At 40.6% G+C, this 71127-nt stretch overlaps 3 protein-coding genes across 9 annotated transcripts; 2 read left to right on the top strand and 1 right to left on the bottom strand.

The window, feature by feature from the left end:
- Positions 1 to 20815: 20815 nt before the first annotated feature.
- Positions 20816 to 37638, top strand: PYROXD1 (pyridine nucleotide-disulphide oxidoreductase domain 1). 2 transcript variants are annotated; one of them, XM_051613395.1, is made up of 12 exons: positions 20816 to 21020; positions 23387 to 23467; positions 25691 to 25810; positions 27213 to 27341; positions 28287 to 28360; positions 29281 to 29441; positions 30447 to 30547; positions 31544 to 31673; positions 32544 to 32656; positions 34782 to 34904; positions 35199 to 35336; positions 35848 to 37638. In XM_051613395.1, exons 1-12 carry the CDS (start codon positions 20940 to 20942, stop codon positions 36094 to 36096), a joined length of 1500 nt encoding a protein of 499 aa, XP_051469355.1. In that variant the 5' UTR covers positions 20816 to 20939; the 3' UTR covers positions 36097 to 37638. The 2 variants fall into 2 exon arrangements, with proteins under 2 accessions (XP_051469355.1, XP_051469364.1); XM_051613404.1 differs by lacking the exon at positions 35199 to 35336.
- Positions 37639 to 38264: 626 nt separating this feature from the next.
- On the bottom strand, positions 38265 to 56799 carry RECQL (RecQ like helicase). Of its 5 annotated transcripts, XR_007888894.1 has the most exons (16): positions 55437 to 55518; positions 54503 to 54575; positions 53131 to 53328; positions 51090 to 51269; positions 50094 to 50200; positions 48939 to 49137; positions 47651 to 47817; positions 47289 to 47370; positions 46076 to 46224; positions 45871 to 45988; positions 44126 to 44264; positions 43228 to 43319; positions 40910 to 41129; positions 39968 to 40097; positions 39524 to 39768; positions 38265 to 39142 (listed from the first exon to the last, which is right to left on the bottom strand). XR_007888894.1 is itself a non-coding variant. In XM_051613374.1 (15 exons), the coding sequence occupies exons 2-15, from the start codon at positions 54516 to 54518 to the stop codon at positions 39583 to 39585; spliced, it is 1983 nt and encodes a 660-aa protein (XP_051469334.1). In that variant the 5' UTR covers positions 54519 to 54575; positions 56751 to 56799; the 3' UTR covers positions 39182 to 39582. The 5 variants fall into 5 exon arrangements, 4 of the variants coding, with proteins under 4 accessions (XP_051469334.1, XP_051469324.1, XP_051469343.1 ...); XM_051613374.1 differs by lacking the exons at positions 38265 to 39142; positions 55437 to 55518 and adding an exon at positions 56751 to 56799 and having other exon boundaries at positions 39182 to 39768; XM_051613364.1 differs by lacking the exons at positions 38265 to 39142; positions 55437 to 55518 and adding an exon at positions 56406 to 56564 and having other exon boundaries at positions 39182 to 39768.
- A 294-nt stretch (positions 56800 to 57093) lies between these two features.
- Positions 57094 to 70656, top strand: GOLT1B (golgi transport 1B). 2 transcript variants are annotated; one of them, XM_051643863.1, is made up of 6 exons: positions 57094 to 57168; positions 61308 to 61399; positions 63191 to 63369; positions 66628 to 66709; positions 67680 to 67713; positions 68067 to 68105. In XM_051643863.1, exons 1-5 carry the CDS (start codon positions 57144 to 57146, stop codon positions 67686 to 67688), a joined length of 387 nt encoding a protein of 128 aa, XP_051499823.1. In that variant the 5' UTR covers positions 57094 to 57143; the 3' UTR covers positions 67689 to 67713; positions 68067 to 68105. The 2 variants fall into 2 exon arrangements, with proteins under 2 accessions (XP_051499823.1, XP_051499819.1); XM_051643859.1 differs by lacking the exon at positions 67680 to 67713 and having other exon boundaries at positions 68067 to 70656.
- Positions 70657 to 71127: the final 471 nt, after the last annotated feature.

Raw genomic sequence — 71127 nt, 5'->3', positions numbered from 1 at the left:
CTCCGCTGGCAGCAGTTCCCAGCTCCAGCTGGGCTTGGCGCTGTCCTCGGCTGCAGGCAGAGGTGCGGTGCAGCCCCGGCTGGGCTGGCTCCGACAGCGGCGGCTCCCTCGGGGAGGTGGTCCCAGCTGCAGGCAGGGATCTCAGCTCTCTGTTCTCAAAACAACAGTTAGATTTCAGCCTTTATTCCACCCCTGGGGTCCCACAAAGATCTGACACACTGCAGCACAGTAGTGTTGTAATCGGCAATATCCAGCCAGGAAAAGAATTTAGAAATTAATCAATTTATTTGAGGTAGATGAGCAAACAGCGCTGGGCGGCCGAGATCCAGTGCTGGGCAGCCGGAGAGTCTGTGCTCTGCCAACGGCGCGCCTGCGGCTCTGCGCTGGGGTCCCTTTTATACAGTTCTTTTTCCCACTGTTCGGGGGGTCCACCCCTCTCGGAAAATTCCATCCTTGTCCCACCGTTTTTGGGAGGTCCACCCCTCTCTCGGAAAATTCCATCCCTTTTCCCGCCGTTTCGGAGGGGGGTGGTCTGTCTCTCTCTCGGAAAATTCCGTTCTCTGCGTTGTTGTTGTTCTTCGGGACTTGCACAGTCAATCAAGATGTTGTGTAACTTACAGTTCTATCTACCTGATATGGCGGTCAGCATTTAGCATTAAATAACAAGGTATACCTTCCAACATTAACCATTACATAACAGAACATAACTACAAACATTTAACAAACATTGCAGCTTAACACCCAGCCACACACATTCGCATTTGATCAGCAAATTAAATTCCTGATTCACCTATAACAAATTCCCCTCTTTTCTTTTTATATTCTTAATTTGCTTATCAAATCTTGAAACAGCTTCCTTGGCGGCTCCAAAAAAAAATTCTTTACTTCAGTTAGTTTGTAATGTTACTGTCACAACACTTTCAGCTGTACAGTTTCTATTTGGTTTCAGATCGGGGCGTGGTACAATCCTTTTGTGTCCAATTAGTCCTTAAAAACTTATCCCTGTGTGGAGGAGTCCAGGAGGAAGCAATGGTAACACATTGCCAATATCAACAATAATATTGTTTGGGACTATTGCAATACCCTTTTCCTGGACATAGATAATAGGGGATCTGGTGCAAACATGGTTCTATGGGTACTAAGTCACAGAGTGAGGCAACGAAGCCGGGAGGGCCTGCAGTAATATTTTGTCTAATTATATGAGGAACCTTCCATCTCGCAAGGATCCATTCATAAGGTTGATGAGGATTATTTCCCTGTATGCCAATTATCCAAACGAAAATAAGCCAAACTCCTGTTTCACATTCAAATTTCGTTCCACCTCTCATCACCATGGGAGCGAACACAGCTCTTCTCATCAGGCCCAGCATTATTAACCTCCACACTTTTACCTCTCTGCCTCCTTCGTCTACTCCTTTGCAGGGAGCAACGAGGTATATTTTCTTCTCGGCAGCAGTGGTATTCTTCAGGAGTTCCTGGCGCCTTGTTGTTATGATTTCTTTCCCTGCTTGGCTCCTTACGGTGGCATTTAAGAGGTTCCCTTAAATTTATTGCAATTCCTGATACTCCAGGCCTCTCCCAATTTCCCCATTCCACTCCTCCTCAGTAATGTCCTGAAAGTTTGCAAATATTATTTGCTTTTCACAAAACTGCTTAATAATTCTGGTAGATTTTACTCCTTTAATATGATGAACTAGAGTGATTAGAAAGTACCTCAAAGGAGCCAACTCAAAATGGTCTCTATTTTCTAACACATATTGTCCCTGTCCCCCGTGGTTCTCATCAGGCTGACCATTGGATTTTGTTCACTGTTTGTCTAATATTCGTTGCCAAGACTGAAATATTGTGTCATTTCTAAATTTCTGATCACACTGTTGGCAAAGGTATGAGCGTTACAAAACTACCCCATTTTACCCATAGGATCCCTTTACAATTCCCACATAAAATTTTGACCCAAAATGTACAGCTTTTATCCCCACAACGACAAACAGTCCTTAAAGCTATGTAAAGAAACTGTTTCCTAATCCACAACATAGGAGAACAAATGTTAAAACACACTTTCAAGTAGATGATAAAACTTAATGCTTCATTATCAGAAAGCTACCTGGCTTTTAAGTATATAACAAAAAGTTATTCCAAATGACATTATGACTTAAAGAAAATCAAGGCCAACAATCACAGAACTTCGAGTCAGTCTCTTTTCTTGCTATTTGTTAAGTTCATTATTTAAACACAAGATTGTTTTCTTAATTTAATATACATACTTATACAATGGCCTAAATTAAGGCATAATCCAGCTGGCTGAAATGTTCAATGAAATGTCTCTGTTGCTCTTTATTGGTTCAGAGTACTACTGACAAAAGTGACGTAGTCCATTAAAGAGGAGATTGAAACACAGATGTCTTCAGTGCTGCTACTTTCCATTAATGGTGATTCATAAACTAAATGTAGTGCAAGGCTTCAAACTCCACAAGCCTTTCAAGAAACTCAGCATTAAATCGATTTATCAGAGAGGGTTTGAGGCTTTAAGCAGAAACTGCTAAAGCCACAGTGTGGTTTTACAGCAAGTCTTTACATTCTAGAGAAAGAATACTGTCCACCCATTGGGAAACAGATAAAACCAGAAATTATCTTAGAACAAAGAAAACTTTTGGAAGACTTAATCAAAAAGACAATGGCTGAAACTTAACAGATAGACATTAAAAGAGCTCTTCAGAATCCAACTCAACATGCCAACTGGAGACTCTTAATTTACAGGCATTGCCTCTGGCCGTGTTGCTATAATGATACTTCTGTAAATGACATTCTGGGCTCTCAAGTACTCTGCTTTTATGTAATTTGGAATAATATTCTAGAATCCCATTTCAGTTTTAATGTGAAATATTTGAGGCTTTTTTTTTGGACTGCAACTTAAGCATAGAAGAGACACCTTTGATAAAGTCAAATGTTCTTACGTGGAATAAATAATAGGGAAATCACATAATTCTTCCATATATACTAAAGTTAATGCATAAAGGACTCAATCATATTACACAGGAAAATGCACAATTTTAGGAAGTCAAAGACCAATGAATTGAATTGAAAGTAACTCCAGCTGCACCCCAAACCGTTTTAAATTTACAAATTTAGTATTTGACAATGTCATGTAGCAAGAGGTGCAAAACAATAGGTCAGATCACAGCCTCAGGCCATGCTTTGGCTTCTCTTGAGACAAAGTGTGAATGAGGCAGCTGCTTAGATACTGTGAAGCAAGCAGCTTCAAATTACAACTGACTATAGCACCATACAGTGCTCCTTTGGAAATGAAAATACCAGATTGTTTTCTTCAAAATTTGAAATTGAAATTATATTCCTTAAGAAATTAAAAGTAGAAGCTCAAAATCCCAAACATATTAACTTTTACTGTTTTGCTTTAACATTTCCCCACTGAAAATACTGCCTATTTAATTTTTGTATAGTTCTACTACCTATTTTCTTACATACTTGGTTTGTATTTTATTTCTAAAGCACTAAACATTTTTAATATTCTTCTGCTTGCAGACAGTGTTCTTGTGACAAACTACTTTCAGAGACCATCCCCAGACCTCATACAGGTGCTTGGAAAGCTTCCTGTAACTCCTTTCATCCTGCTTTTTTTAAACTGGTTCTCTCAAGCGTTGCAGCAGACTTGTTCAATGCTTTGCCTTCCTGTTAACCTGCACCATGCCAAAGCAGCAAAACAGTCACACAAGTACAGAGTACTGTGTAAATAAGGACTCTTAACACTACCCTGGTGTTGCCTTTCAAAAGGCGTGGCGACCTGGCTCAGGAACGGCACGGCGACCAACCCCAGGCCGCTCGGTCCATCAGCACGCAGACACCAATGTGGTGGACAGCAAAATGGCGTTTATTAACATGTGACACAGCATTATATAGCTCTGGGTTTGCAGCGTCACTTCCGTCCGCTTACATCATAGATAAACCACTATTGGTTGTCCGGGGAGGAGCTCTGTCTTTCCGCACAACGCGACATCCTCCAACCACCGGACCCCCAACCACCCACACCCTGGTATAATAAAGATGGAACAATCAAAGGCATTCACTAATAAATGATCGCTGAAATCCATCAGAACCTTTGTAGAGAACCATATTTCATGAAGATGTTTAAGTGTGTGTCTGCACCGAAGCAGAACACTCCTTGTTGGATTTTTATGATCAGACTTCCAATCAGCTATCAGTCAACCATTTGTTTGCCTTTTGTTGTAGGATGTTCTGTATATTATGAGGGGTATACACCCTTAATCCTCCCCCAAAGGTTCTCTTCCCAGCCTCTTCCACTAATAAGGCGGTGGCCACTATTGCCTGTAAACATGTAGGCGGGTTTCTTCTGTCCTGCCCATTCTTGTGTTAATACCCCATAAGCTGTACCATTGTCTGCATTCACAAAAAGGCAAAACGGCCCTAGGATGCCTGGTAAAATTAGTACAGGAGCATTTACTAAATCAATTTTCAATTCCTCCAAATGTTTTTCATCTTCACTATCCCATTTTAATAGCCCTTTCCAGATGTCCCTCCCTATGGCAATAGAAGCATTTCACATTCTTTAATACATGTCTCAACATTTCAGGTCCATGTTGAGTCTCTTAATATCTTTCTCCCACTTCCTGTGAATTCTTTCGCCTTTCATGTTCCCTTCCTTCCTTCTGCCCTTCTCTTACTGCTGTTACCAATATTCTTGCCTGTTTCCTTTGACTCTCTTCCTCTCGCCTCACATACACTTTCTGAGCTTCTCACAATAACTCATCCAAACCCTTTTCTTGCCAATCCTTAATTCTTTCCAATTTCCTTCGAATATCTGTCCAAGATTTGGCTACAAATTGTGTTTTTAATAAAGCCTGTCCCACGGGTGTGTCAGGATCTAGTCCTGAGTAAAGCTGCAAACTTTTTCTTAGCCTTTCTAGCCACTCTGGGGGGTTTTCATCTTTCTTCTGATGTTCACTGAAAGCTTTATTGATATTCTGACCTCTTGGAACTGATTCCCGGATTCCCTGGATAATCATATCTCTTAAATCTTCCATGTTATTTCGATGTGCTGGATTTTGGTTGTCCCAATCGGGCCGTTGTGAAGGCCATTTATTATCCGCACCGGGTCCCTGTTGATGTCTTTGATCCCAGTTTCTCATTCCTGCCCTCCTAATCATCTCTCTTTCCTCAGCTGTAAACGATATTCTCAAGATTGCATGTATTTCATCCCAAGTATACGTATTCCGGCCAAGAAACTGATCTACTCTCTCAGACACTCCCAGAGGGTCTTCTAATAAGTTTCCCATTTCCTTTTTAAACTCTCTTACATCCCCTGAATTTAGAGGTATTGACACAAATCCTACCCCTGGCTGCGGACCTCCCATTGCAATTTCTCTCAAAGGAAAGAGGTGATTTCCTGATCTTTCCTGCTCCCTGGTTTGGCTCCTAGTAACCCTCCTATTTTCTCCACTAAGATGGTGCATGGGAGGTAATGAGGGTAAAGAGTCGTGCTCCTGAGGAGAAGAGGGGGTGACTTCTGAATCCCTTGAGACAGGACAACTGGGGATCGGTATAGGAGCAGGGGGAAGAGGAAGGTAAGAAGGGGGTGACATTAGTAGTAATTCCTCCAATTCCTTATTCCTTTTCTTTGTACCCTTCACCCCCAAAGGGTATATAAAAAGGTTCTAGTATCTGATCGAATCCACAAACTTGCATACTCACTTTCCTCCAGGCTATGAGGTTCCTTGCTGTTAACATAAATATTCAAAGCCTGGTATATCCAATCCTCAAAGGATCCAAATACTGGCCAATACAGATGATCTCTTCTAATCTGCCTTCCACCCCACACTACCATACAAAAATGCACCATTTTATCTCTACTCCTTCCTTTCCTAGAGGGCCAATCTTTCAAATGTTTTATCATTAGCCCTAAAGGACTACCTGGAGGGATAGCTGGCAACCCTCCCTTGAAACTGATCTTCCTATCAGTTCTACTTAACTTCTGTCCCATCCCCCGACTGATCTTCTTATCGGGTATCTACTTATCAGTACTGATCTTCTTATCACGTAACTAGTCGGTCAGTCTCTCTGTGGACTAACCTATCAGTCTCTTCCATGGACTGATCTTCCTATAGGGTACCTACCAGCCTCTCTGTGGGCTGATCTACTAGTCTCTCCGTGGACTAGCCTTCCAAAAGTGCCTTCTCTCACACACCAATTGCTTCCCCTCGTTCGTGGCTCACGCCCTCGTGGGCAATGAGAACCGCACTACTAGAAGGTCAGCACTCGCTTCGCCCTGATAGGACGTCTCAGTCATTCACACTTCCGGGTATCCGTATTCCCCGACCGAACGGAATTCGCTTACCGGTATGTACTCTTCCCTGAGTCTGCGTTCGGATCTTCGTGCTCAAAAATTATGAGGAACTGCAGTATCTTTTAGTTCTTTGCTCACTTATCTCACGGTTCGGAATACAGGATTTGGCTCGACCGCTCCAGACCCCAAGACCGTCCAAAGATGGGGGCGCCCTCGCATGGGCAAGAACTCCGGCCAAAGTGCCTGTATACGAGTCACGGCACCAAACTGTAATCGGCAATAACCAGCCAGGAAAAGAATTCAGAATTTAAGTAATTTATTTGAGGTAGGTGAGCAAACAGCACTGGGCGGCCGAGATCCAGCGCTGGGCGACCGGGGAGTCTGTGCTCTACCAACGGCGCACCAGCAGCTCCGCGCGGGGTCCTTTTTATACAGTTCTTTTTCCTGCCGTTCCGGAGGTCCACCCCTTCATCCTTTACCCGCCGTTTTTGGGAGGTCCAGCCCCCTCTCGGACGCTTCCCGCCGTTTCAGGGGGGTCCAGCCCCCTCTCGGAAAATTCCATCCTCTGCGTTGTTGTTGCTACTCTCCAGGACTTGGGCAGTCAATCAAGATGCTATGTAACTTATGGTTCTGTACATCAAGGTTATACAACCCATAATTCTATATACCTGATATGGCTGTCAGCATTTAGCATTACATAACAAGGTATAACTTCCAACTTTAACCATTATATAACAGAACATAACTACAAACATTTAACAAACATTGCAGCTTAATACCCAGCCACATACATTCACATTTGATCAGCAAATTAAATTCCTGATTCACCTATAAGAGGAAGATATGTCGTAAATACACCAGGTAATATGTATGTATGAAAGCAATAATAGAGAGGGTGGTCACAAGCCCAAAGCTCTCCCGTGCGGGTTAACAAAAGTGAGTGCAAGTGAGGGGCCAATGACACACCTGGGGGGGAGAGAACACATTAGAGATGAAAGGTTTGAATGGTGATGTTGTGCTCACGTCCTTCTGGAGCTGGGGGGGGTGAGGCGAGTTGTGGCAGCAGTGGCAGATCCAGCGTAGTTGGCACCAGCGGCAGGGACAGCAGGGGTGGCGAGGCTGCAGCAGCTGCTGCCTTCATCCTTCTGGTGCCTCTGGCAGCTGAGATACCATTTTACTGGGCGCACAGGGAACGGCTCTTTTTGGCGTTTGGGCATGGCACGGGTGGCAGGGCCACTCACCTCTATTGCCCTGAAGAGCCTTCTTCCTTTTCTTCTTCTTTCTTGATGATCTCAGGAGCACTGGAGAGGCAAGGAATCTGACGAGCCATTTTTCTCAGTGGACCCGGGTCTTGTGGCAAAGTTAGAGCCTGTGGTGGTCTCAGCAAGGGCTGCTTTCAGCTCAGCTCCTTTTATTTGGTTTTCCTTCTACTCTCTCTTTTGTCTTTTCTTCTCTTTGTACCAACAGCAGCTGGCAATGGGTGTGCTAACAACCCACAACAATCCTCTTTATTGGCATTTATTGCTTTTGCAGTCTTAGACTGCTGCTCCCAGGCCTACGTGCAGCTCGTGATGAAGTCCCGGCTGCAGCCCCTACCCCGCGGTATTGCCACCATTTCTCCTTTATTTTATTTTTTCTGTTACATCCCTCTATTACAGTCAATTTCAGTGAGAGACATACTCTTTGGGAGGCCAGTTCTCCACAGTGAGTGAAACAGTTATGTGGTTGAGGGGGACTCTCCCATTGAAGCCACAAGGTTTCGAACTACAGCCCCTTTGCTATCCAACAACCCTTGTATGTGGGGTACTGGGGGCAGCAAGGAAGCATCCCTGCCTGGGGGAAAAACAGAGTGGATCTTGCCCATCACCCAGTTACAGGAGAGATACTATTCTCTCCCCAAAAAAAGGATTCAAGGACTAATTTAACTCCTATTGACAAGGTGAGACTTAGGTCATAATGCGTATATTGATTGGTTCTTTACAGATTAATTATGTTTATTAATTAGGAAGAAGATAAAAGAGATGCCCAGTGCTCACTTCACATGTAAATTCACCAGGTGAATTCACACAGGCTTTGATCCTGGCCTTTATTGCGCTTGCACAACCATATGGGAATGTGAAAGGGAAATAGACTGGTGGAGCTGCACCCTGCCATCCTTAGGGAAAAGGCAACAGGTGGTAGCTCCACGAGAGGTAGAAGATCACCAGCCCTGTGGTCACCAGGCAGAAGGACAGGAACTAGGAGAGGACAGGGGCGGGGGGAATGGAAGCACGTCCCTGCTAGGGGTAGCAGGAGAGTTCTCGCTGGACCCTCCCCACATTTCCAGGTGCCCTTACAGAACAGATACAGGGCTCTGCAGATAGGGGACCAGATAAACGGGGATGCTGAAGAAGCCCCATCAAGGGAGCTGCCCAAGCAGCCAGCTCAACACAGTAAGACTGCTTCTAAGAAGCTGCTGAAGCAATCAGCTCCTCATATTAAAACTGCTTCTGAGAAGAGCAAGAGGAGGGTGATAGTGATAGATGATACCATTCTGAGGGGAACTGAAGATCCCACATGCTGGCCAGACCCTTCCCACAGGGAAGTCTGCTGCCTCCCTTGGGCCAGGGTAAGTGATATAACTAGAAAACTTCCTGGTCTGATATGGCCCTCAGACTATTACCCTCTTTTGATCTTTCAGGTAGGTAGTGATGAGGTGCAGAAAAGAGGTTTGAGGGTAATAAAGATTTCAGGGCATTGGGACAACTAGTCAAGGGCTCGGGTGCACAAGTTGTGTTCTCCTATGTCCCTCCAGTCTTGGGGAATGATGAATGGGTTAACAAAAAGACCACACAGATCAATGCCTGGCTCCAAAACTGGTGCTACCAATAGGACTTCAAGTTTTTTGATCACAGTTTGATTTACAAGACACCTGGCCTGCTGGCATTGGATGGGAAGACCCTGTCCCACAGGGGGAAAAGGGTACTAGGGCAGGAGTTAGTGGGGCTTATTGATAGGGCTTTAAACTAGGTTGGAAGGGGGTGGAGGATAAAGCCAGGCTTACTACAGATTAGCCTAGGGGTGGTGTGCCAGGAATGAAATCAATAACCCAGCTCAAGTGCATTTACACCAATGCACACAGCATCGGAAACGATGAAGAGCTGGAAGACCTGTGCTCAAACACAGGGCTCACTAACAGGTTAGTAACCACAGAAGTGGTCAGATCAGCTAGTCAGGCAACCTTGCTGGAGGCCCAGCCTAACTGCCTTTATACAAATGCAGACAGCATGAGGAATAAACAGGAGGAATTAGAGATGAGGGTGAGCCTGCAGGGTTATGATTTCATTGGCATCACTGAGACCTGGTGGGATGACTCCTATGACTGGATCATCTGAATGGAGGGTTACAAACCCTTTAGGAAGGATAGACGGGGAAGATGGGGTGGGAGTGTTGCCCTCTATGTCAAAGACCATCTGGAATGCATGGAGCTATCCCTGGGGACGGATGAGGAGCCAACAGAGAGTTTAAGGGCTAAGATTAAGGGAAAGAAAGGCAAAGGGGACATCATGGTGGGGGTTTGCTACAGGCCATCTGAGCAGGAGGATAATATAAACAAGGCACTATATAGACAGATAGGAACAGCTTCACATTCACAAACCAGGGTGCTCATGGGAGACTTCAACCACCCTGACATCTGTTGGAAGAACAACTCCGCAAAACACAAACAATCCAGGAGGTTCCTGGAGTGCAAGGATGATAACTTACAAGTAATGGAGGACACAACAAAGGGAGGTGCTATGCTGGATCTTGTCCTCACCAACAAGGAAGAGCTGGTGAGGAATGTTAAGCTCAAGGGCAGCCTAGGTTGAAGTGACCATGAATCAGTGGAGTTCAAGATCCTTAGGACAGCAAGGAGGGCTCACAATAAGCTTACTACCCTTGACTTCAGAAGGGCAGATTTCAGCCACTTCAGGGATCTGCTCAACAGAGTGTCTTGGGATAACATCCTGGAGGGAAGAGGGGCCCGTGAAAGCTGGCTGATATTTAAGGTTCACCTTCCTCAGGCCCAAGAGCATTCCATCCCAACTAAGAGGAAGTCAGGTAGAAACTGAAGGAGGCCAGCGTGGATGAGTAAGCAGCTCCTAGAAAAACTTAAAATGAAGAAGGAAGCATACCGGGGGTCGAAGCTAGGGCAGGTATTCTGGGAGGATTACAGAAAGGTTGTCTGAGCAGCTAGGGATCAGGTTAGAAAAGCCAAATCCCTACTAGAATTAAATCTCTCAAGGGATGTTAAGAATAATAAGAAAAGCTTCTATAGATATGTTGAGGAGGAAAGGAAAACCAAGGAGTGTAGGCCCTATCATGAAAGAAACGGGTGAGATAGTAACACAGGATATCGAGAAGGCTGAGGTCCTCAATGACTTCTTTGCTTCAATCTTCTCTGGCAAGTGCTTCAGCCACAACACAAAGACAACAGGTGAAAGCAGGGACTGGGAGAAAGAATTACCCCCCACTGTAGGTGTAGAGCAGGTTCATGACCATCTAAAGAACCTTAAGGTGCATAAATCTGAGACCTGATGGGATTCACCCACAGGTCCTGAGGGAGCTGGCGGATGCAATTGCTAAGCCTCTGTCTATCATATTTGGGAGGTCATGGCAGTCTGGTGAGGTTCCTGCTGATTGGAAAAAAGTGAACATAGCCCCTATTTTTAAAAAAGGGAAAAAGGAAGACCCAGGAAACTAGAAGCAAGTCCGTCTTGCCTCTGTGCCTGGCAAAGTCATGGAGCAGATCCTCCTGGAAAGTCTGCTAAGACACATGGAAAATAAAGAGGTGATTGGTGACAGCCAACATGGCTTCACTAAGGGCAAGCCATGCCTGACCAATCTGGTGGCTTTCTACAACAAAGCTACAGAGATGATGGATGGTGGCAGATCAACTGATGTCATCTACCTGGATTTGTGCAGGGCATTTGACACTGTCCCACACAACATCCTGGTCTCCAAACTGACAAGGCATGGATTTGACAGATGGACCACTCGGTGGATAAGAAATTGGCTGGATGGCCACACCCAGAGAGTTGTGTGTTGCCTTTCGGAAGGCGTGGCGACCTGGTTCAGGAACAGCACGGTGACCAACCCCAGGCCGCTCGGTCCATCAGCTCACAGACACCAATGTGGTGGACGGCAAATGGCGTTTATTAGTGTGTAACGCGGCATTATATAGGTCAGGTTTGTAACGTCACTTCCGTCTGCTTACATCATGAACTAAACGCTATTGGCTATAGGGAGAGGGGCCTTATCTTTCCATACAGCGCGATATCTTCCGGCCACTGGACCCTAACTACCCACAGTTGCGGTTAATGGTTCAATGTCCACATGGAGGCAGGTGACAAGTGGTGTCCCTCAGAGGTCAGTATTGGGACCAGGGCTGTTCAACATCTTTGTTGGAGACATGGACATTGGGATTGAGTGTATCCTCAGCAAGGCTGCTGATGATACCAAGCTGTGTGGTGTGGTTGACACCCCAGAGGGAAGGTACGCCATCCAGGGGGACCCTGACAAGCTGGAGAGGTGGGCCAGTGCCAACCTCATAAAGTTCATCAAGTCCAAGTGCAAGGTCCTGCACCTGGGTTGGCACAACCCCAGGCACAAATACAGGCTGTGGGGAGAACGGCTAGAGAGCACCTCTGAGGAGAAGGACTTGGAGGTGGTAGTAGATGAGAAGCTCGACATGAGCTGCCACTGTGCACTGGAACCCAGAAAGTCAATTGTGTCCTGGGCTGCATCAAAAGAAGTGTGGCCAGCAGGGCCAGGGAGGTGATTCTGCCCCTCTGTTCTGCTCTCACAAGACCCCACCTGGAATATTGTGTATAGTTCTGAGGCCCTCAGCACAAGATATAGACCTGTTGGAGAGGGTCCAGAGAAGGGCCACCAAGATAATCAGAGGGCTGGAGCACCTCTGCTATGAAGACGGGCTAAGAGAGTTGGGGGTGTTCAGCTTGGAGAAGAAAAGGCTCCAGGGAGACCTTATAGCAGCCTTTCAGTACTTGAAAGGGGCTACAGGAAAGCTGGGGAGGGGCTTTTCATCAGAGAAGATAGTGATAGGACAAGGGGTAATGGTTTTAAACAGAGAGGGGAGATTTAGGTTAGATGTTAGGAAGAAATTCTTCACTGTAAGGGTGGTGAGGCACTGGAATGGGTTGCCCAGGGAGGTTGTTGATGCCCCATCCCTGGAGGTTTTTAAGGCCAGGTTGGATGAGGTTTTGTGCGACCTCATCTAGTGGTAGGGTTCCCTGCTCAGGGCAGGGGGGTTGGAACTTGATGATCTTTAAGGTCCTTTCCAACTTTAATGATTCTATGAACCTCTGACCATGGAGCCTTGCTTTGCATGCAAATAGCCAGACTCACACGTGATAAGTAGCCAGACAGGGTCCTGGCCTTTATCGCATGACCTCTGACTATGGAGCCTTTGCTTTGCTTCACAAATCATACAGTTCAAGCAGTAGACAAGGACAGTGCTGTATCCCTTCCAGCCAGTGAGTTGGACCTGTCTTCCCTAACAGACATAACTTAGCCTACTTGTTGGGTCCAAAGGCTGAGCACCCACTCAAGCACTGTTTATCTCACACTCCTCTGCACAGAAAGCTTTCCAAGAAAGCTAAAACAAAGCATAATACAAGTTTCTGTTTTCCCACAATGCCACATGCACATTTTTCTGAAGCTGTCATGCTGTTCTAGTTTTTCATTTTCACCAACTGTTGCTTTGCTGTGGTTTAATCCCAGCTGGTAATCAAGTACCACACAGCCACTTGCTCACTCTCCCCCTGCCAGTGGATGGGGAAGAGAATCAGAAAAAACAAGTAAAACTCATGAGTTGGGATAAAGACTGTTTAATGGGACAGGAAAAAAAAGGAGAATAGCAACAACAGTTAACAGAATATACCAAACAAGTGATGCATGGCACAATTGCTCACAACTTGCTGACCGATGCCCAGCTAATCCCTGACCCAAAGTGTGCCCTGGCCAACTCCCCCCACTTTATATACTGCGCATGACACCATATGGTGTGGAATATCCTCTGGACAGTTTCGGACAACTGTCCTTGCTGTGTTCTCTCCCATCTTCTGCTGGCAGGGCAGTATGAGAATCTGAATCTTGACTTAATATGAACACCGCTTAGCAACAATTACAACATCAGTATGTTATCAACATTATTCTCATCCTAAATCAAAAACACAGCACTATACCAGCTACTAGAAAGAAAATTAACTTTACTCCTGTCAAAAGCGAGACATGCCTGTTTATTGCAGCACTTCAAAACCCAAAGTTTGCCCAACTTATGCTGCACGGCCACGCTGTTGGACCAGAACAGGGTTGTGGGGCCTCTTGTTCCAACTCCCCAGACTGGTCTCTCCTTTGCACAAGACAGACCCACGTAAGATGGGTCTGTAGCCTTCAGGCACATTCCAGCTTGTGTGTGTCCCTCAACTTTGTAACACCACCTTGATCTTACTCCCTGTCCCCAGCCATGTTAAAGCCTGTTCAGCAGCTTTGTGAAGGCAGGCACTCAAGCCCAATTTTTACTTTTATTTTATTCCTTTCTACTAACATTTAAGTGTCAACTATTCATTTCATTAGCTCTTATTAAAGGATATTTCATACCAAAATGTATATGGATGGATATTAAAAATGTATCTATTTTATACATGTGCATATATACATACTGTCATGGCTTAGACTGAACACAACAACAAAGAAACAGCCACATGGCCACTCACTTAACTTCACACACACACACTCTGGGATGAGGAGGACAAAGCTCATGGTTTGAGACAAAGGACAAGGATTAAGGTCCCAGGCAAAACAGACTCAACTTGGGGAAAAAATAATAACTCAATTTCACACTAATCACACACACCCAGGACAGAGACACGCACAGAGCAGGGCTTGCATATGCTACCCCAACTTCTCCCTTCTTCCCGGGCCCAAATCCCTTTGTTCCCGGTTTCTCTCCCTCCTTCCCCCCAGCGGCACAGGGGGACAGGGGATGGGGTTTAGAGTCAGTTCACAGGCTGGTGGTTCTTGCCACTGTCAAGGTTTGATGAACACGCGACTAATCCTTTATGCGGGTCCCCCCCAGACTGGGGCCAGTACAGATGTGCCTGGTACCCACGTGTAATAGCCCCGCTAGTTACCACCAACCCATACCAAAAGTAAAACGCGAAACCGTGATTTGTTAAAACAAAGTTAACCACGGCTTATTTAAATGGGCAGGAACACCCAAGAATACCCAGGGTAGATGAACAAAATTAAAGGGATTGAACTAAGGTTGAGGAATCGATGAGAATTCAGCCTGCTCCCACCTGGAGATGTTAACTGCCAAAGGTGAGCACGCAAACTAGAACTATAACAGTACCGAAGAGAGGGACTGGTCATTGTGCCCGTCGCTGGTCCCAGTCGGAAAGGGCGGCCGGTACCGCAGGGCCGGGGCCGCAGGCGGGGCGTGCGGGGGCTCCGGTGCGGGGGCTCCGGTGCGGGGGCTCCGGTGCGGGCGGCCGCGTCCGGGCTGGAGGGCGCTGGGGTCTGCAGGGCTGCGGGGTCCCTGTGGTGCGAGGCTGGGCCGCAGGAGTTTCGCGGCGGCAGGGCGGGGCTGCTTTATCTTCGGTGGCGCGTTATCTGCTCTTACCACTGATGAGCCGAGAGCTGGCTCCGCGCTAACAACTGCCTCGGTCCCTGTGGGGTCTTTCGAGTGATAGCTCTTTTGGTGATACATTTTCCTATTAAGAGGTGCTGGGCAGCAAGTGAGCCTCTGAGAAAAGAAAAAAAAAAAAGAAGCAGCGGCATTTCAGGATTCTTCTGCCTGTGTAGCTCTTTAGTCTTCTGCTCTTCCAAGGACCTGAGACGCTGGTCCCCCAGCAGCCTGTAGCCCTGTCTTTATACTTCCCTCCTGAGTCTCTGATTGGTGGTTTTTCAATCCCTTGTTAGCATACCTGTCAATCCCTCCTGACAACCAATCAGTTCAGGGCATTCTGATCCTCTATCAATAAACTGCCTTCTCACTCAAGTCCTGTCCGTCACTAGGGAGCTACATCCTTGAGGGGAGTCTTTGCCAGGCTTAGTCCAGTCCACTATGTCTCTCTATTCAATCAACTGAGTTCATGACAGACATTATTTATTTATTATTAGTATGTCATCAACAGCCACTCCGTCCTCAGGAGGAAGGATTCCTTACAGTCCTCCTCTGCTTCCCCACGGGGTCCCTCCCATGGGAGAGAGTCCTCCACAAACCTCTCGTTCATGAGTCCTTCCCACGAGGTTTGGAGCTGCTCCAGCCTGGGCTTCCCACAGAGTCAGGGGCTGCTTCGGGAACAGCCACCTCCCCTGGCGCCGGGGTCTTCCACAGCTGGGCAATTAAAGTCCACTGGCAGCAAAATCCAAGTCTACTGGCCAAGTTCACCCCTCCTGACACCTTCAGGGGGTGTTCTGCCACATTCCTCCATGAATGCAGGCAGACAGCCTGTCATCTCACCATAGGTTGCAGGGAAACTTCTGCTTGGGCATCTTCTTCCCTTTCTTCCTCACCAATCATAGGGTTCCGCTCTGCCTCTCCAGCTCAGCTCTTACCAACTGCTCACTCTGCTCTCTCTGTCTTACATCAGATTGTATGTTAATCACAGAGGTGCATCTATTGTCTCTCTAATGGCTTCTCAGCTTCTTACAGAAGCCACTCCTGGGGCCCTTCCCCCACTACCAAAAAATCCCGCCAAACCAAACCAGCACAACATACTTATAGAATATACGTATATAAAGTGTATTTAAGTTTAAATAAAAAATAGGGGAGGCAATACTCCTACAGAGTGATGGGCAGTTTATAAGGGATTAGTTACAGGGGTAAGGAAGTGTCAAGCTGGCAGCTGGGCAGTACATAGGAAACCACTGTGGAGTCAGGACTTGAGGAAGCAGAAGACATTAAAAAAAAAAAAAAAAAAGGAAATTAAAACCTGTGGATTTGACAGACTGGCACTCACATTTCCCAGGGTGTTGGGGAAGACAAGGGGCATGATGCTACAGCAGATCTGTCAGCTCAAATTAGCATTGTTACTTCATCTTCTGATGCTCTGTCTCCCAACACTCTATTTTGAATGCGGAGAGCCTTGTTAAGTGAGTACTTGGGAGGTTCAGACACCTTGGTGTTGATGCACTTATAAAGGGGCTCCAAGCCAGCACACTCAGTGTTTTCCGGAAGCCTTTCAGTGAACAGAGTGGCAGTGTGCAGGTTGTACAATACCAAAAGGTAAAAAGTTACCTCAACAGCCTTATGAACAGAGTCAGTCAGGCCCTGTTAATGGTCATAACAGACAAACAGACTATATTGGACCTTTACCAAAAGCTCGGGGATTGCAGATCACACTGGTGACAGTATAGCCATATACCAGCTATGTTGCTGTGTCCCCAGTGGCACCTGCTGACCAGACAGGGACACTGAAAGGCCTATGGTTACTTAGGCAGTGGAGAGGCCTACATGCCTGCATCCAGTTGGACAATGGGTCTTATTTTAAAGGCCAAATAGTCCAACAATGGATGGCTGAGCGTGAAAGGCACAGGTACATCATATACCTATCACCCCAGAGCTCATCTAATGGAGCAGACCAATGACTTATTAAAAGAGCAGAGGCATGCATGGCTTCCCTCTCACACTCTTCATGACTGGCCAACAGTGCTATTACAGGTTGCAAAATATTTTAATAGCAAAGCATGCTTCCAAGGCTATACGTTCTATCCCAGTGACTTCTGCTGAGACATCAGGACTATGAGGTACACTCCAGAATGTTGATAGAGCCCAATGACCCCTCAGCAGTCAGAGGCAAGTCCAATACCTGACTCCTGAAGGGAAGCTCATCCCTGCAGATGGGACACATGAACCAGGAGACACATCCTTAATCCTAAAGGAGCAAGAAGACATTCCTCATTACATGTCTGAACCTATGCTGTATGTAAAAAAGAAGTATTTGTTTTCTCTCATGCAGAACTGCTATGTGGAGCCTCACAGTGTTGCTTTGGATCTCTGCATGCTGTGTACCATTGAACCCGAAATGCCGGATATCTCTGCCCTCCAGCAGCACCAGAGTTCCCCTTCATCTGCATCGCATAACTGGACTGTTTGGTGAAATTTGCATCACTGTGTCTTACAGCACGTGAGACTAAGGGTGAAACCTGATGGCAGGCCATCTCTGATGGTCTGTGTTCCAAGATGACTGCTATCCTACCCATACTCTCACAAACTTTTTTTTTTTAATTACTCTTGTGTTATTAATTTTAGTAATTGTTTTTGGTAAAATAATGTTTCTAGTAGCCAAAAGAAGCTTACTGGTATAATCTGCAGCTTGTGGTATCTGCAGGAACAGTCAGCTGTATGTGGATCAAGGGGTGGAAGTTAGTAATTCTGACCGGAAGATCATTGTACATCGAGGAGTTAGTGATCCACAAAACAGCTGACCTGGATTGGACCAAGCCTCTGCTGTGCTGTACAGTGCTGCATATACAGCCTGGCCTTCAGGCCCTGCTGTGCTGCACATACATACCCCCTGGCCACAGGACAAACTTTCCCAGCTATTTGCAATCAAGGAGCCCACCATCAGCTCCCACTCGGCATGGGCGATCACACCACCTGCATGGCCTTGCCTTTGTCTAACAGTGCAGCAACGAGTTCCCATGTGAACATCCTTTTTGTTTTGACAGTAGAAATGATGAATAGAAATGTTTTCTTGCAGGAAAACTCTGCAAGAGCTTAAAAGAGCCCAGTGCTGGATAACCTTTCAATGGATGTGATCTGTATGGTGTGCCTCATTGGAGACCCATCCAAGCATCTGGAGGGATGATGTCAGATTATCTATACTATCCTCTTTTTTGTTAGTGTTAGCTCAAATAAATGCCATTTTAAGTGATACTTCACAGAGTCTGAGTGTTTTTCTTACTGGAATAATAATGAACCAGCACCTCCTGGTGCCAAAACATTCAGTTGTTTTCCCAGGAGCAAGTCTGTAGTGGAAAGAATCATTCAGATTAACCACAATGATACTATTAAACCTTCTGCGTTTATGTGAACCAAGTACTAACTGACAAAAAAACTTGGAATCCTTAATGTCATTCAGCCTGTGAAATATTTTGTGCTCTTTTAAGGCTTCATCACTTCTCTGATCCCCTTCCAAAGGCAAATCAAACGATGTAATTTTCAGTTCATCTTTATCATGCAGTCTGTGGATCAGGCACCTCTAGCCTCTCTGTACTCTCACTGTTTCAAAAATCTTTCCATCTGCTTCAGGAATGGAACACAGTGAAAGAAAAATAATTCCTTATACTATGAGTAGCTATAAAGGCTTTATTGTCTTATTCTGTACATTAATTCATTATTCGTGAGTGATACATTGCTCATATTCCCAGACAAAACCTACCACCTCAGCCCAAATCAACATACATCTGAGGTGCCCAAACACACTTGCAGAAAAGGAAGGATAATAGAAATACAAAGTGCATCACCATCAGCTGGCAGCACAGTTGGCTTTTCACAACAAAGCCGTGATCTAATAGGCCTTGCTCTGTGCCAAGGCACAGTGGCCATTTAGTAGAGGATGCAAGAGACCCCATCAACCTGTAACTGTACAATCTTTTTCCTTCATAGAAAAATGATTGTACTTTACAGACAAGTGGATTTCTTCCAGAACTTCTGCAAGGATTCTTCCAGGTCAATACTCACTCTGTCTATGGACTACAGCAAGGATTTAGAGTGTGGGATGGTTATGACAGTCACATTTATATTTAGATGGTGAGTGTCAGATAAGCAAAACCATGCACTGAAGGTTACACAAACACAGTGATATGAGTAACATGGGCACCATGATAGATGCACAGGGATTTCCAGAGTTCCTCAGGGAGTATGAAGTGTTCTCATTTAAGAAAGAATAAAACCAACTCAATGACTGCCATCTACTTTCATGGTCTCTGCTGCTCCTTTCCAATGTGTATGTGCAAAACTTGGTAAGAAGTGTCAGGAATGAATTTGCAACGGGTTGCTGATACTAAAGCCAAGTTTATTACATTCCATACACAAATTAAACATTATTAATTTGGAAGAGTTTTTACACATCTGCCCTTATCATCTCCTTGTTGTGAGTTAGGATCTAAGAGGGTATGCTGTAATTGTGAGCAATTATTTTCATTCTTAATTTGCCCCTTATGTCCAAAATGGTTTCTTCCTTTTTTTTGGTGAATGGAGGCAGTAACGTTTTTTCTTAGTTTGCAGAAGCAACCACTCCAAGTAAAATGATTAATTTTCCTGTCATTTATCATGTACTACAGAATAAAATCTTTGGGAGATATTCCTCTACTTGATGACGCAAGTCTATCCAATTTCTTCTACCATTTAGGTCAGGTCATTTACTTAAGTAATCTGCAGTGGAATGGGATGTGTTCGGAGAACAGAATTTAGTTTATGACCAAAATGGCCAGCAATTGTCTAGACTGTGAAATTACCTTCAATGCTAGGGAAAAAAGTTACCTCTTAAAAAAAAAACAAAACAAAACAAAAAACACCAAAACAAAACAAAATGAAACTATTTATAACTAACTGCCATCAGGAAGTGACTGTTTTGAAGACTGTGATTGATGTCCTGATAGCCACAGGAGTGTCTCAACAGGCATCGGCCATAAAATAGCAACATTTTCTGTGGTACATGCAATTAGTAGTTTTCTCTTTTACAGCGAATCCCTTCCTCCAAGACTAAAAAAAGCATTGAAGGGCAGTGTTAGAATTAAAATCATACTTAGTAATACGCTGACAACTCTAAGGTAAACCAGACTGCGAAAGGTGGAACTGGTTTTAAGCAGCTCATCTCTAATTATAGGCATGGCTGGGCTGTTCATCACATCAATTTATTTCCTTACTTTGAGACACTTCTCAGATGACAGTGCCACACTTCTTATCCAAGTCTCCAAAGCAAAGAAGAAAGGCAGCGAAGTCATTTGCTCCTATAAGCAAAGAGAAAGCAGGACTCCCCACTGCCGAACCCAGGCACTGGCAGCTGTGGACCCCACAGGGAAGGGCCAGGTGCCTCCCTAGGGCTACACCTCGTGAAGGGAGGGATAAAATTAGGGAGAGGAACGTCTCAGAGGCAACAACTCTCTGTTCTTCCTCACACCAGGGTCTACACTATTATTTGGCCTAACATTCTACCGTAACTATTTGCTCTCTGTTCCCTGTGGCCCCTTGACAGAAGTCCATCAAAATCCTCCAGCCCTTGGGAGCCCTAAGCCCTCGCCCCTTTAAGAGGAGGAAGTAAAGGCCCAACTAAAACTAAAAACAGGGAAAAAAACCAAAAACGCCGGGGAGGAAACCCTGTTTCGGGGCGGGTTTCAGGGCCGGTGACCGAAGGGTGCCCGCCCCGCCCCGCCCCGCCGGCAGGGGCGCGCCGCCACCGCAGGCGTTTTGGGCGCTGCCGCGCCCCGTAGGCGGGAGCGCCGTCCTCCGCGCGCCGCGGCGAAGAGGCGGCGGTGGGAGCCGTTCCGGTGGGGAGCGGCAGGGCTTGGCTTGTTGCGGGGGTTTCACTGATCGCCGGCGCGGCCGGGACCGGCGGCGGGGGACGGACGCATGGCGGCTGCTCCCGGCGTGGCGCGGAGCCGATTCGCGGTGGTGGGCGGAGGGATCGCAGGCGTCACCTGCGCGGAGAAGGTGAGGCCGGGCCCGCGCTGCCCGCACTGCCCGCACTACGCATGCGCGGGGGGGGGGGGGGGGGGGGGGGGGCGCGAGGGGCCGGCGGGCTCCGGTGCGGCGGGGCCGCCATGTTGGGCCTCGGGCCTCTCGCCCCCCGCAGGGCAGGGGCGGGGGGAGGGCTCATTTCAGCCGTGAGGCCGGGGCTTCACCCTCGGGCTCCTCAGGCCCTTCGGCCCCGTGGCGCTGTTTCAGTTCTGCGTGTGAAGGTGAAGCGGGGCTGCGGGGCTGCCGCTGCGGTGGTTGCTGAGGAACATCAGTGTGCGCAGCGCCCACTGGGGGAATTCTGTTCAAACAGTTCGCTTCGTGTAGTAATGACCCCGTTATTCTCAGTTATACAGCAATGACATAAGTACTCTGTCATAACACACTCCCCTCACCAATTGGTTATAAATACGTTGTCCCAGTTAAAAAAAAAGGAAACGAAACAAAAGCAGCCCAGAGAAGTAATGCTGTATCATAACAATATCTATCTGCCCAGAAATATTTCTCAAGAGGTTAAAATTGTCCTGCTGATAACCTGATAAGGGCTTATAAACAATTCCTGAAAAGAGAGTTAAGACTTTGCACCTTGACAGAACTGGCATACGGAATATGCTAGTCAGGAGGTGAGAAACTTGAAGGAGCTTTGCATACGTTACTCCTCATAGCTCTAAAGGATTTTACTGCAATTAAGAAGACTGCTATGATGTGCCCCTTCTTATAAAAATGCTGCTCTGCTTTTGGTTGGTCCGTGTTTAGTACTTTACACCTGTGGAGAATGTCCAGTCTCTAGCTTTCCGTGGGCTTAAGCTCCAAAGATAAATTTGTTTCTTGCTTTCAAATTTTCAGTGTTTTTGAAGTAACATGGGGGTAGTTTTGTACCTATAATGTGGAATAAAATTATGTGTGTGTTAGTTCAGTGAATAATATTTCATCTTTTAAAACTAAAAAGCAATATAAAGACTGTTTCAGATGCAGTTGTTCTCTGGTGATGAAGTGATAATATATAATTTCTGACGTATTAGCCACATGCAGACTAAATTAGAAAAAATACTGATACTGTTCTCCATCTTTATGGAACTGGTTTGTTTCTACCATTTATTAATTTCAGGGGTTTTGCCTCTTGCCATGGTTAATGATATATGTAGGCTCTTGTACTACAAACAACCCTTTAGTCTGTCTTCACAGGAAAGATGTTCTAGCCCTCTGACAATTGACTGTGGCCCTACTCTGGACCTGTTCTGACAGTCCGTGTCTGTCTTGTGCTGGGGACACCAGAGCTGGTTGCAGGACTCCAAGTGGGGTCCCTTGACCTGCTGGCCACAATTGTTTTTATGCAGCCCAGCATTCGATTGGGTTTCTGGCCTGCAAGTTCATGTTTATGGCTCTTACCTAATTTTTCATCAACTGGTATCCCCAAGTCCTTCTCTGCAGGGCTGCTCTCAATCTGTTCACCACCCAGTCTGTACTAATACCGTTGGTTGCCCCAGCCCACGTACGTGACTTTGCACTGAGCCTTGTTGAACTTCATTAACTTCAAGACTGTCAAGCCCCTCTCCGCTTGGCATCCCTTCCCTCTAACTAACCGACTGCACACTTGTCTTAATATTATCTGTGAACATGCTGAGGGTGCACTTACTCCCACTGTCTTTCATTAATAAAGATACTGAACCTGATCATGTGCATTCCATAGAGTCCTGTAGTTTTTCAGAGGCTTATTACCTGGATTTGTGCAAGGTATTTGACACTGTCCCACATGACATCCTGGTCTCCAAACTGACAAGGCACAGATTGGACAGATGGACTACTTGGTGGATAAGAAATTGGCTGGATGGCCTCACCCAGAGAGTTGTGGTCAATGGTTCAATGTCCAAATGGAGGCACGTGATGACTGGTCTCCCTCAGGGGTCAGTACTGGGACCAGTGCTGTTTAACATCTTTGTTGGAGACATGGACAGTGGGATTGAGTGTATCCTCAGCAAGTTTGCTGATGATACCAAGCTGTGTGGTGTGGTTGACACCACACAGGGGACACCATCCAGAGGGACCTTGACAGGCTGGAGAGGTGGGCCAGTGTCAACCTCATGAAGTTGTACCATGGCTGCAGTTACTGAAGATATATTAGTGTCTGAATTAATTAAAATCTTGGGTCTCCAAATTCTGTTCATTTCCATTGTTTTCCTTCCATTCTATGATACCATGATAATCTTGCAGTGCTTATCCAATAGGATTCTACAAGACTAAAGTAATGTAGACCAACTACTGCTTTTCACCAATAACTAGTCTTAAAGTCAAAATCTATTGATGACTGTGCTCACTCATCATGATTTCTCTTTCTTTACAAGCTGGCTGTGGAATTCCCATCAGAAGACATTTTTTTAATGACAGCTTCTCCAGTTATAAAAGCTGTAACAAATTTCAAACAGGTAAGAGAAACTTGAATTTTTCTTATGGTTAAGACCTCTTTAGAAGTTTGTATAGGTACAGATAATTTAGAACCAAATGCTGAAAATGCCAATGATTTTGAACTTACTCTCACATTAGTGTGACTGCAGTGGTAAGTATTCTTAGGACTAATGAGGTATTTTATTGTGATTCATAATCATTAGTAATTGGTAAGTATATTCACAACATTAGAGCAAAGATTAAGCTGGGTTCTTACGTAGTTGTAGTGTTTTCTAAGTTACTGAAGCTTTATTTCACTACTTTGTTAATGGGTATACTTCATTTTAAGCACTGAAAGGGTGTCTTTGGAATAAATTACTTAAGAAAGTGGATCTTACACGGTAGTGTGTTCAAATTTTGGGTAGAAACAGACTTCTGGCAAGTAATAAAGGGATAGCCTTCTGTGACATTGTCTTCAGCTTTTCCTAGAGCTCCATCAGCTGATGATTCAATTAACTCTCCCCTAATAAACTTCAGACATGAGTTCAGATTTCTGGCCAGTAGGTTTTTAAGCTAATTTTGCAGTTACTCAGATTCTGGAAAGCACTGCCCTGTCTCACTCTCAGGGAACTTTAACACAGGGCACGGAAGGAGTTGGAGACTGGGTTGCACAGAACTGAGGATGCAAAGCGGCCAGCCGGTAGGAAGTTAGCTTCTACCTTATGAAAAGCTAAGACACCTAGAGCAGCACATCCACCTGGCATTTGTATTAATGACTCTTTTGGAAACATGGTACCTAACAGGTGAGGTGTATCTCATGACCAGTAAAGAAGGACCACTCTGCGGTTTATCTGACAGCCTGCTTTTAACATAACTTACCTGGTGTATGAATGCCTGCTTTAAATCACTGCAGGGGAGAAATAAAGGTTGGAGAGGTTTGAACAGCAGTTCTCTGCAGAACGGCAGTTCTTTGCATATGGTGGCTGTAATTGCCTATCATAATCTTTTCCTTTTTGTACTGTGTTGTGTTTTGGTTTTTTTTCCTGGGCTAATGGGATTCTCAGAAGATGGCTGAGAGACTGAGATCTCTATGTGAGATGGGTGAAGACCCAACCAAAGAATATTGTCTGGGCTTGAGAGTGCTGACAGTAGGATCATGAGTATCCAGGAAAGACATTAGCACACAGCAGAGATGTAAAGTCTGATTCACATCAGCAGAAATTTCAGTATCTCAGGAGTAAGGGAATAGCTAAACGCTATTTGAAGGCAGCAGCATCTACATTTCAGATATGAGCATCTTAATATCTCTCTAAATTGGAAGCATGATGTGACTTCTGGTTCCTAGCTGCGTTCCAGACTCCTTGAATGTTCTTTAAAGTGGAAGGCCTGGAGATTCTCATACGGCTGCTCCTTTCTGGAAGAAACTCAAAATCAGTATAAATTACTTAAATATTTTCCAAGTTGTAATTTTCTCTTTTTTTAGTGTGGGTTTTTTTTGTTTGTCTGTTTGTTGGGGTTTTTTGTTTGTTTGCATTTTGTTTTTGTTGTTTTTTTGTTGTTGTTGGTTGGTTGTTGAGGTTTTTTTTCTGCACTATTCTGTGAAGTACCAGATAGTGACTACAGATGAAATGCTACCTCTGTTAATGCTTTGAGGTGATGTTGAATCGGTTTTGCTGAAACACTTGTCTTACACATTTTGCTTTCAAGCTGAACAATAAGCACTTCTGAACATAAGAGCCTGCCTGTTACCACCTGCAAGAAGAGATTTTTGAATCATGAAGAAAATGTAAACAATTTTCTTTTTTAATACAATAAAAATATTCCAGACAAAAGTATGTTTCCATATGTCCCTAAGTTGTTTTGACAAATAATTTTTCCCAAAGTACTGAGGAGAGGATGATTGAGTTGTTTCATCAGAGTTAACAGAAAAACAGGGTCTTAGTACTGCATCAGGTAAGTTAAAAAGCAGCATTGCTGACTAGTAATCTATGTATGGAATAAAACATTATAGCAGTTAGAGCAGCCATTAAGGTTCTCCATTTTTGCTTAATTTCTAGCTTTAGAATTAAAATTCTCCATGCTAGTAGCTGAATAGGCATTAAAAGATTCTGTATATAAAAAGGAACTTTTAGCAGTAACGTGATAACATGTTTTGAGACAATATGGGCTTTATGTTGTGACTTCTTTACTGGAAATGAGCATAACCTATCTTGTTAAAGAGCTTTAGAAAAAGAGAAATTTTAATACATCTCTTCTTCCAACAGGTCTCCAAAACACTTGAGGAATTTGATGTAGAAGAGCAACCAAGTTCTCTGCTAGAAAAACGATATCCCAATATTAAAGTTATACAGTCTGCAGTAAAACAATTGAAAAGTGATGAACATGTAAGCTGCTATTTTCTCTTTTATGTGTTTTTTCAAATCATTAAAAAATACGTAAAACAAGAAGAAACAGGAATGTTTCAGGCATGAAATTCTGTTGAGAAACATTCTGGTTATTGAAGTGTTAAATTGCCCAAAGTACAAGAAAATACTTCCTAACTTCAATTTCACTTTGTTGTTCAAGTAGAATATATACAAGGGGCATAACTGTAGATCAAAAATTACTCGTTCATTAGGTAATTGTATCTTTTAGATTTAAAATCCTTGGCACCCTAGCAATACTGCATTGTATGCCTGTTTGGAACAGCAGGGGAACCAGTCAAGGAAACCAGTACGTCATATCAATACAGGTGTCCAAACATTTCTTTTACCCATAATTGGAGATCTCTGTGATTCCTGAATTACAGGTTATTGCTACAAAGACCAAAATATTAATAACTTTATGATAAAAAAGTAATTTGTGAAAAATTTCTTTTTTAGCAGGAAACACGTTGCAGTGTACAGCACCTACAGATCCTTGTTAGTGTCTTTGTCAACTTGACATGTTATTTTTCACTTCAGTAATTACCAGACACTCACATTCAGATCCAAAACTGTTTTTGCTCAATTTAAGCCACAGAGATACGATTCCAGTTAGATTATAATTTGGCTAATAGTATGAATGCAATTATAGTTCTATACCATTATTATAATGTTGTTTTAGTTTAGGTATGCCTCTGTAAGCACGAGTATTTTATCTGTACAGATTTTGGGGATCTTTGCCTCTCTGGGCCATTCTCCACATATCCCAGAACCTTTAAAAAATCTCTTTGTACAAAACTGTACACTAGCTTCTAGTTTTGAAAAAAACAAATAAGGTCATAAAATGTTAAAAATTAAATATTGCTTGTTGCAGAGTGATGCAGCTTGTTCAGTGCCTACCCGTTTTCTTTAGCAAATAACAGAATTTATGGTCTTTCTAAACCACATTCTAGCCTGTGCCATGTTAACACGGGCCTGCCTTTGTTGAAATGTTTTGAATGAGAATCGTAATTGCTAATATATAGTAGTGCACAGGTCTACGTCTATTACTGGGGCAGGGGGACACTGTCGCATAGAAAACCGATTCTTTTAGCACCGATGGTGAGTACAGGGTGCCACCAAGTGATAGTCTCAGTATTTCTTCTTTGAGTGTACTGTGTACAGTTTCCAATTTATCTGTCATACAGCGTCATATACTTCAGCTTGTAAGTCTGTGGTGAGTACAGTGCAAATAAGTGACACACATGCAGTGAGAGTATGGAGGCTTTGAAGCCACTTACAGCTTTTAATACCTGCAAAATACTATGACATAAAGGGAAAAAAAAAAAGCAGATGGTCTCTTAGATGTCTCCAATTGTTTTTCTTTTCTCTTAATTTCTAACAGAAGGTTTTGACTGAGGATGGGAAAGAATATATGTATGAAAAACTTTGCCTGTGTGCTGGAGCAAAACCAAAATTAATTTTTGAAGGAAACCCATATGTGTTAGGAATCCGAGATACTGACAGTGCGCAGGTAAATGAATTTTGGACTTATCAGTGTGTGATATAGTCCTGCTTCTGATGCAAAATACTAAAAATGATTGCAGAGTGAAATGGAAAAACAACATGATGTTTGTTGCTATATATCCTTATATAGGAGTAATTTCAGTAGCAGAAGAAGTAGCCTTAAAATACCATTACATAAATTAATTAGTCACTATAAATAAGTTTATAGATAGCTCGTAGACAGTATTTCTACATTTATTCTAGCTTACCGTGTTAGAAATTTCCCTGAGGAGGTGTACCAGGTACATGGTATGAAGGGCTACTTCTTACAGGGAAAACCTACTGAAGGACTTTTGTTTTCCCCCTACTTCTACCATAGCCTCTCCTCATTTTACAGAAAAGAGCTACAGTTATAGTCAAAGATGTGGAAAAGTTTTCACGTGAGGAATGATTATTTAATAGACTAAAACTTCACCTTGAAAATAGAAAGTGGTGTTTCACTTCTATAGGTCTTAAGAATTAAGGGAGGCAGGGTGAAGGTGAACACTTCTCCAATGTAAGAACTGTAATTCATCAAATTAAGTTTGACGTTGAGAATAAAGAAGGGGGATGCTTTTTCAAGCAAGATGAGGCTAAACTATGAAATAATTATTGTTTTGGACATGAAAACATTACTTGCATTTAAAAAGAGGAAAAAAAGCGAAGAGGAGGGAGAAAAAAGCCACCAAAAAAATACAGCCCTTCATCTCAAGACTTGTCAGGCTCTATCAGTAACTTCATCCCTTAATGTGACAGAAATTCACAATTTTCAGTAGCTTCTGTAACAGATCTTAGCATAAGTACATGCATTTCAGGAGTCTTGAGAAAATTAAAAGACCAAGAGAGCAAGAAAATACTGAAAAAGATAAAATTGATCAGTGTGATGGAAGATATGATCTAAGTTGTAACTGGCACTTTTTCTTTCTTAATGCAGGCTTTTCAGAAGAATTTGGCTCAAGCTGAGAGAATAGTAGTGGTAGGAAACGGTGGGATTGCACTTGAATTGGTGTAAGTAAATTACTGAGTTTTAAATATAAATATGCAAATAAAATCTTTGTAATTCAATGTTAAATCTAGTGTGCACGAGTTTGGGAGAAGGTTGACTTAAAATACTGTAGCTCTTAAATAATTGAGTAGCAGAATTGATTAAATATTTTCTTCACAGTATGGTGGCACTTACTGTCACATGAAATTCAGAAAGCTTCAGACACAAAGATACCAAGTATATACAGTGTTTTCCTGACTCGGCACCAACAGGTTTCTGTTAAGACTATGAAGAGCAATATTTAAGTTATACAACTTGTTTGACTTCTGGAGATAGAAGACGTTAACAGCTTATCTTTCATTTAGCCTAATTTAAGTTGATAGAGCTTTTGCAGTATCTGACATGGCCTTTGTCACAGGTAGGATACTGAAGCATGTGGTCCTGCATTCTGCTAGATTACAGAACCACCTGTATTAGACAGTTACACGGTCTTGTTTTGTGTTGCAGGGAATTACTTTTTCACTAAATCGTCCTCTGCATGTTTGCACCAGTTCATGTTCCAGGTAGTACAAGTAAGATCCAAATGCCCATTCATAGCAATGGGCAGTCTGGCAAACGTGCACATTTTTTTCATTGTGGGGAACAGGAAATATGAATTATTAGTATAAATTTGATCTGCTTCTCCTCACCTTCCACCAGTTTAGTCACAGTTGTGCTGGTGATACAGTATGACCTGTCAACTTGAAGAGATTTTTTATTTTTTTTTTAAATGTGTTCTTTATGGAAGTACTTAGAGGCAATAGTGGATTTGATAGGTTTAAAAGTCTTGAATCCCTTATTTCTAGCTTCTGGAATGAAACCTGGCATGCTTCTAGTTGTGTTAGTAAGAGTCAGGTCCTTTTCAGGTAGTCTGTCACTTTATCCATTGTTTACTTGCCCATAGGTATGAAATTCAAGGCTGTGAAGTAATCTGGGCTATCAAAGACAAAGCCATTGGGAACACTTTTTTTGATGCAGGAGCAGCTGAATTTCTCATTCCAAAGCTAACTGCTGAAAACCGAGAGACTCCAATTCAGTGTAAAAGAACCAAGTATACAATGGAAGGTATGGTGTTTTAGTCCCCTGACACTGCAGCAGCATTTAGTATTAAAGATAGTCCTAAGATCAGTTAATTAATTTCCTAGGCCATAAATAAGGTTTACTGTTAATCATCGGTGGCATTTCCTTCTTTAAAAAGATAGAAGTAAAAAAAGATGTAAAACCTCATCCAGAATTGATGTATACACATGACAGTATATAAGACAGTTACCTACAAACTGCAAAAAATGCGCTTGTCTTTATGTCTGTGCCAAGTTTGCATTTTGTTTCCTGCGTTCCATCTGCTGAAGAACTTGTTCCATTTTCTGTAATATGTTTGGTTTTTTCTGAACTATGTCAGCATTATGTAGGAAGGAGCTCTCCTGCAATAAGCTATTGGAGAACAAGATGAAATTTCAGATAATGTTATTACAGTTGTGACGGAACTGCAGTCTTATTAACAACAGTGAAGGAGAACTGCAAGAACAAATACGACACAAACATACATATATCCAAAATAATAACAGAAAGAAGAGCATGGTTCTAGACCTCAGGCTGGAAGAATAAGTAAGAATAAGTAAGAGTCAGCCAAAGCATCACAAAATGGCACTCAGCATCCTTCATACATATCATGGTATGTTACAGTTTGCACTGCTGTGCACGGAGAGGAAAATGCACGTTTGCTAGTAGATAGACATCAATGTAAGTATTAGCTGTGATATTAAGCAGCCAAGTCTACAGTGAGTATCCAGATCCCTGGTGCTGTTGGGATCTAGCTGTTAAGATCCCTGCAGGCACCTAACGGTGGCATGGTTGTTTAGGAAATGAGTGAAATAATGAAAGGCATAAAGTGGAAGGGTGTTAAAAATACTGGCTTGGAGTCCGATTTGTCTGGTTTTGGGACATTGCACACTTTTGTCTTCCCTTTTGCCAACCAGGTCATATTTCTCTTAATTGAGAATCCTCACTCTGAATTCTGGAGGCAATGAAGAATGCACGCTAAATCAGCTGGTTTTTTTCTCTCTCCTTCAGGAAGCGAAGAAAAAGAACGACCAGTAGCAGCATCTGACAAACTGGGCAGTGCCTTAGGCCCTGATTGGCACGAGGGCTTAGATCTTAAAGGGACTAAAGAGGTATGGTCATAATCTTGCTTACATGTTTGTTTAAATATTGCTTTAAGTGGGTAAGGATGACAGAAGTGAAATGCCACATTCAGGATTATTAGACAAATAAATATGCTTGAACTGATTCTTCTGTCAGAGTTAAACAGGAAAATATGTTAACAAAGGCAACTTTCTGCTTCAGGAAAAGGGTGGTTAATGGGATCCACTGACATGGTTTTAGCGATTTGCTCTTCAGATTGAAAGATAAATGTTGGTTTGCATATTTCTGTGGGACTAATGTCAATCCCAGCTTTAACCAGAAGCAGTGCTACCTCTATTGTCCTGATTTTAGCTGCCATATGTATGTTTTCTGTTGTGAAAAACAGAACAGTAGGATTTGTACGGAACATCAGTCTCCAGAAGTTAATTGCTGGTGTTTTGGCTCTTGAAGGCTGTGGAAATATGTTTGCAAAACTCTTCAAGGCCTGACTTTACAAAATAGTTTAAAGAAGCAGGCAGCTTTCTAGCTTGTCTTGAGCTCAGAATAGGAGTAAGGGGTGAAACATGGGCAGCTGGAACAGGCTGTATTTTCTTTTTGGCAGCATTTAGGACATAAACTTGTTATTGCTATCAGAATTTAATTCATGGTAGAAAAAGGAAGGATTTGAAATCTTGAAAGACTGAAAAGATGAGTTTACTTTTTTTCTCGTAAGTTCTGATTTATCTCCCTGTAAACTCTGGAGAACTTGATAAGCTTTCTGGCATGCCAGAAAAATTAAATTGGTGAGAAATTTCAAGAAACATCAGATATCTGCTGAAAAAGCAGGTAAATAGGCATTTGCTATGGTTGTATCTGTGCCAAAAAAGGAAAAAGTGTGGGAACTCAGCTAATGTGTCATGCTTTAAGATGGGATATGTTTGTTTTTTTCCAGTTTACTGAAGTCAGCTTAGGTGAGGGTATACTTGCTATTAAAAATACTGTTATTACTAATTATCATGTTTACCATTTTGTCAATCTTTCTTTAGTTTTCTCATAAAGTACATATTGAAATACTATGTGAAGTAAAGAAAATATACTTACAGCAAGAATTTATACAACTGCAACGGACTTCTTTGACTTTTCCTAAGGAGGAGAAAAATGTAGAACCCGATGAGGGTAGGTGCCAGTGCTGATAAGAAATAAGGTGTTGAAAGATAAAGCACGGCTGGAGCATGTTTGATCTTGTCTGCTGGCTTAAAGCAAATACAGATTTGGAAAACAAATCCTTTATTTTTATAAATCAAATGGAAGTCTAGGAGTTGAGACTTTTATTCATAGGCTATAATGAAATTACAAGATGTTACAGGTCATGCCGTTTTTCCACAAAGTCCCCTAAATTCCTTATGCAGAATATTCCCTTCTTATGACAATCCAATAAAGCAATATAATATAGTGGAGTTAAAACAGAAGTACAAAACCCCAAAACATTTGTTGTCAAAACTGAAGTAATCCTTCAAAGAAAGTAAAACAAAACATTATTTGTTTCATGAATAATTCTGTATAAATTCCACTGAATGAAAACTTAAATTACTATTTTAATAGCCAGTTACTTCTGGCGTAAGATTCTAGCAAATCAAATCTCCTGACACTCTTTTTCGCTTTTGAGGTATATCCTGTGTATGTGTAAATTCACATATAAAAGAGTATTTGGCAATTGTGTACTTCAGAGAACATCCCACAGGACTGAAGCAGTGGCAGGCCACAGTGTTTTCCCCCTACAAATGAGGGATTTGATTTAGGAATATTCCAGAGAAAGTTAATAGCAGGACTTTGGAGCTCAGCTCCTAAATCTCCCTTTTCTAGTCCTGAATGAAGGTAAGAAATGTTATAGGTAATCTTTAGTTTTGGGTTTTTTTCCTACCTAACCAATTAGAGATCTCAGAAGACTATTTTTCTAATTATTATTTCATATCTTATTATAAGACATAATTAATAAAATAAATTCTGTTCGTTACATTCTCAGGGCAAAATTTTCCCCTTTTACAGTTCTGTGGCCTGTATACGTGGAATTAACTAATGGAAAAATTTATGGATGCAATTTCATTGTCAGTGCCACTGGAGTTGTGCCAAATGTTAAACCATTTCTTCATGGCAATAATGTAAGTATACTGGTTACTTTTGAAGTTTAAGCTGTTTTTTTTTAAGTAAGGTGAAATAAACTCTTCCAGCTGGTTTATGCTTCTGACACGAAACATTGATTACTAAAAGCGGTGAATGTTGTACAGCATTTCCAAATTGTTGGTACCAGAAATACCTAACACGATAAAAATTAATTTCCTTAGCGTTTTTGACTTAATATATTGCTGCTTATGTACTGACATATGCAATGCACACTGTTAAGTAAATAGAAAGGGAGAAAAATACTTGTATAACTGGTTAATGTGGCAAAAATTTAGAATAATTTTTCTTTTAGTTCTGCATCATATTCTTACCTTACAGATCTTAATTGCCTCCTCCTCAGGAGAAAATTTTATTTTTAGTATTTTTCATCTGGGAAGCTGAGCTATAAAGTGCTTATATTTATTGAGGGAAGTCACACAGCATCTGAACCTAGATAATGATTACAGAGTTGATGGCTGCCATGTGAATTTTGAGGCCTTCATATCATTCTGTCTCCATGTTAGGTGTCTGGTTTGACCCTGGACAGCAGCTCAGCCCCACACAGCTGCTCGTTTACTCCCCACAGTGGGATGGGGAAAGGAAGTTGGAGGGATAAAGTGAAAAAACTCATGGTTTGAGATAAAGACAGTTAGAGGAAAGCAAAAGCTGTGCCTACAGGCAGGAATTCATTCACTCTTTCCCACTGGCAGGGAGATGTTAGGCCTCTTCCAGGAAAGCAGGGCTTATCACTGTTACTTGGGAAGATAAGCTCCATAATTATGCACACCCCCCTGTTCCTCCTTGCCTCCAGCTCTTCCTGCTGAGCACACTATATAGGTTGGCATATCACTTTGATCAGTGACTGTCAGCTGCTCCAGCTGGGTCCGCTCCCAACTTGTTTTGCATCCCCAGCCTTACCACTGCCCCAGGAAAGACCTTGAGGCTGTGTAAGCACTGCCCAGCAATAACTAAAACATCCTTGTGCTAGCATCACAAATCCAAAACATAGACCCATGCAAGCTACTATGGAGAAAATTAACTCTGTCCCAGACATAACCCGTACCTTAGGGTATTGGGTGATTTGCAGTTCCTTCTGATTTGGAATTAAAATAGAATAAAGCAGAAGAAAATTAGGAAAACATAAGTCTGATGTTGAGCCATGTAATATTTCAAGGCCTACATTATAAAGTTAGATCAGGAATTAGGTATTTGCAATGGTGTCTTCTGCCCTTGACAAAAATACAAAATGAACTCCTAACCATAAGTGTTCCTGTAATGTACGTAGTGTGATTTGCAAGCTCTGTCTGTTATTTCCCTGCGTGGGTATTGGCAATATTTTTAAAACCTATGCTGTGTTATAGAAATAATGCTTAATGTTTGGTGTCTTACCGTGGAGTTTGGCCACTCTAGATAGTCTCATGTTAAATAATTATTTTCTGTAAGTAATGATTTTCTAAGCTTTTTTTTAAATACATTTGAGATACTTTAAAGGATATGTGAAGGTCCCTTGTAAAATGCAACACTGATGTGTTCTTAAAATTGGTAAGGAAAACCACACAGGTTTCTAGGAGATTCTACTTTTGTTAGCCTAATGATGTCTTTGCTTATCTGAATGGTTCTATGTATGATAAGATTCAGGTATTTAGGATAAATTCCGCAGGGGGCAGGGGTTGCATTATAGTATGGAAAAGCAGTCTTGAGATGTAGATAGCTGTGGAAAATACTTAATTATGGCAGTCTTTGGGGGATCTCTTTTCCTTCCCTTGAAGATGGAGTCTTGACATGGTGAGGGTTGAAAAACGTGATTCACTTGTGGTTATCAGTCTTTTCTAATTGAGTCAGCTTAGGTAGGAGAATAGCCATACTTCATTTATGCTGCATGACCTTTTTTTCTGTTGCTACATGGCATCCAGAAGAGCATCTTGCTGGGTTCCTGTACTATTTATTAATATAATTTTATATCTTCTAATGTTTTGAGTTAGCAAAATAGCGAACTTACTGAAATTTTTTTAGAGTCTTCCATTAAAAAGTAACAAATGAGATGACTGCTTAACACGGGTGAGGTTGAATTTCTTGGTTTAAATGGTGATTTTTCTTCAGTACTGATCTGTGCAAATACTTTAGTTTGCTGTAGGTGAAGATGGAGGTCTGAAAGTAGATAAGCACATGCACACATCCCTGCCAGATATATATGCAGCTGGGGATATCTGCACAGCGTCGTGGGAACTTAGCCCAGTGTGGCATCAGGTAAATCCAATCATACAGTCCTGCCCTCAGCAGCAGCTGATCTACAAAGAAAATTACACGCTATTTGGAGACACTAGATGGGAGGAAAGTTGAATTGAAGCAGAAACCAGTGAACAAGCAGATCATCCTGGGTGTGTTGATGACAGATAATTGTCTCTGTGACTGAAATCCAAGTTGTTCAGTCTTCCTGAGTATAATGAAAATACGTAGTATGCACTGACAATACAGGGAGTGTTGGTCATTGCACACTGACATTCAGCTGTGTTCTTAAATCTTTTTTTTTTTTTCCCCTAGATGAGACTGTGGACTCAAGCTAGGCAGATGGGATGGTATGCAGCAAAATGCATGGCAGCAGATACTTCTGGGGAATCTATTGATCTGGATTTCAGCTTTGAACTATTTGCTCATGTTACAAAATTTTTCAATTACAAGGTAAAGTAAATACAGTCTAAAAGTCTCAACCACTGAGTTGGTTTAGACCACACATACTGGTTGCTTATATACACTTGCCAGCACTGAGCAGATGTTCTGTTATTGCCAAAACAGTCTGCTCTATGTAATAATTAGTCTTACTTAAAATTTTCTCCATTCATACTAACTTTGAATGCTGAAACTGAAGAGGGCAAAGATCTTTACAGATATACTAGAAATTTTAATTAGTGAATGACAACTGATAAATTTTGCATCTCTGCATATATTCCATTTTATTAGGTTTCTGTTCATGGATAAATTCAACACAGTTCAGCATGGCCACTGGTTCATGATTAGTTTTACAGATTATATTTCAAGGTGAAGATTTTTAATTGTTGTGGTTTTGAACACCAATGGAAAGGGTGAGGTTCCCTAGGGAAAGGCATTTTGAAGCTTAGGACTGTTATCAGCAGAAACACTAAAAGCTGCTGCAGTGATCTTAAGAGTGCTTTTTCCTTTTTCCTTCTGTTAGGTGGTGGTTTTGGGAAAATACAATGCTCAAGGCTTGGGTTTAGACCATGAACTGATGCTGAGATGTACCAAGGGACAAGAGTATGTTAAAGTGGTGATGCAGAATGGCCGCATGATGGGAGCTGTGCTGATCGGTGAAACGGACTTGGAAGAAACTTTTGAGAACTTAATTTTAAATCAAATGGATCTTTCAGCCTATGGTGAAGACCTCCTGAATCCAGACATCGATATAGAGGATTATTTTGATTGAACAAAACCCCATTTCCATTTTGTGTAAGGTTTTGACACAGCATAGTATGTCTTATAAAACTGTTTCCTCGGGATTACCAGAAATGAGGGATAAAGGCAATTCCTTATTAAGATGTTGTGTTGATCTTACTAAAATACTGACTAGCAAATTAAATTGAACTGTGTAGAAATGCAGCAACAAAAGCAAGTAAGTGGATAAGGGATTAGTGTTGGCAAAGAGTTTTTGGCTGGAGTAGATGAACACTAGAGAACAGGGCTCTTAATAGTTCTTAAAAGCAGGCTTCTCTGTGCTGTTAAGATAGCACTGCATTCACTTGAATGAGAGGTAGCCTTCACTTTTTAAAAGTAAACAAAGTGTTTAAATCCTGTATTCCCCAAGCCCTGCGTAATTCACCTGCTGTGTCTACCACAGCCTAGTTTCCCCATGGCTTCATCATCTCAACTGCCCTTGTGAGCCAGGTTGCCTTGATGTGATGGTGCTGCCTTCCCTGCCTAAAGCTACCTCCAGGCTGGAGCAGTGTATTGGCTAGAGGGGGAAAGCCCCTGCTTCCTGAAACCACTTGGTCAGGTGAAGGCTTACAAGGCAGTCTCGGGCAGTGCTACATCCCTCTAGCACCCCTCCACTGCTCACACCTGAGTACTTGCCACTTACATCAAGACTGCAATTCCAGCTCACGGTACCATGTTTGTCCGACTGGCTCAGACTAACAGCTTTAGGACATGGGATGGTTGGAGCTCTCACTACCTGGAATGTAGACCAAAAAATGGATGTTTGGTGGGGTTTTTGGTGTGTTTTTCCCCTCATAAGCTTATTTCTGAATAATTTTATTTTCTGTTTGGCTAAGTACAGAATGCAAAAACTGAACAATGCAAGCCAGGATGAGATGTCAGTTAAGAGCAGCTTTTTTACTGCACACCACTTCAGCTTTTCAGACACTGTGGCAGAGCTACACTGGTGCATCCTGACTCATCTCCAGCAGGGTCAGGGTGCTGTGCACACTAGGCACACTGGTGATGTCACCTGCAGTAGTATTCCCTAGCAAGAGCCTGGGATTAAATGCAGTCAGGGATTTAAGATGTTTGTTTTCACTCATAACTAGCTCCCTGGGTAGGTGTTTTGTTGCACTTCAGTAATAGTAATGTGTATGTACAGGCTTGCTTGAGTCAAGTTCCTTCTTTGTTAGTTGTTAGGTATAATGTGGTGCCTAGGTGATAAAGCCCAACAATTTAAGGTATTCTCTGCCTTTCATAGTATCATCCATGGACAGTTGTTTCATACTGGCTTTCGGTTTTGTTCTGCAATTGCTACTCAGGAGTTGCTGTTTAAGGATCAAACTGGGAACAGTTTTTTGTACTCCACTAAATACAAAGTTTGCAGTACTTACTGAGACTTTGGCTGGAATCACTATTTTTTAAGAGCATAACTCTTTATTTAAATTAATTAATTCCACTTTTGATAGAGGCTTCAGTTAAATGATTGGTGAAATACTAAGCTTTAGTCACTGACAAGATTCTACCAGAAAAATAAAGCTGATTTTCTTAATCATGTTTGGTTTTATACTGAAGTTAGTATACGTCTGAATGGGGGGCAGGGGAGGGTATCCAAAATTAAACCTACCAGACCTTATATTTATAATGATACTAAAAAAAAAAAGTAAAGCATACCTAATGTAGCATTCAGTCCTGCATGTGCCCAAGCAATGCTTGAGGTCAGCAGTAGCTGTTGGGTCTTTACCATTCCAGCAGCACAGTTACTTCTTCCTGGAAACACTGATATTCATCAAAGGAAGTCAACACGTACTTACTTCTACTTCACATACAGTTTGTTCTCCCTGCACCAATGGGGGGCAGAAGAATTCTGTAGGTGAAGATTTCCTTCAGTCTACAGAGAGTGCTGAGGAAAGAGATCATAGAGTCCTAGAATGGTTTGTTTTGGAAGTGACCTTGAAGATCATCTAGTTCCAACTCTCTTGCTTGGGCAGGGACTCCTCCCACTAGCCCAGGTTGCTCCAAGCCACATCAAACCATCCAAGCACTTCCAGGGAAGGGCCTTTCACACCTTCTCCAGGCAATCACATAAGATTGTGGCCCTTAGTGCAGAATGGCTCTAGTTCAGCTTAGCAGGATATGGTTTCCAACATTACAGGTTGGGTTAGGCATAGAAAGAAAAAGACTTACATGGTGTTTACTAAATTACACAGTGTAGAAGGTAGGACTGAGCAAATAAAACACTGATACACTTTAAATAGCTAATTTAAGAGGATATTGATTATATAACTAGAGGTGGTTCTTTACTGGGAAAAGCAGGAATGGAGAGCAAGCTTATGCTAAAGCCACCTATTGCAGAAGTTAACTTTTTAATGTACCCTGAGACTTGCCTATACTTTTGAAAAACATCAGCTGTTCTGAATGCTTCAAGGGCTCCTTCAGTGTTATTTCAACGTAAGAAATGAAGTTTTTCCAGTGAGAACAATCAATCACTGGTACAACCTCCAAAGCACAGTGGTACAGTCCTCAGCACTGGATATTTTCAAGACACAGCTGGACACGCTTCCTTTCCCACAAAAGGCTGGACCAGATGATCTTTTCAGGTCTCCTTTTAGTAACGTTACCCTGCAGTTAGGTCTCTTCTAAGTGACTGCACTTTCTGAAGTTAATGACATATCTTTCAGACAGCTTCTAGAATTGATAAAGCTTGATGTTTATAGTTCCTACTCAGGTATAAACGTAGGCCAGAAGGTTCTTGTTTATACTTAATCCTATAGAAACCAAGGTCACTGCTAAACTTCTTGTGTCTTAAGTAAAAGGCCATAACAGGGTCACACTTGTAGGGAGAAGCAGACGGGACAGGTGACCCAAAACTAACCAGTGAAGTATTCTATCCCATACATACACTCAGTTTAAAGACAACAGGTCCTGAGAGTCAACCTTTTCTCTTCCACGGCCAGCATCTGTCCATTCTTCTGCCTTCAATTTCAACCCATGCATTCTTGAATCCAGTTCCCATCTTCTGCTAAGTCCAGTCTGAGACTTTCCCAGTGCCTGTCCTACAGCAGCAGTGATGTGTCATCAGTGGAGCTCAATACTTGTTTTGTATATCTTTATTTCATTCTTTTCCCATTAATATTATTATACCTTTTCTCCATTGTTACCGTTTCCTTAAAGCTGTTTCATTTTTTTTTTCAACCAATAAGTCTCTCTCCATTGTTATCTTGCCTTTCCCCTTCTCCGAAGGGAAAAGGGTTGTTAGAAAACACCTGTTGCTGTTTAATAGCCAGCCCAGGACTACACCTTTGACAGAAGCATTTTTCCCTCAAACACTAGACTTCTTCTAGATATGAGGGTCTTAAAGATACTTGTTTCCCCATTCATTTTTTATTTTAGAAATGCCAAAAAATACCATTACTAAAAAACCAAACCGAACTTACGCACTGGATCATCCATGGAGAAGCAAACATGATCAGATCCTAAATGTAGTCTGTGAAACTCAGTCAAGAACTACCGTTTGGTCATCATCTGCCTGTAGCTTAAGCTTCTTTGCTTTTAAGTTAGAGCCACAGTTAGGCCGTTTACGGTCCTGTGACTTCTTCACCACTGAATCTTGAGCAGTCTTTGAAATAGTCTGTGCATTTTCTCTCCTTCCTTTTGAATTTGAAGACTGAGATGGTTTGTCCTGTAAGTTATAAACAATTCCATTAAAATTCTAACACTTTTTCTTCTTTTTCAGTATTTCCACAGAAGAGATAATATAATGAAGTTCATTTTACATCCTGCTGATTGCATTACTTTGAAAAATATATTGAGTAGGTATCAAATAAACAAACTAAAATGAAAAATATAGTTGTAGAGGAAGTCAGTACAGAAATAAATACCTTGTAAACATTTTTCTTGTTTGTTATCCCTTCTATAGTGATGACGTGAGCCTCATTAGTCAGCAGACCTGCTTTTGGTCCTATCTTCAGGTAGGATATCGTAGCAAATGCCGTGAAGCTGAAGTCTTCCCTGCATAAATTAAATCGGTGTTAAAAGAAGCAGGTTGGAGACAAAGACAGGCTGTATCATGCAGGGGGAAAAAATGGGATACGTCAGCACTTCTCATGGATGTTCCAAGTAGTAGCTTGATTCTGCTTTATCTACTCAAGTGGTTAGTCACTTAATTTCAAGCAAGTCTGGCCAACACTTAACATAGTTCTCTTTGTGGAACTTTACACACCCACACGTCAATCTGTTGGAATGCATGGAGAAAAATGAGGGGAAAAAAATACAGTAAGTCATCTGCTCACCCTGTTAAGAGTGTAAGAAGTCAGCTGTACAAACTGATGCAAAAAAAATAAGACAAAAATAAAGGGACTGTTTCATCTGTACGTACTCTTGGAACTCCTAAAACTACGTGAAAAGACAAAACACATCCCACACAGCCAGCCAGCCAAGTTACAAGAGAAGCAAAGCACTGCTGTTATTTTCACTATGCTTTTTATATCACCTTCCACATTAGCTGACTTACACTTCATCTGGGCAATCCCATTTGCATGAAATGCAGATTTCTCTAAGATGAAGCCTGCTGCAATCTGAATACAGAAGACCCCAGCTTTTTCAAATCACAAGAGATGCAGCAGTTAAAATGTTCCTCCAAGTCCTGTTTTAACATTTACAAGTAGAAATATAGTAATCTTTTGCAGGTTTTTAAAATATATCTGAAATAAAGACTAAAAATGAGACTACAGAATCTATCCATTAATGCTATTTTGAAGTAACGTGAGAATAAAAAAAATTACTACTGCAGGTTAAAAAAAAGTAGTCATCACTGTACATACTTCAGATACTGCTGGAGCAGTAAATGGGCAATAATTCTCTCCAGTTCCTGTCGAGGGTGCTTTGGTGGAGTAACTTCAGCCACCCTGAGTTTTGATACACCTTTCCCAGACCATGCATCGATTAATTTCAGTGGGGTGAGTTTCTCACTCATGTTTTCAGCTTTCTCAAGTATCTTGATTAGATCTCTGCAGTATCCTGTTATATCCGTTTTCTCAGATGCTACAAATAAAATGGAAGTAATATTTAAATAGCAAGTTATTTCTAGTTATTTAGATAGTATCCATATATATATTAGGTATATACCTATATATCCACTTTTATATATTTATAGGTACATATGTATATCTTTAAATACGTATCTATGTGCTGTATAATAGCAAAGCTTTGGTTTTAAACTATAACTTAATAAATAAAGCTGTAACTTCCACCCTGTCAAATTAGGATATATTTGTACTCAAATTTACATTTATCTCCATTTCATTACTAAAACTCCAATCCTACAAACATGTATTTTCTATGTATTTAACATTACAAACCATGCAAATTATTTCAAATAAGCATTTAAGAAGCATAAAATTTGTAAAGTAGCTACTCTGTTACTCTACAGCTGGGTTAGTGTTCCTCACCCATAGTATTTATTATGGAAATATTAGAGAGCAAAAAGAAATTGAAGAGCGTGAGACATTTCTTCTCGCAAGAGACTTACAGAAAAAATGAGACAGAAAAAAAGTATTAAATTAATTATACAAATTAGCTTCAACATGATTAATTATTCTGAGTGCTAACAAATCCATGTAGTGCGTAGTGACCATGATTCTACTGCATGATCAGATCATGGCATAGTATTACCCCCTCTGCATCCTGCAATACTGAGAATTAAACATTAAAAAACTAGTACTACTGCCAGGTTTCCTCAGACCTTGCTTATATATTGCCCCGGGGGTACAACAGGAGTAAACACGATACATTTTAACTATACTTCATCATATGGCTCCTGTAAGTCTTAGGTACCTCTCATTCCAGTATAAATTTCATCCAACTAGAAAACAATAAGGCATTTCTACTTGTGTGATTTTTGCACAACAGTTTTATTATATAGATATAACTACCTGTTTAAAGGAAAAAAAACAGTTAAATATATTTGTCTACTTTATCCCCCCAAAAAACATACAGGGAAATAAAATCTAGTTACGTAAACACTTTTGAAGACAGAGTTGTTCCTAAGTTTCTCAAGTGCTGATCACTACATTATCCAAATACTTTGCAACATATTTGTGGTATGAGGAGATGGTATTTACTACATATTACAAAAATTCCCTTGGTCCTCAAAGAAATGCAAGGTGATTTTGTGTGTTCAGTTAGAGATGACTCAGACCAATATTTTCTCAGCACTCTTTTCAGAGCTTTCTATCTTTGTATGGGATTTCCTTTATCTAAAATGGAGCTCTCACTCAGTGAGTACAGCAACAGATATGTTTATGCATCTTCAGAGACCTCCCACCTTCTGGATGGGTACCAAAAATGGCAATTAAAGCAGTCATCAATCACCCATGCAATGTGTAGTTTAAGCTAGCTATGCAACACTGCCCAAGATGTTTGTAGGCAAAAGAACTTCTTTCCCAGAACTGTGTTCTACTGAAAACATCCTCCTTCACCATGCAGCAGATCCTTTCTCAGTTCATCTCCCAAGTTCCCTCTACATCTGGCCTATATGCCTTCCCTCTTATGATCCCAAATTTCTTCTGAAGGAAGAGCACACACTAGACAGACACTGTGCTGTTGGGATCAACACAGCAAAATCCTGAATTACCGTGCTCAGTTGTTCTGCGTAACTGTCACGCACAGTCCTGACACAGGTAAGTCTAATGAGCACTCAGCACTGAAATCCTCAGAGATTTTACCAGGCAAGTTGTAAAAGGATGTGGTGCCAACTGTACCTTCTCAGAGCCTAAGTGTGAACAGTTTGGCATGTAGAGAGCAAGAGGCTTCTTCTCAAAAATAAAGCTTTTACACCCCAAAACAATCCTGAAACAAAACACAACACGTACCAGAAACTTTTTAAAACAGGTAAGCCAATCTCCACCTTGCCCCAGTTTGACTTTTGGGAACAGAAGAACAGCTGAGCCTTGAAGATACAAGTGTCTGGCCTCAGGCAAAAAGCAAAACCAGGAAGCACCTGCTCAACACCCTAAATTGGGCAACACTAAGCCACTGAATATTGATGCTCGTAACAAAAGCTGAACCTTGGAAAAAAGTATTTCTTTAAGCCAACCTTCTCAGTGTTTTCTGTCCTTGGTTATAAAAACAATTTACTTACAGTTCTCTCTACAGCAGTTATCACACATTCTGTTGCAGTTTGCAGAATCCCATACTTCATCAAAATGATGGGCTATGAGGACCCGGCGACACCTGAAAGAACAGACAGCAAAGATGGATTGTAGAACATAAATGTATACACCTGTGTCATAAATCATGAAAGTGACAAAAAGGTCATCACATGGGTCAGATCATATCACAAAACAAGCACAAAGAATAATCTCAGGTAAAAATCAGAAAGCAGGCACTGCAACACAGCATTCCCTGCCAATTATGGTAATAGGAGTAACTAGTAGCTTTCAGCAGTAGTAAACACTGCTGTGGGAACAGTTTGGTTAAAGCAGAAAAGTATAATGTGCAATCCCAATAGAATGAAAAATCTGAAGAATATGAACTAATTCTTAGACTAAGGCCAAAAAAAAGCTACAATGAATGCACAAGCTGTCCACAACATAGATGGAAGTGTTTTCCATGAAGTATTCAATACAACTCAATGCAGCAGATGAAGATCTAAACACACACGGATTCCTGGTTGGCCAGCAAACTTCAGTATCTTAGAGTGAAAAACAAAGCATTGCAGCATTTATTCTGAATGGGATTTGAAATCCAAACCTTGTTTGTTGACAGATATTTCACCTCAACACAAGTGCTTCCAGAATGTTATTCTGAAGCTGGCAAGCAACAGACTAACACTGAGTTATGTGCAAGAACACACATACTGAGCAGTCACACCACAAAAATCTAGACTCAAGACTCTTACAACACTAGTGTTTCTATAGTGTGTTGGGGATTCTTTTTTTTTTTTTTTTTTTTTCCTTAGGTACTTTTTTTTTTTCTTTTAAATAGACTCTACAAAACCCAACAAAATTAGCCTATTTAAAAATCAAGCAACAACTTACTTGTTCATATCCTGGCAGTAAGACACCATATCATACAGCTTCTCTTGCCCTACATTTTCCATCACTACCATTGAGCTGATTCTGAATATATCTCCAAAACCATAATACAAAATACAGTCAGCTTTTTGGTCATCTCTGCCTGCAATGCATTAAAATAAACAAAAAAATTAGGCTTTAAACTTCAGAAAAATTTACTTTAAGCATACCATTTTCTGGTAAAAATTCCACTCATCTGCATGGGCTTCTGCAGCCCCTATATGGAGAGTGCATGACTGTAATAAAACATGAAGCATAACATATTAGCCAGTACGTAGCACAATACAAATCAGAAATAAAATAGATTAAGAACAGTCTTCTACAACTATAGAATCAAGCAAACTGAAAATACTACATAACAAAGATTTTGACACTTTTTAACAACTAAAATAAAACATTCATGTCATACAGAAAGTCAGAGAAATCACCACTTACTCATCCTAACATCTTTTGGAAAATCCTAGCCAACTACTTGAAGCCTAATCCCTATTTGAATAAAGGACACTGCGAGCCTCAAATAGAGCCTCAAATACCTTATAGGTATTAATGGTAATAAGGAGGTAATTATATATGACTTAACAAATTATTCCATTTAAAACCAGCTGTCTTCTACTGTGGAACTTAGATCATCTCTTCCTTCCCATTCCCCACCCTTTCCAATGTGTTGATGGGTGCACTCCTGCTGTTTACAAGATCCAGAGAGCAGAAAAGGTCTAAACAACCTAAACTTAAAAGTTTAACATGTAACAGAAAGGAACTACTTCACTTGGATGGGCAGTCAAGGGGCAAAAAGAAGGTTTCATAATCTAAGTAGTATGTTCAGGCAAAGGAGTAGCAGTGCTTAATTAATCGCCTGCCCAGAAGAATTTCATTTAAATTGAGTTATGAAAAAGAAACAGTCAAAAGCTTGCTCTAATCACGAGTCCATAAACACTGTGAAACAACTGTTTCAGCACCTATGTCTCTAGCATAAGCAGATGTAAACTCCCACAAAATTTGACAACTTCCGTTTTTCTTAGGCCAGCTTTAAGGCCAATTTCTATCATACAGCCATAGTTAAAATCCCAACTAATTGCCTCTCAGGGTCCTTAAAAAGCTTTCCCCTGCATAAATTCAAATCTGTCTTCAAAAAAGTATAATGCAAAAGGTCAAAAAAACATAAGCAAAGCAAAACATCACAAAACATTTTTTTATAGTAACAGATATTTAGTGTTGCTATACATTAGCCAATCCTTAAATTTGCCAGCTCCAGACTCCCCATTCTACTTGTATTTCTGCGGCCACTAAAATTCATACAGCACTTAGTCACCATCTAGAGACAACTCATGCAAATCATGCGTCCCAGCTGTTATGCAAAGAAAAAAAGAAAATCCTTTTTGTAACATGTATCCCATCAGTCAATGTCATGTTATGAAATTATTCTAGTAAGCCACAGATGTCACTGATATGAAGTAATAAGAAATAGAAAAAAAAAAAAGGCAAAGTGAAGGGCTAGGTGCTCAGTTATTCTTTGCTACACTGCAGGACAGAAGCCTGAGATCATTAACTCAGGTTTGCTTTAAAGCATCATTATAGAGACTGAGTGGCATTATACAATTTAGAACCCGTCCCAAAGACGTGACACTGCACAAATGGCTGAAATCACAGTAGAATTGTACTGCTTTAGCAGATGAAGCTAGCTACTTTGCAAAAGCCATTTCCTACAATACCTGCACGTCCACTCTCTTGGTAGTAGTTCTCCATGGATTTACTCATAGAATGATGAATTACAAACCTCACATCAGGTTTATCAATTCCCATGCCAAAAGCAACAGTTGCCACTACAACCTGAAATAAGATTAAGAAACCATCAAGGTATGAAAACGCAACTTGTTTAAATGAGATACATCTAAGAAAAATAAGTATCTGCTTTACCTGGATTTGATTTGCTGCCCATCCTTTATGAACTTTGGTCTTATATTTAGCATCCATGTTTGCATGGTAAGTGCCTGCTTTGATTCCCAGTTTCTGCAAACTCACAGTAACTTGCTCAGAATCTTTCTGAGAAAAACAGTAAACTATTCCTGCACAAAAGTGAAATATGCCTTATTGTATAGTCTTAAAAAAAACAAATAATCTCCAATATTTAAAAAAAAAACTCTGCAAGTTTTATTAACTTGAAAATAAATAGATAAAAACCACTTAAAAAAAATATCCTTGTGCCTATTCAGTCTGCAGTATTTGTAGCCAGGAATGGAACTTCATTTATCAGCTTTGACTTGAAGGCTAAAGAGAAAATATGGCTGCCAATCCACATAATCACAGAAGTATTCTGTTAATGTCCAAGAAGGACAACGGTTACTAGTGCTTATGTATAGGGGTGCTGTTACCTATGACACATACAACACCTCACCTGAGGTTTCAGATACATCTGCTTTTTGTCATTAGTCAGTCAGGGTAAGTCAAGGATTACACACAAACCCACACAATTTGCGATCATCTTAGCACAGTTTGTACTCAGGGAGCTGCTCAGCACAGCCATGGAGCTCCACAGCAGAGACAAGGACAGACTGCTGCTCTGGAAAACTGAGTTCTGTTGCCTTTGGTAACATGGCTCTCCTCTATTTGCAGTACATCATTTACTGATTACACAAAGTCAAACTTTTAGAGTTCTGCATTCATTACAGAAGCACAATTCACCCCAGGACACACCCATGCTGGGCACGAAATAAAAACATGAATCTTGTGATCAAATATGAAAATGTAGTTTTAGAGACAGTAAGTATCCTGACACCAAGATAATAAATGGGATATGAATCATATAATAACATAAAGAAAACCTTTTTTGAGCCTTTTTTTTTACAGTCTTAAAAATTGCTATTATTCTTATTTATGTAAGAATTGTTCTATACACATCAACATTGTATTTCAATACTTCAGAAGATCTAAGTAGCTTATAAAGACATTTAAACACTAATGACTGAACAGAGTAATTATTTGAGGTATGAATGTGAACAAATTTCAGTTATTTTTATGCTGGATACTTAATGTATGGTGAAAGTAGAATTTCTCTACACGTTTCAGGAGCACTTGAAAACATGCCTATAATGCTGAAGATTATAAAAACTTCTTTAGATATACTTTTTACCTGAAAGTCCTTTGTATCTTCCATTAATGATCTTAACTATATCCTCAATGAAATCTTCATTATTTGAAGGCTTATGTCGAACCTTAAAAATATAATAAACACATGCCAGAGAGTTTTTAAGTGGGCACACAGTCTAACAAACAATCCTATTATTCTACTTCTTCCACTACAATAAACAACTATTCTGCCATTTACCCAAAATGACTAGATTTTCTTTGTGTGGTTAGATTATATCTCAAAAGTCCATAGAAAAAAAGTGTACAAGTTTTTCCATGAAGAGCAATAAAAGAAGCTGTGGTCAAAATGAAAACAGAAGACAATATAACTGCAATGCAATCATTCGAACAGGTAATAAGACATACCTCATAGTAAAGATTGGGTCTGTTGAAAGATGCAGTAAAGGTAATGCACTTCTGAACATGCAAAATTTTCTGAGCATCCTTTAAAACATGATTTGTAGCTGTTGCTGTCAATCCAATCAAGGGAGTATTGGGAAACTGTCTTTTCAGGATACCAAGAGACTTGTAATCTAAGCAACAAAAGGGAAAAGAAAAAGATTTGTCATACCATGGATCCAAAGCTTATGAAGATACTAATGTAGACAGCATTCAATGGGGTAAATACTGCAACAAATGTTATTACTGATCAACTGACTACAGAACTAATTTATACATCCAAACGAAGTAATAAATTTCCTGTACTTGTCAAAAAAGATGTTTTCTCTTCCAACTGAATTTCATAGAAGCAGCCACAATGCAGAAGGCAAAACATATTGAAATAGAAGTTTTTCAAAAGTTAGAAAAATAAAAGTGGTATCATACCAACATTCAAACATTCAAGTTATTTTGCAGGTCGCTTTTACAAACAGATTTTCATAAACAAGCAAAGTGGAATTCGGATACACATACACCAGACTATACTAAAGAAAGATTTTGAAGGCTCAGTGCTGACAATCATTTGCTGCCTTAGAACAGATATTCAGACAGGGGTATATATTCAAATTCTACACTGCTTGTTCAACTGGCATGGCATCTTGCTCAGACACCACTTTTCAACAAAACTGCAAAGGCTGACTTTACAGTTACTGTTGCTTTAAGTCTTTATATTCTTTAAAATTTTCTTTCGAAGGCAAAGAAACAGTAACCAGTAAGTAACAGTTTTCTACAACAAATGAGACAAGAAACAAACCTAAGCACACTTTCCCTGCAAATCAAGGCACGTATTTTAACTGCTTCTAAAGCAAGTTGAAACACATCCCATGAATTTACAAAATGCTCTACTCTGCCACCCAGAGGGTCAAGGAGCAGTGTACAGAATTATACTTTTTCATGTAGCAGTAGATTAAAGATGACTGTATTGTCCATATTAAAGACAGCAGCCAAAAACTTTCATTTTAGTAAGCTCCAGTTAAAGTGATGTAGGAGTTTCTCAGAATACTGACAGCACTTGGCCCTATTTGCATGAGCTTAGCTCCTGGATAAAGATACAGCAATTCTGAATTAAATTTAAAGTCCTTGAGCTAACATAGGTATTTACCCTGCAGAAAATATTTACTTAACACTCAAAGAAAGCACTTGGCTTTATTTCAGGGCTAACTAATTGTTATTGATGCCTGAATAACACTGTAAACTGGATTTCTAATGAGCATACCAGGCCTGAAGTCATGGCCCCACTGACTACAGCAATGGACTTCATCTACAGCAATGCGAGCAAGACACCCTGCTTGATAAGCTTTCTCTAGCTTTGACATGAACATTTTGCTTTTTGCAATCTTCTCTGGGGTCACATAAATGAGCTTCAGCTGCGAATTTCTTTTTATCATCTCGGTATGGACCCACTTCACATGTTCCTGTTCAAAACAAAAGGAGAAATCAGGGGTTAACAGACTAGGACAAGTCACTGAAGTTGCTTAGTACTAAGGTTCTTCAGAGGGTATTAACAATTCATAAGGGGTAATTAAGAGAGACTCAAACTGCTACATAGTATTTATCACTACTTCAAGTCTTCCCAGAAGATCATTATACACAAAATATTAATGTTAATACTTGGAAAATCTGTCTTGGAATTTTGAAAAAGAAAACTGTTGAATATTTGTCTTAGCTTCATCATGTGGTATCATTACTGTCCCCATAAACTATGTGTACCAAACATGCCTATAGTACTACAATGGTATAATAATTTCTCACATACAACAGTAATCTTGTTTAATTTTCAAAATGCTCTACTTCAAAGCAGGTTTCAAGTTTTGCACAATGCATCAAGCAACTAACGTATCAAATCCAGTGTCATGTGCAAGTTTATGACCATGGCCTCCTGGTAGACAGGAAAGTGTATTTCACTGTAAAAAGCTACTGACTAGTAACAGACTGGGAAATAAGTTGCTTCTTGGCCTCTGGATCAAACAGCTTATTATCCAAAAGTGAGATAAATGATCCTATGTAAAAGCCTGCACTGCTCAACATGTTACTAGTGGATAGAAATCACCTACTCCAATCTTCTTTTAAGTTTAGCAACTGAGTAAAAATCTACAAGACACATTAGCCAAAGGTACTTCACATCCTCTAAATAGTTCCATGAAATCTATTTATTCCATGAAAGGTATTGGCTTACATGAGTTTTTGTCATTAAAACAAGAACACAAGATACTTAATCCCATTATTTGTATTGCAGCACATAGCTGGCAAGATATTGTTGATAGAATGGCACCAGCTGATAAAACTGCCACACATTCAGTATTCATAAATAAGAGGTAAGACACCAGCACATACACAACAAAAAGCATGAGCATTTGGCAGTTAAACATACCTTGCTGCTTGAGGCATTTAATAAAGTTGCAGAAATACCAAGCTGTTCCAAAACCATGAGCTGATCTTCCATAAGCGATATCAAAGGACATATCACCAGCGTGAAACCTGTAACAATCAATCATTGTGCAAACTGAACAATTCAGATGTTACAAATAACTCTTCTAGTAACTTTTTACTGATCCATCAGCCCTGTTCCAAAGGAACTGCCAAACAGGAGCTTAAGCTTCATACACAGTAGCAGATTCCCCTCCTAGGTAGCTGGTGAGTGCTCAGTCACAAAAGAATACCTCTTATCAACTGCCTATGACATAAACCTTCTCTTAGAATCCAGACCACAAAAAACTGAGCTACAACTGAGTGTAAGAACTAATAAACAAACCAAAGAAAGTGGGATTCAAATCTGTGTCCTGAGGTGCTAATTTACCACACAACTAAGCAATGTTAGGTATTGGCAAGTTTGCTCTTTGTTAACAAGAAAAATTCCATGCAATAGGATGGGTTATTTTTCAAAAAAAGCTTAAAACTAAAATAAGATACCTAAAAAAAAATATATATATATTCATACACAAATTATCTCCCAAATCATCTTAAGCTAAAACTTTAGAGTGGAAGAGAAAAATAATAGATATCCCAAGTTTAATAATTTACAGTCTGTGCATTGAATTAAAAGAGAAAGAAATAAAGATATTAGTGACAAACTTTTAAAAAGTTATTTCAGTGTTTAATAACATAACATTTTGAAAGGAGCCTAGATAAATTATTTATATCAAAATCACATCAAAGAGGCACATCCATTTTAAAGCTGCTATTGCATCTTCAGAGAAAATAAGAGAGCAAAGGAAATACCTTCGGTAAATATTTATCTCATATATTTGCTCTTTTTCCCTAATACTGTGATTTTAGATACCAATATAACGCTCATTTTCCAAATAACTATAAATGGGAGAAAAACATATCCAATTGTTTGTATATGACCTTTTGTTCCCCTACATACCATCAGAACAGACAGCTGGTAACTGGTAGCAAAGGCTCTTTCCACCCCCTGTAGGCATGACAAGAAATATATCCTTTCCTGACATTGCAGCATTTACTGTTTCAAGCTGCAAGGACCTAAACTTCTGGAGTTTAAACTTGCTCTGCAGTGCAGTTTTTATCTTCTCATACCATGGAAAATCTATAATGGGGGAAAAAAAAAATATAAAAAAAATAAAACACATTTCATATTTCATAACCAAGTTTGTAAGAATGTAAGGGGGAAGGGTAATTTACACAAACAATAACTAGATCTAGAAGCAGTACAATTATGGATCTGGGCAAGTGTTCAAAGACTCAATAATGGCACACAAAAAACTACAACTGAGTCTGTACAAACTAATTTCTAAGGTGAACTTTTGAAAACCCTATGAAATGTACACACTATCCACCTGCAGACTAAAGGCTCCCATGGCAAGTAAATGTGAACTAATGCTAAAAATTCACAGGCAGATTAAGAGCTTCAAAGTGATAATGATCAAGTTAAGTGATTAGTCCAAAATTAAACAGAAATGAGAAGCCTTCCCTGAAAATAAATAAAAATCAGACACTGAGGCCTACAGCAGTCTCACTACTACTAAACTGCCCAAATGCAGTGATTACAAATAGTATAATGAAGGCAGGGCTACAATTTTTTCCTGTATCTTCTGGAGATAATGAACATTTATTAAAAAACAAGGGGAAGGGAAGATTAATTTCCCCAAAATAATCAACCAAACATGCTTATGATCTGCTTCTTTTCTTCAATAAAGAGCTGTAGACTGCATAATTTAAAGACGTAATACTTTAAAAACTTAATGCATCAAAAAGCATATTAATAATTTTCACATAATTAAAATTTAAATGCAGAAAAGCTATGTGAACTGCAGGCTACACTGCATGGAATGCAAAATTCAACTTTGATACCTGAGGTGGCATTGTTTCCTAATTCACAGAGGTCACAAGGCTCTCTGAAACCAAGAAATGCCACCCACCTTCTTCAATAAGCTTTGTAACATGACCAAATTTAGCTACTGCCCTTATTCAACATATACACAGTATCCGATTGCAAAGATGTTAGTTTTCAGAGCATAGGAGGAAAGAAAGGAAAGAATAAAGCACAAAGCCACCCCAAACAAATTGATCTGCTGAATAATTAATTTGCAATTAAAAGTATCAGGATTCTTACATATGCATGTTTCTCAAACGCAGACAAGTATGGATTAGACTAAAAAAGTGAATTTCATTTTTAAAAATGCCCAGAAAAGACAATACATACAACAGATACAGACAGAAAATAACAATGCATTTCCAAATTGCAAGTGAAGTAAAAGAGGAGGGAAAAAAACCCACAATAAAAAGATCTGAATTTAATCTGGCTAGGCATTACAAGGTCAACACTCACCAGCTATCCAGGACTTCAGTTAATGTTTACTTTGAAAGACAGCACTTCCAAAAGAACAGCAGACTTCACATCACCATGGGGCACTTGCCACTTAGACTAACTACCATAATAATGTATTCCACGTTCCCTTGGGAACTCATTTAATTTGTATTATTTGGTAAGAGGCCTCATAACCCATGGCAGACAACCAAAGTGCTACCCATTCAAGAAAGAAGGTACTCTTAGAGTGCAAGATGGTTATAAAATCCTGAAACTACCTGGAGTTATTATTTTTAGAACATAAATAAACAGGGAATATAGGAATTGCAATATACCCAGACTTACTCTGGGATTCTTATAACAAATCAAATCAAGTTATGACTTTGCAACAAGAACAAAAGTAGTTATAAAAAGCCATCCTTGTGATCATTCTGCCCAGAACAACTCAGATTAGTATTCAGGAAGGTCCAGGGAGTTAAGTGCAAACATTACCCTGTGTAATTAAGATGGAAGGTCAGCCAGCTGAACACAATTAAGTAGGACAATATCATTATCCAAACAAAACTCTGTAGAAACACATTTTCTCCCTACTGAATTTGTTTACTTCTACATTAGATTATTTGAATTTGACTCTGCAAACCTTTTTTGTTCCATGCCTCAGCTGAGGTTTCACTGTCTTTACTTCCACCTGCCTCCAAGTCTTCTGAGGACTGCTTTATCAGATTCTTTATCCTCTTCTTCTTTTGAATGAGTTCCTGTTGTCTGTCCATAAGCTCCTGAATCTGCATCTCCACTGCCTGAAGTTCATTTTCAATGGAAACCAGTACGTCCTCTAGCACTGAAAGAAAAAAGGTGAAGGCAGAATACAGACTACAGTCACATCCTAATCCCAGTTTTAAAGGATACTGTACTTCATTTGTTGATGAGAACAAACAAAATTAAACACAAACTAAAAGCATCTTGAGAAACAGACAGTCCACTGATAAGGCTATAGCATCTAATATTCTAAATGCCATATAAAAATACTTAGCAAGGCTTAACAACATATTTATTATATTAGTAAGTCACCTATACACTTGTTTACTCTAAGTTGTCACCTCTGATGCAGTGTATGAGATATATGCAACACTATCATTATCTGCATTAATTAGTAGAGAAAAATATCATCACAATCCAGTTTCTCGTAAGTGGTGTCTCTCCAGAGAAACACTTGATACACATTAAGAAGTGAAAAGTATATTGCATGCACCCAGATCTCCCTTCTATGCAGAACCAGAGGATCTGTTTGAACTTCAAGGTTTGAACACGGAGGACAAAAGCTTTTGGGAGCTCCAGCCATTCTTCAGATCTCAAAAAACTGAAGCAAATAATCCCCAAAAGCTTGGGTTACTTAAGCGAATCTTTGGCAAGAATTTGCCTCTTTACATCCTTATATGATCCGTGTGAATTACAGATTGTGTTCTAGAATCTAGTCCCCAGGGTTTAAAAGATTAACACATAACACAGCGTGCCAAGTGTGCATCAGTATTTCACGGCCAGGTCAGAAAAGCACAAGAAAAAATGTCTTCCTCCTCCCCTACACCCTGCAAAATAAGAGATTATAGTCTAAGCATAGCAGATATTATAATGTGCTTATGGAAGCAAGAATGTATGATATGGAAAATAATATCCTCATTAAAAATGGCACAAAATGCAGATGTGTCTTCCTAAATGCCTACTATTACTCTGGAGGAAAGAGCTGAAAATATCTTAAAAGATTAATTATCTTTTCAAAATTTAGAAAGCCAAGCAATTTCCTTGACAAACCTGCTTCTGCTTTAGATTTTTATCTAGGAAAGAAAAAGTTATCCAATAAAATAACTTTCTCTTCTAACCTGAAGTATAATAACATAGACCCCACAAAAACTCCACTGTGCACATTGAATTCATATAAATAACAATAACACCAGATGATTGTGTATGTGAGCTAAGAGATAGGAAAATTAACATACTGAATACTAATTTTGGATTACCTTCAACAGCTGCCATCTTTAGAGATCAGAGAATATTATCCTTAGGAGACCTTCATTAGCCAAGCAACTGTCACTAGAATAAATTAAAAAGACAAAGTATTTAATGAGTAGTCCTTCTAAATTCAAAACAAATTTACTGTAACAGGTTCCTCGTTAATACAGGAGGTGTTATTTTAACACTTTTTCCTGTCTGCAAAAGGGGCAGAACCAGCTCACAAGCAATTCTTAAGGCTATGACTTGTCATCCTCCAAAATGACACCAAGTTAATTCTGATGAAGTTATAAATTTTCTAGGAGAGGTATGGTCTAATATACACAAGACATTAATCTACCTTCAGCCTATTTCTTTTTTTTATCTCTTCAAGGACTATTTTACTGAAAAGTCTGAACAAATTCTACCATGCCCCTCAGAAAAGTAGCCACCATAACATCCAGAGGATCTTCTAGGAGGAAGCAGAAAGGTAGTTTGGTTCAAAGAAGGGGGATTGATTTGGCTAGCTCAGCAGTGAGATGAACTTCGAATTCTATTTATCAGTACATATTTTTTTAACAACATTATTTGTTGTATTATATGCTAATAATACAAAACTCAAGAAACCTGATATTCTCTCACCCTTGTTGAATTCTGAACTATTTAATACACACATGGGAGCCAAATCCGAGGGAAGGTGAAAGGGAACAAATTCAGCAGACCCTCACTATATGTCAATCCTAACATAACAAATACATTACTGTGTTCCTGTAAATGGGGATGTATATAAATATATATAAATGTATATAAGTGTATATAAAATAATACATATATATATATATAAAAATAGAATATACACAGAATATATATAAAAGAACGTGTGAATAAACCACTGACTTTTGCCAGAAGAGGTTATAACTAAAAGTAAGCTAAAGGCTCACATTTCTGAAATAAGTTGGTTACCGTATAAAATAATTTAGCAGTGTCTGGGTCACCCACTTGATCACGTTGCAGAGCTCTGTCTTTATGCCACCTGCCACTTGCACAAAAAGTATTTGGAACTATTAGTCTCCCCAAAATACAGAGCAACTAGGGAGACCCAGAAAAATCAGTAGCTGTGACAGAGACAGTGTAAATGCAATATGCTACTCCTGCTTCCCCTGTAAACACAATCCTCACACATATCACTAAGCTGACCGCCCAGGAAACAAGCCATTTTCTTATCCAAGGAGCGGGAAGAGAACAAAAAGTACCCATGAAAGTTTCCCTATCTGCTGCTAAAGCTCCTTAAGTATTTAATTTAGCTCCTGTCTCTCAAAGTAGCTGAGCACATCTTGTAACTGATTCTTTATCACCACTGCCAACAAGGACCCCCAGTTACCACTTGGTTCCTCAAAAATACATCTCCTAAGGATCTGAATTATGATGAACCCAGTGGACAAAAGGCAAGTGGAAGCATCTTGTAGATCAGGGCAGTTTTACCCCACTGTAAAAGCAGCTGAATTCCCGTGAATTCACCACACTGCAGCCTTTTCTAAATACCCCGGGGGGGGGCGGGGAGGGGGGAAAGAGGCCTCCAAGCACACACAGGCCACGCTTTGTAACAGGTTAGTAACCAGCCTCGCTTCCAACTCTGTACAGATTTAAACCACTGTCCCAGCACAGGAAGGCTCCTCGCGCCACCTTCTATCCAGCCCCCGCGCTAAAGCTCCTCAGGCCCAGCTCAAAGCCGCGGGTGATGCTAATTGAGCACTGGCAAATTAAGAACCCTCGAAATTAGGGAGCAAAACCAACAGTTACTGAACAAACGTCGCGTATCACCTTAGCAGGGATAAAAAAATCACACCCCCAGCCATAAAGCCCAGAGAAGCCACCTTATAAAAAAAAATAAAATTAAAAGAAACCGTTAAGGAAGGAGAGAAAAGGCCAAACCGGCAGCAGGGAGACGCACTGACAGCGGCTGTTCTCCTCTCCGCCACCCGCGGGCCGAACGGGGAGCGCCGGCCTCACCCTCCCGCGGCCCGGGGCGAAGCGGCCACGGCCGGGCAGGGAAGCCTCCCCCGCGGCGGGCCGGGGCGGGAAGGGCCGCGGAGAAAGGGCGGGTCGGCGGCTGCCGGGACCACGCAGGGGACCGGGCGGGGGCAGGAGACCGGGAGGCAGGTGACCTGGGGGGCAGCCGCCAACGGCCCGGGCCCCGACCCGCCTCATCGGCCCCGCCCGCCGCCAGCCCTGGCGCGCGCCGCCGCCCCCCCCTCTCCCCGCCCCAACGGTGCGTACCGGGGCGCGCGCGCCGCCGCCGCCGCCCTCGCGCCCACCTGCCCCGCCGACTCCCAGGCCCCGCCCCCTCTCAGGCCCCGCCCACCCCCGGCCCCCGCTGCTTCCGCTGCCCCTCAGCCAACCGCCGAGGCCGGGCCAGGGCGGCCACGCCCACCCTCCCTGCTGCCCCCCCCCGCCAATCAGCGGCGGCCCCGCGCGGCCCGGGTCAGCCGCAGCCGGCGGGGAGGGGCGGGCGCGGGAGCGGGGCCGGCGAACAAGGCGGCTGCTGATTGGCGCCGGGCCTGCCAATCGGCGCCCGCTGCGCCCGGCGGCGGCGGCGGGGCGGGGGGGGCTGCGCGTTTCCGGAAGACGTGGCTGTAGCCGCCGCCGCCGCCGCTCGGCCCCGCCGCCACCATGATCTCCCTCTCGGACACCCAGAGTAAGGGTCGCCCCTCGCCGCCGGCAGCCCGCCGCGGGAGGCGGGGAGCGGGGCTGGGGGTGGCCGGGCCGCGGAGCGGGGATCCCCCGGGGGCTGCCGAGCAGCGCGGGGTGGGCCCGGCCCGCTGGCCGGTACCGGCTGAGCCCTCCCCTTTGTTGGTGCTCGTGGCGCGTGGGCTGCAGCCCGTGGAGAGGCCGTGCCTCGGGGCCCCGGGCCGGGCCGCTGTGGCGAGGCGGCCCTGCGGAGCGCTCCTCTCCTTCCCGGGCCGCGGGGAGGCGGCTCCCGGCTCTGAGCAGGAGTCCGAGTCGTGCGGGCGAGGAGGGGCCGTCGTCACCCTCGTCCTCCTTGCCCGGCGGCGGGCACCGGCGGGAAGCGGGGCAGGAGCGGAGCTCACCTGGCCCTGCCCAGCGGCATTAGGGGCTGTGAACACCGGCTGGCTTCGGTCTCGGGTCTGGCGGCCGTACGTGCGCTGCCGGGTGGAGCGGGAAGCGAGGTGGGCTGCGGGGAAGCGCCTGAAAGGGCCGCCGGTTTCCTCGCCTTGAGCCGCCGCTGCTGGTGGCGTTTGTCCCGGGCTGGGAGATCTTCCGTGCTGGGCTGTGGGGAGCTGCGCTGGGACGGTGGGAGAATGAATGAATGAAATGAACGGTGAATCAAAGTGAAAATTAGCTGAAGCCTTCTAGCTTTGCTCCGCGTGGGCGCCAGTGGTTTGGGCTCACTTAACAATACGTCAGTGATTCTACTGCATTTCTCTTAACTGATGCTGCAGTGAGTGCTTGCAGGTAGCACTGAGGGGTGTTAAGGTGAAAATACAAACATATTAAATTAAAGGAGTTAGTAAGAGTGTAAGGTGTGAGGTAAAGGAGACCCTTGAGTCTTTGATTTAAACTAACATATCCCGAAGGGAAATGAGCCTGCTTGATAAGCATTGCAGTGTCAGTTGTGGAGGAGGCTAAGTGTGAAAGATCTAGACACGAAAAAGGACTAAGTTTAATTGGATAGCAGGATTCTGAAAAAGGTATTGGAGAGCCAGTCAAGGCCAAGGATGAAGACAGGCAGAAAAGCAGGCTAGCAGCATTGCAGGTGAACGATGCCCTGAGAAATGCAGGTGCTTTGCACTGCTGCTAGGATCAGTATTAATCCTCTGGGCTAACTGTGAAATGTCTGATTGATTTAACCCTTGTAGGCTTTGCTTTTGCCTACTGCCCTGTCCTCTTGTCCAGAGTATTAATTGGGAAAAAAAACAACAATATTTTCAGAAAGAGGTTATCTCTATTCACTGTTTTTCCTGCTTCTTCATTTGGGACCTTTACCTAGCCAAGGCACCTATCAGAGCCAAGAGTAGTATGTAAGATACTGTGGGGTTCAGGGTTTGTGGGTTTTTTTGCTTTTTCACTGTTTTTCTGAAATTCTGAAGGTATTCCAACAAATGTTTTAAAACTTGCTCACTGCTGTCTGGAAAAATACGGAGTTTGCTATAAAGTCACTGGTGAAGTAGTGTAAAAAATAACTGGAGAGGACCACTGCATTAGTTGATGTATGAAAAGTTAAATTCGCAGCTGTAGTTTAGAATGCTTTTGAAATTATTCATTTGCAAAAGAATGCACTTTGTTTTTTTCTCAAATTAATTTTTCAATATTAAAAAATACTACTAGCAAAATAATAATGAAAATGGAAACTTAATACCATCATTTGAGAACCTATTGGGTGTTATTACATTCTTGTTTTCTACACAAAAGTTAGGAAAGACAATAAACATCCTCTGACTTTCACAAGCAACATATCTTTATTTTTAATTCTTATATTTACTACGCTGTTTTGATGTAGTGCTGAAATAATCTTGCACAGCTTATGGGGTTTCTGGAGAAATACTGAGAAAGCATTATTCCCTCTCCTCTGTAAATCATAATAATTAAAAAATGACATTAAACCACAAATAGTATATCTCACATGGATTAATATGAATTTCTGTATTTCTAGGTATTGAAATGTTGTGTTTGATTAAAATGGGAAGGCTCTTCTGGTGCAGGAGAAAGCATTTTAAAATAGTTTACACCCTTTATAAAAATGTCTAGTTCATGGTTGCAGAGTTTATGTACAAAATGCCAGGGGTTTTGGTGGGTTTTTTTCCTTCCCCTAAGAATGCTAGTGAAATATATTTCCAAACTCTGATATTAATCAAGTCAATAATACTTTCTGCTGAGACACTGGCTAATGAGAGTAATGGTCCTGGCCTATTAATGTTCTTTCAGCAGTAATTTTGGGATGATAAGAACAGTGTTTGGTGTTTTTTTTTCTCCTTTTTTTCCTCCACTAAGCAAAGAGTATGGAGGACTTCTAAAGTGAGTCTGAATCCATTGCAGCAGGAGGCAATTACAAATATGTTTGAAGTCAATACAGGAGAAGTGTCAGAGCAGTAATTGCAGCAGCTGTTGAGAGTTGGCCTCTGCCTTCTTGCTAGATCCCTGCTTTGTGCTATGTCTACAGGAGGAATTAATACTCCCTTCCCATGACTGCATATTTATCTTATTGGCAGCTGGTAATTCCTTTGGAGTCCCGCCTCCAAGTGTTTTCCTTCCAGGATACAGATTCTTTCTGTTCTAAAGTAAAGAGTACTAGAGAAAAGGGCAAATTGCAGTTGTTATGTTGCCTCCAGTCAGTAGAGTTTGCAATTCCATTTTTCACTGTGAATGGGTATTGAGAATGTCTGCAGCTAATCAATTGTAGCAGGTTACTTAGCAGTTTTAATTCTGGGTGAATTGCAGATGATGCCGTAGAACTACACAGTAAACACCATGCTGTCTGCTGCCTTGTTGAAGTTAGGGGAGTTGAGTGTTGCTGTAACAAATCCCTACTCTGAGCTGTTATGACACTTTGTTGCCATAACTAAATACAAATTCCAAAACAGGCAGAATAATGGCCTTTTACTCCTGAGCTCTTCAAGCAACACTAAACGATCAACTAGATCTACATTGCAGTCAAAAGTGCAGCTAAAGGACACTGAGATCTGGTGAACAGTTGCAGTGAAGGCCATGATGGGGTGGGTGGAGTATTTTTGTTTATTTGTTTCAGGCTGGATTATAGGGAACTACTGGGATCTTCAGTATACATACATATCCACACACACAGAGTCACAAAGTGGGCTGCCAGCCTGCCCGTGGTATGGCTGGTTTTGCTAGCTGTTTTAATGTATCCTGTAGGTTTCTAAATTCTCTGGTCACAGGAATAGCAGTAATGTAAAGGGGAGTGAATGCATTTTGCAGCTGTTGCTCCTGTTTCTGTTATTTCTCTGCTATTCAGTCTGCGTGATAGTCAAAGGAAGGCCTTGGAGGTTTAATTTTAAAAGCAAGATGTATTTTTAAGTATGGTCTTCACAATACCTCAGAAGCTATTGCCAAATGGTAGCTTTAATCATAGCTTGACGTTTCTGGCCCAGTTGCTCAAACAAGTCTTCCATCCTACTCTTGCCTTCCCAATATTTCTTAAGCAACTTCACAGATAAGCAGAATGCAGAGATATTCAATATCTACTAGCTTTTTCAAAACCAGCAGCTGGCTGGAGATCCAAGCCAGTGTGTTTTAATGGCCATCAGTGCAGAGGGCCTACAGCATTCAACTGCCTTGAGATCCATACAGAAGTTTGGGGAAGTGGGACTGCTGTGCAAGACTATGGGAGGTGGAATGTGAGGTCTTGGGAGGATGGGAAGGATCAGGTTACTTACATTGCTGTGCTAAACATCATGGGATAAAAGTTGAAAATGGAAAACAAAATTTCTTTATCTGTTCACAAAGCAGTCTCCTCTTCCATACTATCATAGCAGTAAATGAAAAGGGGTGTCTTTGCCCTGTATGTGTATACATGCATGCTTTTTTGTTGCATTCAATTCTGATGTATAGTTCCAAATAACACTTTTTTGATAAGCAGCTTCCAAAGATATGTCTTTTACTGAAGTAATTGGTATCTACAAGACTTACTGTATTTGTACACTCAGGAAAGCTTTTAGGTGGTCCACAATATAGGCTGAGTTTTCTATAAATTTGAAATGTCTGTAGATTGGACATTCTAAATTTTTCACTATTGTTATTAATGAGTTTTTCCTGGTACTGTATTTTGTTACATTCCTACATTTGTTTCCTTTTCAGAGATTGGAATGGGACTAACAGGCTTTGGAGTGTTTTTCCTTTTCTTTGGAATGATACTTTTCTTTGACAAAGCTCTTTTGGCCATTGGAAATGTAAGTGCCTGCTGTTTAGTCGTAGATTCCTCACTGCTAAGAATTAAGTATATGATATATTAAAAATAAATAAAAATAGAACGTTACCAATTTTAAACTGGATCACAAAAAATATTGTGGCAATTTGGTATAAAGGAAGAGTTATTCTCAGTGATAAGAGTGAATCATTTTTCCTGAGTAAAGAGGCAGCAGCTCACATCAACGTAAATGTCGTACCTCCAGGTCAGACCTGTGGTAGGTTGGTCAGACAAGAGGTAGCTTAGTCAACAGTAGTTATGGTGCTGCAAATAAGATTTTTAGATTCACTGGCATTACTAACACTTTCTATTTGTGATCTTTTAAGATAACTGTCCAATTTAAGTATCTGTTTGATAAGAATAGCGTTCTGTACATGCTATCAAATGTAGCTTTGCTGTGCTTTGTGAGGAAAGAAAGAAGCATGAATTCCTGATAGTCTGGGTATAGAAGAACCATTCACCCTTCACAGAGAGATTTAGTATCATCAGTTTTTACCACATTCAAATTGTCACTTAAAACAGGATAGAAAATAAATCCTAGTGCTGGTATACAAAATTCCCAATCAAAAGCAAATATAAAATGACAGGGTGTTTTCTGAATGTAATTTTTGTGCCTCTGCTCTTCTCAGTTTTGCCAGCCTGCCAAGAGCACAGCCTGGTAAGGGTTTGCATCCTCTGTTGCTGATGCCTTAAAGCCTGTGACGAAAATTGATCCGTTTCATCTGTAGCAGCAGAGTCAAATACTGAGATTCACTGAAGGAAAAGTCTAAAGCATATATATTAGAATGTGGGTGCATTAGTTGAAGCTTTGTTCTGAGCTATCAAGTGTATAGTGGAAGCATAAAATATAATGTAATGCTTATCTTTTATTTTCCTGATGTGAGGTGGAAATACAAGATCCTGTTTAGGGAAACTGATGAAAACATAGGTAGGAAGAGTCAATGACAGGCTGTGTGGTAACCAAAGACAATGCAAGAAAAAGTACTGTATCCTACAGGAAGTTTAGTTTAAAAAAAAAAAAGGCAGAAAGAGGAAAAAGTGGTAAGAAAACGCTTTATTAAATAACTTACCAAAAAAAAATTTAATCTATAATCTTGAGTAAATCCTCCTTTCAGCAAAAATGTTGCCCAGTGCCTACAAGCTGAAATAATTACAAGTGCTGTTGCTAAAGGACACTAAAAGTAGTTCTGACTAGTATGATAGCATTCAGTCTTTGCTGGAACTAATAAATGGTAGGAAGATGACACACAGTAAAAAAAGGAAGAAAAACAAACAAAGTAACTGATAGTACTCTTCAGCTGCTTTTCTTTTTGGCTTTGCATTGTTCAGTAGATCAGTACAAGCTATTGAAGATGTTCATGGTTCAGAACAGAGGTGCTTTTGTAACACATCTCAATTTTTAGGAACCTTTGCTGTCAGTGGTACTAAGCTTTAGCACTGCTTGTGGATAAGGATCGTACTTATGCTACAGGACAGATAACTGTTGTCACCAGGTCTTTTGACATGGTTGTATTTGTCAGAGATCACAAAGGTAGACTCTTTACTTTTTAAGCAGATGAGAGAAGAGTTTTGAAAGCTAGCTACAAATGCTTTGAGATGGACTTTACTACTGATTTTCTTTACTAAATTCCTTTTCGCCAAATATGTTTTGGTATTAAAAGAAATTGTACAAGAAATGCAACCAAATTTCATAGAATATATACATGTTTACGTCCTAAACTTAGAAAAAAGCTAATTATATTCCTCTCTTTTGTTGTTTTTTTGTCTTTTCTAGGTTTTATTTGTGGCTGGCTTGTCTTTTGTTATTGGTTTAGAAAGGACATTTAGATTCTTCTTTCAAAAACACAAAATGAAAGCTACAGGCTTTTTCCTGGGTGGTGTCCTCATAGTTCTCATTGGTTGGCCTTTAGTAGGAATGATCCTTGAAATTTATGGGTTCTTCCTATTATTCAGGTAAGACTTGTTTCAAAATACTTTTCTGTACTGGTGCATCTAGAAACAAATGTATTCGTTTTGTGCTGCTGCTTTACAGCAGACAAAACAGCATCCTTTAAATGTTTGCTTTTGATAGATTTAATATAAAGCTGTTGATTCACATTTGCAAGAAGCAGAAAGTTGGTAAGGATTTTTCCAAGACTCCTATCTGCTAATGTTTGTGAGGCATATATACACTGACTTTGGTAATGTTTATGTCTAACCAAATTGTGAAGATTAAAAGTATATGGGAGCACAAATGGTTGGCAGTGCCAGGTTTAAATCCTCCATCATTGAAAAGGCAACTTAGACACTTAGTATTTTTTTGGGTGCGGAGCTTGTTCTTCAAGAAATGGGGCAAAATACTGTATTACCAACATCCTAGGTCTGTAACCTTACCATTTCATTACTATGGTAGCCCAGTGAAAGATGTTTTCTGTCATGTTTCATTACACTTGTGCCCTAGTACAGTCAGAACTGATGGTTTTGGTTAGCATTATCTGGACTGAATTAAAGAAAGATGACAGTTCTTTTCAAACAGGAATCTTGATCCATGTTAGAGTTTTCAGAATGTCATTTAACTTTTTTATAAATATGATAGCAATAGTGAAAGAATTTTACTTGTTCCAACCTGTATATCTGTATTTTATCTTTATTTCCATCGTTGGAGATCCATAGTTAAGTATAGAACAAAGTATGCTAATAAGTAAGAAGGGAGGCTTTTAGTTGTTCTTTGGCTTCTGTTCAGATTAAGACTGTTCCATTAAGGCTTATTAATCTAATAACAGACCCCTAAAATATTTTTTAAGTGTTTAGCTCCTAGCTAAATGATACACTTTCTGTTAAATCAAAATCAAGCCACTGTTCTCATGGTGCCCATTCTTTCCACTCAGAAAAATTGTATGTTAATCTTGTATTTAGTTTACATGTTTAAAGAAAGGCTTAACTTGGCTTTTATTAGATGTTTCTTATTCATCTACTCCATTACTCTGAACTCTCTCACTGCAAGTGTTTTGAAAACCACGGTACTTTACTGAGTATAATACTTGCATGTAGTGCTTGGGTTTAATCAGCCAGTACAAAGCAAGCAGTGTGTTTCCAACCAAACACCCCTGCTTTTAAAATATCTTAAAAGAATTATAACTTACTATGGTTAAGCAGGTATGGTTATGGATTACCTATTGATACTAGCCAAGGGCTAGCAGGGTAATACAATGTTGAAGGGATTATAGAAGGTCACTAGGGCTGTTTTAGTCAGAAGAGTATCATAAGTTACAGATAATTCCAGGTGTGAATGTTTATCTATTTTAATTTAATACATCTCTAGGCCATCTTTTCTAGTGCTTAATAGTTCTTAGAATCTAACTCCCTTGTTGCAAAGTTAACAAGTTACTCCAAACAAAGCTCTTTTGCTTCAGTCTTGTTAATTTCAACCATTATCATGATGTTGGCAACTTCTTCCATATTGAAGAACTTAAAAATTGAGAGTTTCCTCAAGCATCATTTTATACAATTCCTTGGGATCCTACTGGTTGTTGCATAACACAAAACTTCCTGGTTGCCATTGGTCTCTGTAGTACATAATCTTCTTAAGCACAAGAAATACCAGATCAACTTATGCACCTTTTGTTTTTTTCTCACAGTGTTTTGTGAGAATGGGCATTTTCGTATATCTTAACGATTCTAGTCACATGGATTACCAGGACGTTTTTACAGAAAACCTTTATATTTATCAAGAACAATTTATCAGTTCTAGTAACTTCGACTGAGAGGAAGATCGCTCAAATGTAAACCACTGTCTTGTGCTTTTTTCAATCTCTTGATATTTAGACCACAGAACCAGTTCTATTAGGTGTTCAGATCTCTCTAGAATCTTTACTCATAGGTTGCTGTCTTGCGTATCTCAACTGCTTTTACACAGTCACCTTTCATACACCCTGCAGCAGTAATGGCAGAGCCCCTGTTGTCCACAAAGCAGCAGTTAGGTACTAGTGATCAAAAAAATTTAAATGACAGAATTGCAAGGATATTTTTTAAGGTGCATTTGACTGAAGTGAGAGACAATTATTATTTTACTCTGGTTTAAATCTAGAGTGTCTTTCGCTTCTTGTCTCTATTTAACATGCTACCACAAGTTTTCCATCAGAGGTCTTGTCTTTTGCTATACATTCATATGCCCAGATTGCTTTCCATGGAGAAGGCTATTTTGGGATAGTATCTCTTGTACTCTCTGCTGCTTTTGGCGCCTTGTTTAGACTACAGGCATCCGAAGTTATGGCTGACAATATTGTCCTGGCTATACTGACTATTCCCTATTCTTGGCTACACGAGTTATTTTAGTCTGTTGCAAGTGGTTTTTGTGTGCCCTGCATCACATCTTACTGGACCGCTGAAATTTTCTGATTTTTAAAAGCAAAAGCAACTCTCCTGTAAAAACTTTATTATCCAGCAAATTACACAGTGTAGTGAAAAAGATTATGAGTTGTGAAACTTTACTCTTACACTGTTGCTGAAGTCTAATTACATGTTAATCCTTATTCTACATGAGGAATGTATAGATCAATAAGAGAGAATTCAGAATGCCACCACTGGCTGAATTGCTGCAGTTTACTGCAAACAGCTGAGGTGTTGCCATAGAAAATTTGTTTTCTTGCTGCAGAGATGAAGTGAGCAGTGCAGGGGACTACACCATAGCAGCTATGCTGAGCAACATCCCCTGGCTCGTGATTAAAATCCCTGACTTTACATAAATTTGGCAAACCAGTGAATACACAATTCTGTCATGCTTAATTTTCTTTAATGCCAAGAGTATCATGTGGTTTCCAAGGGAATTACTCTGAGTTAACTTCAGTTGCTTTTAGATTGGGTATTGCAAGAATGTATTTTGTATAATACGAAAATAAATTGTCTCAAAATATGTATGGTAATTTTGAGAAGTTAGTTGGAAGCATGGTTCTGTTGACTAAGCTGGGTATTCTTATTTCTGAAGAGTTCACTGAGGTTGCCAGCTATGAAGAAAATTAAGTCAGTTTAAAAATTAGGTGCTTATTTCCTGGTTTTTTTCCCTTTCCCTGCTGAGTGTATGTTGATATATTTGGTAAAATTAATGTGCTGCTAGCAAGCAATAAGATTTTTGTAATACTGGTTTAAAAATACCTCCTATTTCTTAGTTTTATAGCAACATGATAATAGTTTAATTATAAAAGCTAATACAATTTTCTGATATCTTACCTAAAGGGGGTTCTTTCCTGTGGTGGTTGGCTTTATTAGAAGAGTTCCAGTTCTTGGATATCTCTTGAATTTACCTGGTATAAGCTCGGTAAGTGTTTGGTACTTCATACAAAATTTGAAGCTTGTACTGTTTTTTATTCCGTTGTTATAGCAGTAGTAGAAATGCATCAGAAGTAAAGCAAATACAATTTAGAGTAGTGCTTTTGAGTGTATTTCTGTGTAGTTCTTGCATCATACAGATAGCCTGCATTCCCAGTGAGGGACTTCTAGGTGTAAGAGGAACAAAAGGACACCTTTGCAGAATCTGCCCCTGATTAAACGTTGTGAAATGGACAGAGCCCTGGATTGTGATGCAGAATGCTGGGCTTCTGCCTCCTGCTTCACTCTTGGCCCTAGGTGACGAGATAGGTGAATCGTGCCACTGTTCTGTGCCCCTTCTCTCTGTGTGATGAGGAGGACACTGTTCTTCTTTGTGTAGTATTAGCATTTGTTTATGAAAAGTGGCCTGTAAAACCAAAACCAGTTCAGTTCAATGTTAGGGTGCAACTTGTATGATGAATGCAGAAACTCTCATGAGGCATAATCATTCATCAGGTGTGTTTATGAAGGACCACTGCACCAAATGACATCTTGCTATTTGCTAAGATTTTTTTTTTTTAATGCAGTTTTCTATTTTCTTAACCAAACAGCCAGGGATTTGAGGACAATTAAGAGGTGCTAGAAAGGTGGTAATCTAGAGCATTTCAGTCAACTACTTTTACTGTGCAAGTTTCTATATGTATTTTAACGCAAGCATTTCTAACCCTAGTTTTGAAAGCAAGTTTTAATAGTTACTACTAACAAATTATTATGGGATATAACTTAGATGTGCACCATCTGTTTTGTAAAAATTAGTGTTCAAGGTAATCTCTTCCAATCTTAGGCCAAGTTCTGGCTCATAATTCGTGATCAATTGAATGTTTAATTTGTCAATTGATCTTACTTTAGTCACATTTAATTTGATCATAATGGGGTTAAATCTTGCTTTAAAAAGATAATTGTTAATGTTTTATTCAAAGCCTACGTAGGCTCAGAAGAGAATCCACAGTAATGGTCAGTTGAATTATCTTACTTGGTCTACTAATGCATGTATGGCTGATACTATATTGTTTTGTTTTAATCATTAAGCTAGCAGTGTTACCTGCATTCCTCTATTTCCTTTTTCATTCTGTTGCATCTTCATGTTGCACTGTTAATGTCTATATGAGAAAAACATGTCATGCAGAAACACAATTGCAATGTAAGATTTTTAGTTTTCACAAACTTAAGTCATGAGACCTTGGTGAGTACTATTTGACTCATTTTTAGTTGCATACTAACTGCAATTAGCAAGTAGTATTTGAGAGTAACTTCACTGTACATGAGTGTCATGCAACTTAAAACCTTTCTTGTCTTCTTTTCTACAGCTTGTAGATAAAGTTGGAGAAAGCAACAACATGGTATAATGACAAAAGGGCAGAAGACTGATTCTAAACTTACTGTATTATTTATGAAATCCTTTTGAAGAATACTCAGCACAAAGATTATGTTGTGTTCAAAGGAAAAGCTTGTTACATTCTTTACATAACAGTTTAATTTAAAATGTATAGTCAACATTATACATTAGAAAGGAAGCTCAGCAAGTATGCTTCTAGGAAAGTAACTCCAGAGTTCAGGAAGTAAACTGAAGAGGTGAAAGTCGTGGAATAACCCAGGTTACAACTGTTAAAGACTATTTCTGTTGGTTTTGGAAAACATTCTAGAGGCAGTGAACCCTTGTGGAACTAACAGTGCCTGTACTTTACCTCCTTATTTTGAAGGTGCAGTAGAGCAAACAGGCCTACATTTTTAAGGGTGACCCAAACTTATCCAACCCTCTGCTTGCTATCCTCAGAATGCAAAAAAACAGAGAGAAAACTTCTTGTGTAACAAGATAATGCGTTTTTGCATGAAGGTTAAGATGACTATTCATCTTTAAGTGTATTATGACAAAAAAAAAAGGAAACCCTACACGGTTCTGTTTGTAAGCATTTTTGTAAATATGTGGCTGAAATAAAACATTGTTATCTTAATGTTTCAAAGCCAGATATAAGTTGATTGTATTTGCCTTCCATTTTGGAATATGCAAAAGGTCAATCTTTAGTAACTTCAGTCTTAAATGTTGGTTCTGAACATGTACGGCTCAACAGGGAACTCTGGAAACTGACTTGCACTCCTTCCAGTTTGTTCTCCTTGAGTCATGTGTGTTACATGTGCATCCTGATAAGAATGTAGCCCCTTGTCACTAACATGAAATCTTTGAAATATGCTTAGTTCACAGAAAAATGCATTTGGTTAAGGTGCTGATGTGAACCCTGTGAATTGTATCTTCTCGAAATTTGAACCTTTGTTTTTAAATAGTTTGAAGCTGAAGTTTCTTTGTTTACTCTGGAACTACAAATTTATTTTTTACAGTAATAAAATTAAGACTTAAAGTTCTGTGTATGTGAGTCTTTGGGGAGAAAGTTGAGCTAATGGGGCTAACTAAAGATCAAGTGCCAATCTCCATATGTTTTGTAACTTGTTACTTGGGTTATCTTCAAATAATGTAAAACTTCTATCAGTCACAACTACAACTTTGCTAGAAGATCTTGGCTAACCTGGAATAAATGTCCCCTACTGATGCAAGGGTCACTTTTCTGCTTCTATTGGAATGTTAAACATTGTGCACTTTCAATAGATTTAGTTACATAGTGTCCTCACCTAAGAAAATATGACCATTAAGTTAATTGTATATGTGCAGACTTTGGGGGTTTCTGTTGTTTTTAACTTTCTCTTCACTTAAATGTAAACCTAAAAAATTTACCAAAATGGAATATTAGTAATTCAAGTATTTATGTAGTCTTAAAGATCTAATGACTGTTTTGTTCTTTATTGTGCAGTTAAAATTGGTATTTTCCAAAATAACTTCTAAGTTAGGAAGAGTCCTTGTATACCAACTCTTTTGGAAGTTGCTATGAAGTTTGTTTATATTGGACATTTTCATTACAACTGTATAGTAGCCACAATCTACTATTCCAGATTTATAATTTCCTTCCTTCTCAAACATGAACAAAAAGATTCTGTGAAAGAAAAAAAAAAAAGCCATTATATTTACAATAAATAGCATCTGAAAAATCAGTGGTTTTATTTTGCAGTTTACAAAAATTGGCTATATTTGTCTGATGGCATGTGTATTATAGTTTACAGATGGGACTAAATATGACTTGTGGCTTCTACCTCAAGAAATGAACCCATTTTAACTGCTTCTGTAGATCTGCTGTTTGTTAAAATGACTTGAGAATAACACTACAGCAGTTTAGCAAACTCTCCTTGTTTGCTTTGGTAGAGCACTAGTCTACTGTGGGAATCAAGTACTGTTGAAAGCAAACTGTTCATCATTTACATTAGAAGTGACTTACCTTAAGATTTTTGTTCTTGTCTTGAAAAATAATATGATGGGAAAGGTGGGTTGTACCATGTGACTATGGAGCTCTAACTGAAAGCAAATTGCTTTGTAAGCCTAAGTGCTCCATCAATAAGAAATCTGATTATATTTTTCAGAGGTGACAAATGTGTTGCTGTATATGATCTTTTAGCCTTCTGAAATGCCAGAATATAGGCAGTTCATCTCACTTCTGTTTAATTGTTTTAAATCAAAAGTCATTTTTTGTCAAATGTGAACTGTTTTGAAAAGCGCCTGAGGGAACAAAATTGTATATTGAATTTAGCATAGTCTTTATCTCTCAAGGTAACATTATCTTTGAGACAGTTTTGCCGAGATAAATGTTGATCACAGCAAAAGTCAAAACAACTTAGCCTTAAAGTGTTTCTGTTGTAAAAATATCTTTAACAGAAACATGCTTAGAAAATATCCCCTTTTAAATGTAGTTTGTAATTGCTGCTTTGAAAAGCTGAAGGATGGATCTTATTCTGAGCAAATGAATATTGTAAATATCCTTGTCATACCTTGAATAAATGGGTACCTTTTTTCTATAATTTGTATTTGTGTCTCTTTGCATACACATTAGTGTTTTTACAACTTTTCCTTCCCAAAGGTTAGGGAGTTCATGCTGTTGCTGCTTTTCTATCTTGCACTGTTGTGATTTTTGTAGTAAATAGAGTCTTTGATTAATCTTAAATGGAGAGATTTCCTCTCTTTCTTACCATAAACCTTTTAATAAAAACATTCCCCTAGTTATTCAGGTCCCAGTTTCAAACATCACACGAAAGTGTAGAAATCACAGTTATGTGAAAAATAGTTTATTTGTTGCTTTTTTGAGGAAGTAACTGAAACTTCAGGAGAAAAAGGGCACATGTCTAGAACTTAGAGCAGGTTCTAGTTCCTGTGCTTTCAGCTTAGTTTGAGGATATGAGCATAAGTTCTCTGTATTCAAGAGTGCTGTGATAACATAATTCTGTGGTGCTCTGTAAGCTTGGGATTTTCACAGGGGGAGTAGAACAGCAAAT

Source organism: Apus apus, chromosome 1 (genome assembly GCF_020740795.1).
Source record: "Apus apus isolate bApuApu2 chromosome 1, bApuApu2.pri.cur, whole genome shotgun sequence".
Lineage (NCBI taxonomy): Eukaryota > Metazoa > Chordata > Aves > Apodiformes > Apodidae > Apus > Apus apus.
This window is presented reverse-complemented; position numbering and strand designations above follow the sequence as displayed.

Excerpts from the sequence above, each read along its gene's own strand:
- PYROXD1 (XM_051613395.1), top strand. The coding sequence starts at position 20,940 with ATGGCGGCTGCTCCCGGCGTGGCGCGGAGCCGATTCGCGGTGGTGGGC. Across the intron at positions 21,021-23,386 it reads GCGTCACCTGCGCGGAGAAG|CTGGCTGTGGAATTCCCATC; the intron begins GTGAGGCCGGGC and ends TTTCTTTACAAG. Across the intron at positions 25,811-27,212 it reads AATTGAAAAGTGATGAACAT|AAGGTTTTGACTGAGGATGG; the intron begins GTAAGCTGCTAT and ends AATTTCTAACAG.
- RECQL (XM_051613374.1), bottom strand. Across the intron at positions 47,371-47,650 it reads GACCCAATCTTTACTATGAG|GTTCGACATAAGCCTTCAAA; the intron begins GTATGTCTTATT and ends TATATTTTTAAG. Across the intron at positions 46,225-47,288 it reads AAGATACAAAGGACTTTCAG|GAATAGTTTACTGTTTTTCT; the intron begins GTAAAAAGTATA and ends ACTTTTGTGCAG.
- GOLT1B (XM_051643859.1), top strand. The coding sequence starts at position 57,144 with ATGATCTCCCTCTCGGACACCCAGA. Across the intron at positions 61,400-63,190 it reads CTCTTTTGGCCATTGGAAAT|GTTTTATTTGTGGCTGGCTT; the intron begins GTAAGTGCCTGC and ends TGTCTTTTCTAG. Across the intron at positions 66,710-68,066 it reads ATTTACCTGGTATAAGCTCG|CTTGTAGATAAAGTTGGAGA; the intron begins GTAAGTGTTTGG and ends TCTTTTCTACAG.